The sequence below is a fragment of the Coenobita brevimanus genome, chromosome 69 (assembly GCF_032717465.1).
Source record: "Coenobita brevimanus isolate Jiangsu-jjx chromosome 69, ASM3271746v2, whole genome shotgun sequence".
Classification (NCBI taxonomy): Eukaryota; Metazoa; Arthropoda; class Malacostraca; order Decapoda; family Coenobitidae; genus Coenobita; species Coenobita brevimanus.
The window spans coordinates 7,790,922-7,863,010 of NC_137022.1; the positions used below are offsets into that span (position 1 = coordinate 7,790,922).

Below are 72,089 nucleotides of genomic sequence, written 5' to 3' on the forward strand. Positions count from 1 at the left end.
ATCATATCGACCACAAACAGCACCACCACCATCATTATCATCATCACTATTCAGCATCACTACAACCATCACTATCCCTGGCTGTGCAGATCAAACTAAACAGTTTTTTTTTTTTTCTTCGCAAATATCATCATCATCACTACTTTTTTGGCATAATTAACATCAAAACTACCCTACATCACCACACCCACCACCATCACCATTAGCAGCATTGCTGTAGATCTAAGCAGCCGCTATAGTTCGTCCAGCTTATCTTGGCGTAGGTTTTCGTTATCTTACAGCAAATTGTCCCGTAGTTGACTGGTAGATTAAGACTACTTCGGCTATACATCTTTTCCACAACACTTCCTCCTGACTAACACCATGTTCTAGAGTCTCTTGTTAAAGCTCAGCACTGAAGATGGAGCGATGGCAATTTTAGGCGAAGTTAAAGTAGACAGAGAATTACAGTATAAGCAACAAGATATGCAGAAGGCGATATGGAAAAAAAGGTAGGCCGGCCTGGGATTATTATAATTATATGTGTACAGAGTTTGATCCTTATTACTTTGACCTCCATTTATTTACTTTCATACCCTTTTCCTCGTTCATCCAACATTTTCCTTTCTCATTTAGTTCACGATTTATTTCATTCCTGTCAATTTTTTCTTTCCGTAGCTTCCTTCATTTCTTCCCTTTTCCCCATTTTTTTTCTTGCATTCTGTCGTTTTCTTCTTCATTTGTTCTGTCTTTTTCTTGCTGTGTCTTGTCACATTTTTCATAACATTATTTCGTTTCTTTCTTACTACTTGTTTTTTTTTTTTTTTTGTCTCCTTTCTGTCTTCACTATTTTCCAACAATAAAACCTCAAGGGAAGTATAAGCCAAAGGGAAGACTCTAACAAAGGTGTCTCCAGTTCGACCCTATATACGAAGAGCTCCTTTTATGTTCTTGTTATCTCATCTCCATTTTCTTTCTTTATCTTTCCTTGTCTCCCTTAGTACGTGATTCCTAAGTTGAATAAAATGGTCTGGTAGCAGCAATAAACTAAAAATGACGTCACCTGGATTCAAGGGGTTAACCATGATGACATATTTTTATAGTTTATTGTTGGTAAGGACAAGCGATTTAATTCAGCTTAGGGCAGGCCTCTTAGTGAAGGGGTCAGAGACAGTCTTCATTAATTCTTGCTCCCGCAAGACCATTTTATTCAGCTTAATAGAGATCACCCATTATTGAATTTCTGTTCTCTGGAATGGTGCAACACTTGTATACCAAGTTTTTATTATTTTTTATTTACTCTTTATGTGTCCAGCTCTGGCCATAGAATTAACAGTTTTGTTCCCTGAGGCTCAGCGGTCTTTTGTACCATACACCTTCCACGTGTCATCACTTCCACGCTAATATACATGACTTGTGTGGGTGTTAGTGGGGGTGTTTTACAAATATCCAAATCCATAAACTGTTCTCTGCCCACGCCAGTAATCGAACCCATGTCCATTTGGACAGCAGATCATCTCTCAACAGACACGTCCTTCATCATCATCATCATCATTATCAACATCATGATCGTTTTCTTCACTGACATCACTCTTATCATCACCATCACTGGCATTATTATTATTGTTATTATTATTATCATTATTATTATTATTATTATTATTATTATTGTTATTATTATTATGCTGGTAGGTGATTGGTGTGGGAGCCCATCATCCACCTACTTAATGTTGTGGTACTCTATTTTTAGGGTAGCTCTACATTGAGTGGTAAGCTAAATTTTTTCATGTAAACCAGAAAAGCATTTACAACGCCGGGTAGTAAGCTTTTAACCAACCAACTCGTGTTCCCTGCGTGACAACAGGTGGGTTGGCAGAGGGTTAATGCACCTCCCCGGAAAAGACTAACTAAAAATACGAACAAGAAGCCTCAGACAAGGACTGACCAAAAGGTGACGAATAAGAACCGAACAAAGGACATGGTACGGATAGCTACATTGAATGCAAGGAGTGCAAATGATAAGGTGAAAGAGAGATTGTCCAGGTGCTTAAGGGTGCGAAAGTGGATGAATGTGGATTAAATGGAACTAAATTGTGAGGTGAGAATGTGAGAGAATGGGAGTATGGATGGGGTATATGCGCAGGAGTAGGTGAGAATGGGTGGGGAAAAGGAGTGTGTATTATTGTGGGTAACAGATGGAAGGAGAATATAAGAGAATATGGATCAGTTGGCTCAAAGGATTGTATGGGTAAGACTGAAAGTTGGACTACAAATGTAGGCAATTGTGTGCGTGTATGTGCCAATGCAAGATCGTGCAAGCAGAGTGAGAAAAGAGTTCTGGACAAAGTGTGCATGGAAAAGTTTGAAAGGAATGAGAGAGTGTTTCTGACTGGATATATGAATGGAAAAGTAGGGATTGTGAAGGTGGATGGAGTAGTTTGTGAGTGGGATATGCCTGCAGAGATGGATGAGAATGGCAGTGCTATAGTGGACATTTGTGCCTGAAGGGGGATTGTGATACCCAATACCTTCATCAGGCACAAAATGATCCACAGGTATACGTGGCGAGTGATGATAAGGGTGGATGGTGAACTGAATGAACGGGAGGCAATGACTGATTATGGATGTGTGGATGACAGGATAAGAAGGTGTGTAATGGATGCAAGAGTATACAGAGGCTGGGGGAGTGTACTCTCTGACCACCATTTGGTGGTGGTCAGAATCAGTGTCCAAACGAAATGGAGAAATAGAAGGAGGGAAGGACAGGAGGAAGTAGTATGTGAAAGGAGGGTGAAAAGGTTACAAGAGGATGGAAAAAAGGCAGAAAATAAAAGGGAAGTGGAGGAGCGATTGGGTAAATATGGATTGGAGCAGATGGGAGACGTGGAAGGTGTGTGCAGGTTATTCACAGAAGAAAACTGTGCAGCACGTGTGTGTGTGTGTGTGTGTGTGTGTGTCTGTGTTTGTGTGAAGGTGGATGGAGTAGTTGGTGAGTGGGGTGTGCATGCATAGATGGATGAGAATGGCAGTGCTTTGGTGGACATTTGTGCCTGGAGGGGGATGGTGATAGCCAATACCCTCTTCAGGCACAAAATGATCCACAGGTATACGTGGCGAGTGATGAGAAGGGTGGATGGTGAACTGAATGAACGGGAGGCAATGACTGATTATGGATGTGTGGATGACAGGATAAGAAGGTGTGTAATGGATGCAAGAGTATACAGAGGCTGGGGGAGTGGACTCTCTGACCACCATTTGGTGGTGGTCAGAATCAGTGTCCAAACGAAATGGAGAAACAGAAGGAGTGAAGGACCGGAGGAAGTAGTATATGCAAGGAGGGTGAAAAGGTTACAAGATGATGGAAATAAAAGGGAAGTGGAGGAGCGATTGGGTAAATATGGATTGGAGCAGATGGGGGACGTGGAAGGTGTGTTCAAGTTATTCACAGAAGAAATCTGTGCAGCACGTGAGGTAGTGTGTGGGGTGAAGAGAAGACGAAAACAGGGGCAGGAAACAGCATGGTGAAATGAAGAGGTGAGAGAGGCTGTGGCACAAAAGAAGAAAGCATATAATGAGTGGATGAGAAACGGGCGTGGAAGAAGTTGAGAGACGGAAAGAGACAGTTGTATGTAGAGAGGAAGAGAGAGGTGAAGAAGAGAGTGCATGGGGAATTTGGAAGGAATTTAAGCGTAAAGTTGAGAGAATGTAAGAAAATGTTCTGCAAAAGAGGTAAAGAGAGTTTGACAAGGTGCCAAAAAAGTTGGTTGGGAGTGTAAGATAAAAATGGTAGATTACTAGTGGAGAAAGGAGAAAAAGTGAGCAGATGGAGAGAACACTTTAACGAATTGTTGAACATAGAGAATGACAGTAATGCGAGTATAAGTGGCTAAGAAATGGCTGGGAGATGGGGGGTTGTGAGAAGAGAGGAAGAAATCAGTAGGATGGACGTTGTGGAAGCGATGAAGAAAGCTAGAATGGGGAAAGCCCCAGGAATTGATGGAGTGTGTGGTGAAATGCTGAAGCATGGAGGAGAGATTGTAGTAGAATGGATGTGGAAGATGTGCAGACTGGCCTGGGAGGAAAGTAGAGTCCCAGAGGATTGGAAGTCAGGTGTAATTATTCCTCTGTGCAAAGACAATGGGGAAAAGAAGTGTGTGGTAATCAAAGGGGCATTTGTCTTCTTAGTGTAATAGGAAATGTATATGGTAGGATACATATTGACAGAGTTAGGGAAATAACAGAGGACTTAGTTGGAGAAGAACAGGGAGGTTTTAGGAAAGGAAGAGGTTGTGTAGATCAGATATTCACTCTTAGATCTTTAGTGGAAAAGTTTCTAGAGAAGGGATAGAAGTTGTATGTGGCCTTCATGGATTTGGAGAAAGCATATGACAGGGTCGATAGACAAGGGTTGTCGAAAGTATTAAGAATATATGGAGTAGATGGGAAGCTGTGGAATGCCATGAAGAGTATATATGAGGGTGCTAAGGTTGCGGAGCGTGTGGATAGTGAACTGAATGAATTTTCTAATTGAAGGTTGGGCTGAAACAGGGATGTGTCATGTCTCCATGGTTGTTCAGTCTGTATATGGATGGGGTTATAAAAGAGAAACAAGGCAGGGCAGTGGATGCTGGAGCAGCCGTAATGAGAGAGGGCAGAGTTTGGAAACTCCCTGTACTGTTATTTGCAGATGATACTGTGTTGTTAAGTGAAGACGAAGGGGAGCTGCAAGGCTTGGTGGATGACTTTGGAAGAGTATGTAAGAAACGGAATCTAAGGATGAATGTAGGGAAGAGTAAGTTATGGTCTTCGGGAGAGGTGAAGTTGGTGAATGTACAGCGAGGTTGGATGAGGAGGTAACGGAAAATGTGAGTGCATTTAAGTACTTGGGTAGTGTGATGAGTAAGGGTGGAAGTTTAGAGGGTGAAGTACTTGAAAGGGTACAACAAGGAAGAAAGGTTACTGGTCTCCTGAAAGCAATGATAAGAAACAGGGAAGGGAACATGGAAGTGAAAAAGTTACTACATGACAGTATTGTGATATCAGTTTTAACGTGCGGAAGTGAAGATTGGACATTGTTGGAGGTACAGAAGTCAAGGGTGAGAGTTGTGGATATGAGTTATTTGAAAGGAGCATGTGGAGTCACATGGAGAGACAGACTGACACGTGAGGAAGTGAAGGATCATTGTGGTGTAGATGTGGATGTGATAGGAAGGATTAGGTGAAACACATAAAGGTGGTTTGGCCATGTGGAGAGGATGGAGAGTGAGAGACTGATGAGGAGAGTGTATGTGTGGTGGAGGGGGGGAGAGGGAGGGGGAGGCCAAGGATGAGATGAAGGGATGAAGTGGAGAGGTATATGAGAGAGGGGGATGTGAGGTGGGAGCAGGGCAGTGAAATGGGGGGGGGGGATAGGGCGACATGGAGGCGATTTGTTTGTGGCCACCCCTTACGGGATTAAGGCGTCTGGCAATAGACAGATAGAGATATACACACACACACACACACACACACACACACACACACACACACACACACACACACACCGTCATACACACATACATACACACGTACTGTACATAATTATACTGTATATATATAATAATGTTCTTTATTTTTACTTTTTATTTTTTTGGATATGACATTATTTATTGAAAAAAAAATCTTAAAACCCTAAAACTAATAACCTAACAGACAAATCACTAACCTGTACTGAAGCCTAAAGATACAAATACCTAAACCTACACTAATGGTAAAAATACCTCAACCAAGAGAACACCATCGACTGCAGATATGTAATGCCTTTCTACATTACATACCTGCACTCATCACCTGCTGACTGTCAGTCGAGGCCCAAATTAATTTAGGGGACATCAGTATATGAAACGGAACCGGAGAAGTGAGGAACATTTTCATATACGTCAGCTGTCGGCATTAATTAGAACAACTTAAAATAGACGGTATAAAGTACCTACATACTATGTACAAAATGTGAATTACTCCACCCAACAGACCACCAAGAGATACTGGAAGAACAAGGAGGGGGGGGGAAGGAGGGAGGGAGGGGGATAGAGAGAGAGGGGGAATGTAAAGAGGAGAGGAGAGAATCGGAGGGTGCAGGTAAGGAGGGAAGGAGAGGGGGATGGAGGGGTTGGAAGGAGGTAAGGGGGGAAGGAGGAGGAAGGGGGGAAGGAGGAAGGATGGGGGATGGAGGGGGAATGAAGGAAGCGTGTCTTTCAGGGAGCAGGAAGAGGTGGAGAGAGACGAGAGGTGGAAGGATAAAAAGGGGAAAGGAAAGAAAAGAAATTGAGGGAAAAAAAAAAAAAAAAAAGGAGAGAGGGAGTGGGGTGGAAGAGAAGAGGAGAGGAGGAAGAAGGGGTGTGAAGGGAGGGAGGTGGTGGAAAATGGCAAGTTTGTGGAAGCAGGGGGCTGAACTAGGGGAGGGATGGAGGGAGGGTGGGAGGCAGAATTCGGCGGCTCGTGGTCAGTCTGGCTTGAGCTTTGGAAGTGAGAAGGTAGTCTATGATTTTGGTAAGACATTTTATTTCCATTTTCTTCCCATTGAGTGCTTTTATGTAGATAATAATTATTGATCCTTATTTGTATTGTAAACACTTCTAAGTAGTTTTAAAGCTTACTCAGATCATTGAAATCGTAATAGCTGACAATCGAAGGGTAACTGATCTGTGTGTGGAGTTTGGGGTGGCGTGTGTGTGTGTGTGTGTGTGTGTGTGAAGATTGAGGTCGGCGTGAGGTTTTGGGTGTGGAATTTGTTTTTGATAAATTTATGGATATTTTACTGTTGATGTTTTTTATGGGTTTTTGGTATGATGGCTTCCCGGCCGTACTGGCACACCGCCCTATACGTGCCTCATTCGTGTTTGCGAGGCGTGAGCAGGATGTAGACGCCATGCTTAGGCCTCAGCAGGAATGGTGAGCTTTCCATGTCGATGTCTTCGTGACCTGGCGGTATCCTGAGGTCAGCTGCCAGGATCAGCTTGGCCAGGGCAACCTTGGTCTCCATCAGGGCGAACCGCATGGCTGGAGAGGAAATAGCGTGTAATTAATAACTGAAATGCGTCTGTAAAGGAACTTCAGGGACTTGGATGATAAGTGAGTGTCTGCTCCATTTCACTGGTCGAAGTCGATACTTCTCCCTCTATAGTGCCTTCTCTCTCCTTGCTCTCTGGACCCTACCTCACCCATTATGTAAGAAAGAAGTTCATGATTGTAATAATATTAATAATAATAATAATAATGATAATAATAATAATAATAATAATAATAATAATAATATGCCCTTATTTCCACAATGGAATCAGAGTAAAGTAAAAAACAAATAAATACCAAACAAAACAATGGTAAGCTGTAATAAAACTAAATCGCCAAGGAAGATGTGTTAGGGAATCTCAGCTGAGGAGAAGATGGAGGTTGAAATCTTGAGCATATTTACGATTCCTTTTCCTTCCCTCAAAACAGCCCAAGACAATTTTTTTTCTTAAATGGAACATAATTTTTACATCAACACAAGACACTACCATTCTCCATTCTCCCTTGGATCATTATATTATGTTCTTGGGAAGGGGGGGGGTGAAACTTGATGTTAGAAGATTGTTTTGATCTGTGTTGTTTTGGTGTCTGTGTATATCTGTCAGTCAGCCTCAGTCATTCAACCATTCAGTCAATCACTCAGTCAGTCAGTCAATCAGTCAGTCAGTCAGTCAATCTTGTCCTTCACGTGAAAACAAATTACAGATACGATACATCCTTTCACATAAACTTGGCCCAGATTTTTGTCCTTTTGCTGGTTAAGTCTGGCCTTTGGTTCCTTCTTTTTTGCATAAAAGAAAGGCTTTCTTGATACAGCACTTCGGCCGGTATTCCTCTCTGGTAAGGAGGCTCCCTAACCCCTCTTCCTCAGCGGTTCATTTTCCAAATTCCTCATTAATATCCGATGATCTGCTTCTTATGTCTTTTCAATACCGACACTGATTGCACGAATAAAGCACAAGAATATAATAACGGAGCAGAATCTGAAATAGATTGGTAAGGAAGAGGTGTTACTAAGCTTCCTGAATAACACACAAGAATATAGTAACATAGCAGAATCAGAAATAAATCTGCAAGGAAAAGGTGTTAGTAAGCTCCCTAACCTTACTACAGCTCCGCCCTTCCTCGTGATTAATATAAGACTATGTGTGAGCTGGGGGAGGGCAGCGAAATGGCGGGTGACTGTGCGACCTGGAGGAGACTTTGTGGCCACCTCTTGTGTGATTAAGGCGTCTGACAATAGATAGATGGATAACTAGAATATCTTGCCAAAATTCAATATTCAAGGTAGAGATGGCAATTTTAAGTCAAGATGAAGTGAAAGGGGTGAAGTGTTGAGGACACAGGGAAGCCATGTCCGTGTCCCCATGTCTCATTCTGACCCTATGCCATATTCTGATCACATGTCCTATTCTGAACCCATGTCCTGTTTTGTTCCCATGTCCTACTCTAACCTCATGTCCTATTCTGACCGCATGTCATTCTGACCCCACATGTCCTATTCTGACCCCACATGTCCTATTCAGACCCCATGTCCTATTCTCCCCATGTCCTATTCTGACCCCATGTCTTATTCAGACCCCATGTCCTATTCTGACCCCACATTTCCTATTCTGACCCCATATCCAATTCTGACTCCATGCCCTGTTCTGACCCCATGTCCTATTCTGACCCAATGTCCTATTCTGACCCCATGTCCTATTGTCCCCATGTCTTATTCTGTCCCCATGTCCTATTCTGTCCCTAGGTCCTATTCTTACCCAACATGATCTCACCCAAACAGTTCCTGGGTCCCATTCCAAAGGGCATGTGGGTGAAATTCTTGATGTTGATCTTGTTCTCGGATAGGAAGCGGTCAGACCGGAACTGCTCAGGGTCGGGCCAGTAGCTGGGGTCGTGGTGAAAACTCCACAGAGGGAACTGCACCAGGTCCCCCTCCTTCAGGTGCAGATTAGTTCCGGGGATGCTGGAGGAAAGGTGAGTGTAAATGTCTTGAATACACCTGTGATTTTCTTGGAGATTAAATTAGTTATCTATAGATCTGCCTATCAGTCTATCTATCCGTCTATCTACTCATCAACATGTCTATCATCTACTACTACTACTACTACTACTACCACCATTACTACTACTACAGCTGCACACCATGATTTTATATATATATGGTTCTTCCGTGTTCATCATTAAGTTTTCCTCAGCTGTTCATCAAGTGTTCATCTTCATCTGTTCATCTCTAAGTGGTGCTTTAACTCGACCCAACCCTGCCTGAGATAGGGTTAAGCAAGATAATGACTCACATGTTGATGGGAGAGCGGAAGATGAAATAATATGACACTCTGAAGGTCAAGGGGTCGAAAAAATGCAGCACAAATTTAATACACGAGAAAATGCAGCACAAATTTAAAACACGAGAAAATACATCACATTTAATACACACCCATAACTCAGGCATCCCCTGGTAGGTCAGCTTCCCCTCCTCCTTCACCAGTTCAAGTTCCTGCCGAAGGCGCTGCTGGGGCTTTGGGTTCCTGGCAAGGAGGTGTGAGGAGAAGACCACAGTGGAGGCGGCGGTGCCGTACCCAGCAAGCAGGAACAGGATGCACTGCGCCAGCATCACTTTATCGGTGAGGACTGGCAGTGGACGAGACCAAAATATAAAACAATTTTTAATGAATTACTTCGTATAATGTCAGAATCAATCTTGGGGGATGAAATTTAGCAAGACATTATTTCGGAATCTTGCTAAAATTTATCCCCGAACTGACTTTAAAGTTATCCTAAGATCACGATAGTTTAGCTGGTATTTTTTCTGGTATATCTGTAAGTCCAAATGTATTATTTCTAAGCTATGAACGACCCTGTCTTAATTCCTGCAGCATAAGATGGCAGGTGTCTGAGGGTAAGGAATACATGCTTTCTCATTATGCTGCTGTTCCTCGTCACAATATCGTAATTCTTCCCATCCATCTCCTGCTTTCACGTTCCTGCCTCAGTCCCATCTCCTGCTGCGTCCACTGAACCATACGTAAAACAGTTCACTTCTCCATCTTCACCATCAGTTCTTACTCAGGACCGTTTTGCTCTCTCTCTCTCTCTCTCTCTCTCTCTCTCTTTTCTCACATTCACTCTTCATTTTCTCCTATCAAAAACTCTTCCTTACTCACACACTCTCTGGTAACTGTTACCTTATGCAAACAATACCTGGTTAAATTCCAGTCTTCCCCTCTCTCTGCTTTTCATAGCTTTCCGTCTTACCAGTACACTTACACCCTTCTCTCACAATTACACCCGCCTCTCACGCCTACACCCGCCACTCACACCTACACCCGCCTCTCGTACTTACACCCTTCTCTCACAGTTACACCCGCCTCTAATACTCACACCCTTCTCTCATACACCCTCTTCTCATACTTACACCATTTTTTTTTTTTCTTTTTTTTTTTTTTTTTTGCCTGTCGACCATTGGGGCCGGAGCCCCTGGTCATTAAGGAAAATATATATATATATATATATATATATATATATATATATATATATATATATATATATATATATATATATATATACACATCCATGCATATGAACATACACACTTTCATGCACACGTACATATATATATATATAATAATTTTTATTTTATTATTTTTTTGTAGTTTTTTTATTTTTTTTATTTTTAACCTTATACTACTTATAAACTAAAATACCTAATCTAAAGACCCTAAAACTAATCACCTGACAGACAAATCGCTAACCTATACTAAATCCTATGAGACAAATAACTAGACCTACATTAATGTTAAAAAAGCCTCAACCAAGAGAACACCATCGACTGCAGATATAAAATGCCTTTCTACATTACATACCTGCACTCATCACCTGGTGACTGTCAGTCGAGGCACAACCTAATATAGGGGACATCAATATTTGAAAGGGAACCAGACGAGTCAGGAACATTTCCATATACGTCAGCTGTCGTCCCTAATTAGAATAACTTAAGCAAGATGGTATAATGTATTTACATAATTTGTACAAAAAGTGAAGAACCTCGCCCAGCAGACCACAATCGACTGCAAGTGCCCAATACCTTCCTATATTGCACACTTGCACTTATCAGCTGGTGACTGTTAGTCGAGGAACGGGGTTTAATGTAGCGGACATCAATATTAGAAATAGATCAGTGGGTGGAGGAACTATTTCAAATACGTCAACTGTCAACCCTAATTAACAGTACTGTATATACATATTTACAGTTGATAAAAACTATAACCATGCAGTAAAAAAGTCACATCACTCTGATCAGTCCGGTCTCTCTCAGGAAAGCTATCAATTTATCAGTCATAACAATGTCCCCATCACCAAGGATGGTGGAAAGGGTGAAGGGGACGTCTGCTGCGCCGCAGTAATTTATAAGTTTTTTTTTTTTTTTTATGCGAGGAAGAAGGAACCAAAGGCCATGAGCCCGCAGTAACAGTTCCCTCCAAGAGAAAAACAAAATACAATAGAGAGCCAAATTCAAGATCCGATCATTTTGAGATGCCTGGACACAATGCGTTTGAAAGACTGGAGATCATAGGCAGAAGGAAATACAGACAGAGGGAGACAGTTCCAGAGCTGACCTGTTGCATGAATGAAAGACTGGGAGTAACGGTTAACTCTTGCATTAGAGAGTTGGACAGAAAAGGGATGAGAGTTTGCTGCCAGACGGGTGCTACGCGCCCGTCGTAGAGGTGGAGGAATGCAAGCAGACAGTTCAGAGGAGCAGTGACCATTAAAGTAGCGATAGAAAAGAGATAAAGATGCAACAGTGCAGCGAAGAGACAGAGGTTGAAGGGAGTCAGTAAGAGGAGGAGAGTTAATGAGACGAAAAGCCTTTGACTCCACCCTATTAAGAAGAGCTGTATATGGGGAGCCTCCCCACACATGAGAGTTGTACTCCACACAGGGGCGGATAAAACCCCTGTATAGAGTCAACAATTGTGCAGGGGTAAAGAAAGAGCGGAGTCGGCTTAGCACACCCAATATCTTGGAAGCAGATTTTACAAGAGATGTAATATGATCTTTCCAAGATAAGTCCCGAGTAAATGAAACCCCAAGCATGTTCAAGGATGATGCAGGATTAATCTAAATATTATTAAACATTAGTGGGTATACCTGTGGAAGATTTTGTCGGGTTGATAGGTGTAAGAACTGAGTCTTAGAAGCATTAAAGACAACCATATTATTTTTACCCCAGTCAGAGATATGAGCCAAGTCAGACATTAGGTGTGCCATAGCCTCATCCCTTGTTTCTTGAAGTAACTGTTGAGATGGGCGTTGTGGGAACCGAATGGAAAGGTGAAGGGTGGAGTCATCAGCGTATGAGTGGATAGGGTTAGATGTACAGCTTAGAAGATCATTGATGAATAAAAGGAAGAGAGTTGGTGATAGGACAGAGCCCTGAGGAACACCACTGTTGATAGATCTAGGAGAAGAACGATGGCCGTCTACGACAGCAGCTATAGAACGACCAGAAAGGAAGCTAGCGATGAAGGTACAGATAGAAGGATAGAAACCATAGGAGGGCAGTTTGGAAATTAAAGATTTGTGCCAGACTCGATCGAAAGCCTTTGAGATGTCAAGTGCAATGGCAAAGCTTTCGGCCAAAGTCCCGAAAGGAGGATGACCAGGAGTCTGAAAGGTAGGTGAGAAGATCGCCAGTGGAGCGTCCCTGACGGAACCCATACTGACGATCGGAAAGAAGGTTGTGATAGGAAAGATGCCTTAAAATTTTTTTATTAAGAATTGACTCGAAAACTTTTGAAATACAGGACGTTAAAGCAATTGGACGATAGTTGGAGGGTTGGGAGTGGTCACCCTTCTTTGGGACTGGCTGAATGAGAGCAAACTTCCAGCAAGAAGGAAAGGTACAAGTTGACAGACAAAGGCGAAATAGTTTGCCTAGGCAGGGTGTAAGCACAGAAGCACAGTTTTTGAGAACAACAGGAGGGACCCCATCAGGCCCATGTGCCTTGTTAGTACTGAGGCCAGTAATGGCAGAAAATACATCAACTGAAGAAATTTTAATGTCAGCCATGAGGAAGTCAGAGGGGGGAAGTGATGGAGGAACAGCACCGGAATCGTCTAAGGTGGAATTGGAGGAGAAAGTCTGTGCGAAGAGATCTGCTTTATCAGTAGAAGAAATAGCTACAGAACCATCAGAGTAGAAAAGAGGAGGGAAGGATGATGAGGTAAAGTTGTTAGAAAGATTTTTGGCAAGGTGCCAGAGGAGCGGGAAGAATTGAGTTGGAGAGTTGAGAGCATTTAGTATGGATGAAATTATTTTTAGTAGAGCGAAGAACAGACTTAGCACGATTCCGGGCAGAAACGTAAAGATTATGTGATTCAGGGGTGGGTTGGCTCCGTTATCTTTTGTAGGCCTTCTCCTTGTTGCGGACAGCATTAGAACAAGCGTGATTAAACCAAGGCTTTCTTGCGTTAGTCAAAGGATATGAGAAAGGAATGTATGCTTCCATGCCCGAGAGAATAACCTCCGCAATGCGCAAGGCACACTCAGATGGCTCACGGCCATGGAAGCAATAATCATTCCAGGGAAAATCAAAGAAGTACTGCCTGAGGGCCTCCCAGTCCGCGGCTCCAAAATGCCAGAGACGACGTTTCCCTGGAGGGTCCGCAGGCCGTGCTGGAGCGATAGGACAGGTTAAGGTAATAAGGTTGTGATCGGAGGAGCCCAACGGAGAGAAAAGATTAACAGAGTAAGCAGAAGGATTAGTTGTGAGGAAGAGGTCAAGTATGTTGGAGCTCTCTCCAAGGCGGTCAGGGATACGGGTAGGGTGCTGTACAAGCTGCTCTAGGTCATTAAGGATAGAAAAGATGTAGGCTTGTTCACCAGGTGGATCCGTGAAAGGAGAGGAGAGCCAAAGGTGGTGGTGAACATTGAAATCTCCAAGAATGGAGATTTCAGAGAAAGGAGAAATGGACAGAATGTGTTCCATCGTAGAAGTAAGATAGTCGAAGAATTTTTGATAGTCAGTAGAATTAGGGGATAAGTAAACAGCACAGATATATTTAGTCAGAGAATGACAGGAAAGCCGAAGCCAGAGAGTGGAGAATTCAGAAGAATCAAGTTCAGGAACACGAGAGCAAGATAAGTCGTTGCGTATGTATACACAACAGCCACCTTTGGCTTTGAAATGAATATAGAGAAAGTAGGAGGATACAGAAAAGGGTTTGCTGTCAGTTGCCTCAGACAGCTGAGTCTCCGTTAGAAAAAGAAGGTGAGGTTTAGAGGAGGAGAGGTGGTGCTCAACAGAGCGAAAGTTAGATGAAAGGCCGCGAATGTTGCAGAAATGAAGAAGAAGAGAGTCAGACAGTGGTTCCAGGCACCTCGAATCGTCACCGGGAGAGGGGCAGATGGCGGGGGCATTTATGGTCCCCCCCCCTGGGGACTCCGAGGCTGGGTGAATTGATGCCATTTTGGTAAATTTTGAATAGGAAGTGTAGTGTGTACTGTGCATGTAGTTTGGTGAAGATAGATAGAAAAATTTGTACTGGAGAGCATGCTGGCCTACTCTCTGTGTAACTGAGACACTGAAAAGGTTCAGCAAAGGGGGATGGTCAGGAACTAGTCCTGAGGGCTGATGAAACGGGAGCTCCAGCACTCCCTGTCATCAGCTTTCCATCCACCTCGGGAGTACTGCCCTGCTCGACTGGTGCACGTTCACGAATAAATCGCTGACAGCGCAGGATGATATGACTGATAGATAACACCGCATTACAGATGTCACAGTGCGGTGGGAAGCGTCTTTCCATATATGGTTTCATGTGAGTTAAAATGGTGGCATTGAGCCGTAGCCGTGCCAATACTTTTTCTTCAAGGCGACTGGGGTGGTTGGCAATGTCCCAGTTGCCCAGGTGCGACTTATAAGTTGGAATAGTTAGTCTGGTCCACTGACCTTGCTACAGAAGATTTATTGATTTCTTTCCGAGAGAGAGACTCGACCATAGATCACAAGAAACGTCCCAAGTCTCCTCGAGCTCTACAGCCGACTTTGCAAGTAAGTCAGCTTGCTCATTGCCGTAGATACGACAATGACCAGGCACCCAGATCAGTGTGAATGACTTGTTGCATGAATGCAACTTATTAACGATGCAGCCCTGGATCTCGTGAGAGTCCGTAGTACAAAATGCAATTGCCTGAAGGGCTGATTTCGAGTCTGAAAATATGACAAATGAGTCATTCCTAGAATTGTGAGCATAGTCTATGGCTTTGTCAATAGCAAAAAGTTCGGAGGTAAACACAGATGTATGAGTCGGCAGCCGATACCTGAGGGCACATTCAGTAGACCACACACTCGCACCCTCACATTCACTCGACTTGGAGCCGTCGGTGTACAAGTGGTGGGACCCCAAGTGACGGATGATGATGTTATGAAAACAAGTGGTGGACCTCCGCCTCCGGCGCCTTGGCCTTTGGTGCTGGGAGCCATGTAACATCAACAGTAAAGCCGGGTGGCTCCCAAGGCGTTATATTTTTAAGCACCAACTTGTCACAGTCACTGGGGTCCACACCAAGCTCCTGAGTCAGTAAGTGGAGGTGAACGGCAAGTGGCCGACGCACCCCCTGCATGAGATGGTGGTATTGACACAGGGGGGTACAGGCCACATTGCCGATATTACTTTTCCTATATGTTCGTATGCCATACGAAAAGGCCAGGTGGTCACGGCGAATACGGAGGGGAGGCACATTCACCTCCACTTCCATATGAGCTACACAGGTACACCGGATGGCTCCAAGACACATTCGCAAACATTTATTCTGTAGCACATCCAATCCTTTCAGCGTGGCATCGGATGCCGAGCCATACACCTGTGCGCCATAGTCTAGCTTCGATCGAATAAGGGACTTATACACCATTAATAAAGATTTTCTGTCAGCACCCCATGTAGTACCTGCTAGATACTTAAGGACATTTAATGGTTTATTACAACGAGCAAGCAAAGTATTAACGTGAAGTTTAAAATTCATTCTGCAATCAAAGTGGAGGCCCAAAAACTTTACAGAATATTGAAAAGGTACCGCTTCATTATCCAAAAATAAACGCAAATCGGGGATGTTACGAATTGTAAAAACTACAGCGGCACACTTATGGATGGAAAACTTAAATCCCCACTCCAAGGCCCATTGGTGGACGGAGTCAAGGACTGCTTGAATCTGCCCAGCCGAAAATCGTGCGATACAGGAAGAGTGCCATATTGCACAATCGTCAGCATAAAGCGAGTATTTAAGATTCCTGGGAATAGGAGCTGATGACAGAATATCATTGATCATAATACTAAATAAAGTAGGACTAAGCACACTTCCCTGCAGCACCCCATTTTCCTGGATAAATATATCCGATGTTATGTTACGGGGCAAACTGACAGAGAAAGTCCTGTCCCTTAAGAAATTTGAAATAAAAATAGGCAAATTTCCTCTTAAACCATAAGCATAGAGCTTCATTAGTATACCATGTCGCCATGTCATGTCATAGGCTTTATGGATGTCCAAGAACACCCCTATCATGAATTCTTTATTGGCAAATGCCTCTGCAATACAATGCTCCAAATTCATTAAATGATCTAGTGAACTTCTGTATTTACGGAAGCCACATTGTTGATCATTTAACAAATTCTTCGACTCTAAAACAAAAAGAAGCCTATTGTTTACAATTCATTCCATGACCTTACATAGACAAGAAGTCAACTCAGTAGGACGAAATGAAGTGGGATTCAAAAGACGACCAGCCTCTTTGGGTATCGGTATGACGTGCGCAAAGTGCCATGAGTTTGGGAACGTTCGAGACGCCCAAATCTCATTGTACAATGTTAACATATTAATCAGGTTGTCCTGATTAAGTTGCTGGATCATACCGTACTTGGTGTCTGGTCCAGGGCTGGTGTCTTTACAGGATTTAAGGGCAAGGAGCAGTTCATCTAGCATAAATTCTTGGTTGTACAGGAGTCTACGTCTTCTGTGGCAAAGTCAATAATCTGTAGCTCAGCCGTGCATTTATGATGTTGAAAACGCGGATCATAATTGGCTGAGCTACTTAAATGAGAGAAACTCCTGGCGAGGATGTTAGCAACGTCCATGGGCTCATCATAGATATTATTATTTACTAGCAGGGTGGTAATAGGGAAGTATGGGCCTTTATTATTTAATATTCTTATTGTGGACCAGACTTTACTTAATGGTGTTGTATGAGTCACCGTGGACACAAAGGACCGCCAGGAGTCACGTTTGGCCCTTCTTATTATTCTCCTTGCCTCACCCCGTGCCTGTTTGTATGCAATAAAATTTTCCTCGGTGGGCTGACTATCAAAAATCCTGTATCTCCTATTGCGTTTTCTTTATGCTTGTCGGCAATCCGGTGTCCACCAATGTGCTCTGTGCTTTGCATGAACTGTAGAAGTCTTGGGAATAGCAGCCTCAGCTGCGTGTAATATGGATTGGGTTATATTTTCGACCTTAACATCTATGGGCTCCCCAAATATATCTAAATTGGCGATCCTTGAGAAGGATCTCCAATCTGCTTTCTTATAGTTAAATTTTGGAGGTGGAGGGTCCAAAATGATGTCGCATGTATAAGAAAGACAGATGGGTAAATGATCACTTCCCAAGGAGTTGTCGTAAGGGTCCCATGAGAAATCTTGATGTATACCAGGGGAGGCCAAAGATAAGTCAATGGCCAAAAAGTTACCAGTACGATCATCTACAAGAGTCACTCTACCATCGTTCAGAAGACAGAGGTTGGACTGTAGTATTAGGTCGGCTACTTTCTCCGCACCACCATCAATCCTCAAGCTATCCCATTGATAGTGATGGGCGTTAAAGTCACCCAACACTAACTTATTACCAGGTAGATGTTCAACTAGTGAATTTAAAGCATCACAATCAATGGGGGCATGTGGAGGACAGTACAAAGAGCAAATAGATAGATAAGTGTTATTACATTTTACTCTGCACGCGACTGCTTCCAGAGTAGAATTTAGAATCACTTCCATTTGTGGGTGTGATTTGTGTGTTTATATGGCGACTCCATGACCTTCATATCTTCTATATGAGTGGTAGTGTTTTAACTGTGGAGGATCAGGGTGATCCTCCAGGCGCGTCTCCTGTAAACAAATAACGTCTGGCCTGTGTATTGACAGCAGGATTGCTATATTTGGTAACTTATTCCCGACACCCCTACAATTCCACTGTAATACAGTGAAAGCGACGGTTTAAGATTTACGAGGGTGGCCAGTGCTCTTAGTTTATGCCACCCACCACCAAGCGAGTGGCTACCGGGGGACCTTTCCCGGTGCTTGCTCGTGGAGATCTCCATATTCTCGTCAATAACAAGGCTCCCAGAATCCACCGAGGAAGAGCTATTCTTTCTCTCCCTCGCTGGGCCAGGAGTGGGAAGGACATGAGGACGTTACTGTTTGGTGAGGGTGGTCAAGTTAATTTTATCTGACTTGTCAGGCTTCTGTTTTGGCCGCACTGACTGCGAAGGAGCAGCGGCAGCCTGAGAGTATGAAGTGGCAACAGGGATGTCTGTCAGAGAGTTGGAACGTACAGGAGGCTTAGACTGAGAGGTAGGGCGTGGGGCATGAGGAGCGAATGTAAGGTCAGTCTGTGTCTCCACTGTGCACATCACAGGACGGGACACAACCGCCGATGCATAGGAGATATTAGGTTTGGGAGTTGCATGCAACTCCTTCACCTTCTTCCTAGCATCATAAAAGGATATGCCCTCCGTCGCTTTCACTGTGCAGATCTCTTTCTCCTTCCACTTGGGACAAACCCGAGAGGAATTGGGGTGAGCACCCTGGCAGTGAAAGCAACATTCATTCTCTGATGTACAGTGGTCAGCAGAATTGCTTACAGCCGTGCACTTGCCACATACTAGGTTAGAAGATCGACAAGCCTTTTCATGGTGTCCATAGATCTGACATTTTGCACAACGAAGGGGGTTCGCGATGTATGGTCTGACATTGAAAATTTCATATCCAACTTTCACATTGGCTGGAAGAGATACTTTTCCAAAAGTCAAAACAACTGTTGCGGTCTTCGTTCTTATGCCCTCTGAAAATCTTGTAATAAATCTGACCTCTATTTCATCTTGCTGAGCAAGTTCCTGTACGATTTCTTCCTCTTCCATAAGCACCAGATCCCTGCAGGTGATAACACCCTTGCAGGAATTCATGGAGTGGGGGATCGTCGTCTGGACATCGTAACTGTGGAACTTCCTCAGTTTCAGCAAATCCTTGACCTGGGCAGAATTGATAGTCTTTACCAAGAGATCTCCACTTGCAAGTTTTTTAACTTGTTCCACCTCACCTGTACACCCATCAATCACCTTCTTGATGATAAAGGGATTGAGGCTGGACAGGGGAGTAGAACCAACCGCGTGAATGAGGACGAATGAGGCATTATGTACACTGATGTCAAGTGCTCGGGTCCGGGGCCGTTCAGTCGGGGGACAGTCTGTCCATTGGTCAGTCGGGGGTCGGTCAGGACTACCTCCCCCCCTGAAGGGGGGGAGGCAGTATGGGCGTCCGCCATAGAATCCACTCCCCCCTATCGGGGGAAGTGGGAAAGAGTTGAGAAACAAACAAGGAACAAAATACCCGGGGCAAAACACCTAAGGCTAAGATTGCCCTCTCAAACCAATCCAGGGAGGCCCGACTGTGTTGCTTCACACCTCAGAGCGATCAGTGGGGGGGACCCTCTGTGGGCGAGTAAGCAAAGGTAATCTTAGTAAATAGATATAGACACTTATTATATCTCTATGAAGGGTAGGGAGGAATATGAGAACTAGCTAACCTAATTTTTATTCGTCCTATGTACAAAACTAATGCCGGTGAGGCAGCCCTGAAAACTAGAGGAGAGCCAGAAAAACACGTCCAAACTCTACGTGACCATGCATAAAAGTCCCCTTACACCCGCCACTCTCGCCCCCAGATGCATGAACAGACTGAATACCTGTGGAGATATTTAAGTGAACCTAATCTGCCCTGAATATATTTAGGTGGATATAAACTGACGAAACTGGCCCCAGATTACCTTAAATTAACCTAAAATTGCTGAAGCCAACTTCATCAGAACTTATATGAACCTAAAATTGCTGAAGCGAACGTGTTTAGAACCTTTTACATTGAGTGTGGCTCAAATAGTCCCAAACCAACCTGCATGGGCGTATACAGATATAACAGTACCTGACCTCACATGACCACACACACACAACCTGACATTGACCTGGCTCAGTATGAGTTGATGTCAAGTGTGACTTGCAGTGATCATTTGGGCTAAATTCCTGCTATTTAGGTACTTATCACACACAAGTAACTGATTATTTTGATTGCTGTATTTCTGGTGGTGACGCTGGCTGATGGTGCCTGAGGCTATCCTGACTAATTAAAAGTTTTTTGTTGACGAATGTGACTGAAATCAGCACTTGGTTACACCTCTAAGATCTTTCTAAGAGTTACCATTGCTTTAAGCACTTAAAAAGACGGAGATGAAGGAAATGCAGTTGTCTTCCATAAGGTGACAGACAAGATGGACAATAGTGCCACTGGAAGGTAATTATGGACCTAATCTGAAGCTTCTTATTAACACCTGGTGTATTTTGTTCCTCAGGATGGAAAATTAACCTTTAAAAATCCCTTTCCACTTTCATTTTGTGGTGGAATATTTGGTATGGTAAAAGGCCATGTGGAGAGGATGGAGAACTAGGGACTAATGAGGAGAATGCGTGTGAGTGAGGTGGACGGGGGGAGAGGGAGGGGCGGCCGAGGATGAGATGAATGGATGGAGTGGAGAGGTATATGAGAGTGGGGGGTGCGAGCTGGGGGGAGGGCAGCGAAATGTCGGGGGAAAGGGTGACCTGGAGGCGATTTGCTAGTGGCTACCCCTTACGGGATTAAGGCGTTGGCAATAGCTATATAGAAAATAGAGAAGTGTGCAAAATGGACATGATGTAAGAGAGAGAGAGAGAGAGAGAGAGAGAGAGAGAGAGAAACATCATCAATTTTAGGAAAGATAAAGGTGTGCAAAAACATGGGAATTCAGAGTTTGTCTTGGGCGAGTTAGTGTGAACAAGAAAGCATAATGACTATTGGCAATTGAATGGCTAACAAGTCATTCAGGTTTATCAAGTCCCAATTTTCCCCAGACATCGAAATGCAGTCGTCAAATTTACCATCCAGGTCCCATGTGGTCCCTATTTCAGCTCTAAGTAGGAATAGGAGAGGATAAAATAGACCTTGCCCAAAGGTCACAGAATTTGCCCGGGAATCAAACCTGAGGCATCACTTTCATGGTCCTAGTGTACTCCCAATTACATCACTTGTACTGCAGATGAAACTTTTACAGGTATGGTATAGCAAAAAGATCTATGAAGAGAGAGTGTAGTAATAAAAGACAAAGGTCAATCACCATGCTTAGCAGAGGCAGTGGTGGTGTCAGAGTCTTCAGCCCATGCCTCCAGTAAAAGGTCAAGGAAGTCCCTCCTCTTTTCGCCGGCTTGGCGGGTCCTGATGGTCTCCTCTTGTACACTTCGGAAGAACCCTACCTCTTCTAAGGCCTCCTTCATACCCAAAACGTTGAACAGTCGTTGCCAGTTCCTCATCACAAGAAGCCTCCATACCTATAGTGATGATGTAGCAAAAAAAGATTCTGCTTTTTGGACAAAAATAGGGTTTTCCTGTGTGAGAGAGTTACACTCGATGCCAAATGCACAAGATGTGATAGTGTCCATGCTCAACTGTCCGGCTTTGTCCTTCATGTTAACAGACAGATTCTTTTCTGCATCTTTAAGGCAGGATGATACAAATGTGTCAGCAATACTGCACACAGGTGGGAACATCCTTCGAATCTTCCCGATGGAGAATGTCGGGGACAGGACAGCATGCAACTCTTTCCACTCCTGATCCCTCTTACTTCCTAGCATGTCACTCATGTAGCTGTCGGGTTGGTTTGCACGAAACTGCCTCCTTTTTATGAAATTATCAAAGTCCTTTACGAATATGTTCTTGAATATGTCCGGATCACACACCATCAGCGCGGGACTGAAGCCATCATACAGGCCAAAGCAGGGACTGTTCTTGTAGGTGTGGTACATCTGAAATGAAGAAAAATAAAATAGTTTCAGCCCCTGTAAAGTATGATGGCTACTTAAGCTCACAAAAGTATTTATATAACATACCATACACCAGAAGCTTGCCTGGTATCAGAAAAAAAATCTTGATCAGTCTCTCTTGACATAAGCAACTGCGATTAGTAACTTCTTTTTTAGCTAAGACAATCCCCTGTAACTTATCACTTTTAAATACAGTTTCTTAACATAGGCACCATAAAACATGCATTTTGTAATAGGACGAAAGAACAGTGGACATGACAGAACTGAGATGCTGTCACTGAAAGCAGGCAGGATACAAAAGAGATATTAAGGAATGAGGTAACCATAAATCAGAGCTGGGCACCTCTGCAACCACTTTTGCAATCCGCGATTTCCGGAATAGTGGACCGCATGATTTCAGTTGTGGAACTGCGATTGCGGCAAACTCGTCCGAAACTTGCGGTCTAAGTCTATTAATACCAAGTCGGATCACGTCCATCTAAAACGGGTCCAAGCTGGCCCAGGGGGCGGAGCATTGGAGTGACGTCAGCTGGCATGAAACTGAAGTTCAGTTGACCCCTGACAGTGGTGGTGAGTGGATGTATGCTGCACTCTCCAGATCATGACACATTTTCAGTTGGAAGTGAGGGAAGGGACTGAAATGTGTGATGGAAGGTATGGGGGTGTGAGGGAAGGTGTAGGGGTGTGAAGGAACCTACTTCTATGTTATACAGTTAAACAAGTCTGCCATTCTTCCCCTTCTTCGTTTTCCCTTATTATAAATGATTGAGTCTGCCCTTTTATATATTTTCTGTTACTTAAGCCAACTGACGTTTCACACAATCCATGCCTCCCTGCATCCTGAGGGAAAGTGAACCGACTTAGTATTTATAGACTTAGCTTGCGGTATTGCATTACGGAAGTACTTCCGCTATCGCAATCCAGTGTGCAATCTCCCACATGGCGATGGCAGTCGATGTCGGTTAGTACAGGCTACAGCATGACTCATTAATATCAAGCTTGAATAGGATTCCCGGCCAGCAGCGGTGGCGGGCTAGGTGTCACTGCATCAGTTACCAATAGGGATGGGCAATACCATTAAAAATTATTTGATATAATAAGATACGATATACTATGAGCCAGTGTGGCAGTAAATTTTATGGCATGCATAGCTAACCATACACAATGGTTCCACAATTTGACAGATGACGAGCTTAAGGACTAATGTAATGGTGATCACTAAAAATACTTTTATTTTTTTTTAATGGTCTTACTGAGGTAATATCTGCTGTAGTAAGCACATATCTATGAATTATCTATTTAAGTTCTTTGGATTGGATTCTGTTGCTGGTCAGATGATTTTCCCGAGTGGCAGAAAGGCTATTTCTTTTCATTATAACATTATTTTTGTAATAAAGGATATGATTATATTATTTTATTAGTAGTACTGTGAGATTTTCATGGTATGTCCTAACTCCGATACAAAATAAATAGTGATGGATATACACCTGAGTATACGTCAGTACCTTACAAAATTTCGGTTCTGAACATAATTGTAATGGGTAAGTTTTCAGTAAATACCCTAAAGTAGTTGCGACAATTTTAAAATATATAAATGTCATAAGTAGATTATAAATACAATAATTCAGAACATTACCAATCGATTTTCCCCCTGTCTGTGCACTTTGTATTGAAAATTGTGAACGTGGATTGCGGTTGCGGTATTGAGGTAGCGGAACTTCACATTCCAAGTTTATTGCGGAATTGCGGTAGCAAAAGGTAAGGGTCAGAGATTGCGGAATTGCAATTCCGCAGTTGAATTTTAGATTGCGGTGCCCAGCTCTGCCATAAATACATTTTATAAGCCCTGTCTGTCACAATCTTCTCAACTATGAATAGTAGTCAGCTGGTAAATTTTATAAGTTTGGTGATTCAGGTAGTTCTGTGAACGACCAATACGTTGTTGGCACAGGAACAGGTCAGCTCAACCAAACACTAAGTAATGGATTCGGTCCTCATTCTTACCTCTCTTAAATCCTGTATTGCCAAGAACCGATGAGTTTCTGAAAATTAAACCTAGAAAAAAACAAAGAGAAAGAAAAGAAAGAAACAGGAATATAGGCATTAATGGCATAACACAGTATAAAATAGTTACAGGCATATAATAGTTATATGCATTTATGTCATAGCACAGTATGTAACTCTAGTACACTATGTAATGTTTGGTGTTCAGGAAGAGACATACACATCTCCTAGCCCAGAATGCAAGCATATAATATACGGCAAACATATACCAGATGGTCTAGAATTTTGTGATGTATCAAAGACATGGGGTAACTGATGAAAACCTGCTAGTTCACGTGATGGCAATGGACCAGACATTACACACATACATACATACACACACACACAGAACCCAGCCGGAAACCAGCCAGTCATATATCTCGGGAAATCTGAGGTGAGAGTCAGAGAGCCAGAGAGAACCAGAGAAGGCAAAAAGAGATTGGAGTGACCAGAGAAGGAAGCTTAGGAGATAGGGTACAGTAGGAGGTTCACCGTCACACTGACAATACGTGGGTCACGTCAAGCTTTCCATCACATATCTGCATTACAATAAAAACCTCTTAACCCCAGAGTGTCTGTACTTCACCTTCACTTACGATACAAGATAGATGGAGGGGCAAGGAAGACAGAGAAACACCTACCTCAAGATAAAACTTACAACGAGCTATCCAATGTCAGAAGACTTTATATTGGTAGCAGCCCACATTACTGGTGACAGAGGTGCCTTGCCAGTCTACAACTACAATCCCAACTCCTTGCTATGATTATTATCTACACACACACACACACAGAGACACAGACACACACACACAGACACAGACACACACACACACACACACACACACACACACACACACACACACACACACACACACACACAGACACACACACACACACAGACACACACACACACACACACACACACACACACACACACACACACACACACACACACACACACACACTTCAGCAGATCTAATTTGTGAATCTTTCATACTGCCATGTCTTTGCCTCTGTGTCTTTACCTGAGGCATCCCTACAATGTATGGATACTTTGCCATGTTTTGTCACGGTGACCCCCGACAACGTATCCATATGTTTTGCAATTGTGAGGTCCATCATTTGAACAGTTTTTAAGTTTCACAGGTGATTTTTGGTTGGCATGTATGGGAGACCTTCCTCTACCCAACGGTAGGTGGGGATAATGCCTGGCCCCACATGACACCCCCTTCCCCCTCACATGCCATTTTCTCGGCAACTCACCTGTTAGCCGTGACCTGGCAAGTATAGACATGTCACACAACAGTCTCTCCAATGACGAAATTCAAGGCAAAAGTGATTCTTGAGGTGGAGGACAAAGGAAGCAAGAAGCCAGAGGAAGAAACAAGCAGAAGTGATGAGGCGGTAATGTCGTAAAGGAAAGTGCCTATGTTGATGTTTTTGGTGAGTGAACAACTCTTATATCGCATATTTTATTGTGTGAAAACCAATATACTCTTGTAGAACATACAAACTCGTACTAAAAAGTAAATATTTACGTATAATGAGTGGTTTGGAATGGTTACCCCTCCCAAGAAAACGTCTTTTCTGGAGCCTGCCCTGAGAGAACATGGTACCAAGGTTGGGGTACTGTTATCTATATTTGGTGTTTCTAAACTCAATTGAGCACTTTCTCTCTTAATTTCCGATGTTTCTCATAAAAAGCGGAGGTTTTAGCAGAAAGAACAATTTTTTGAAAATCTGCCAGGATTGGGAGGGGTCAGTGGTGAAAAATCTGCCAGGACGTGGCAGGTTAATATGGGGACACTCAACCATTGTGTGGCAGTATATGCTATTAAAGACAGAGAGGCTGTTGATATGTGGTGGCAGCTATCATCCACTCACTTTATTTTTTTTTATGCGAGGAAGAACGAACCAAAGGCTACGAGCCCGCAAAACAGTTCCTTCTAAGAAAAAAACAAAAAACAATACAAAAGAGAGCAAAATTCAAGATCTGTTCATTTCGAGATGCCTGGACACACTGCGTTTGAAAGACTGGAGATCATAGGAAGTAGGATATACAGACAGAGGGAGACAGTTCCAAACTTGACCTGTTGCATAAATGAAGGATTGGGAGTAAAGGTTAACTCTTGGATTAGAGAGTTGGACAGAAGAGAGATGAGATTTTATTGCTAGATGTGTGTTAAGCACCCGTAGTAGAGGTGGAGGGATGCAAGCAGAGTGTTTAGAGGAGCAATGACCATGGAAGTTGTGATAGAAAAGAGATAAAGAGGCAACAGTGAAGCAAAAAGACAGAGGTTGAAGGGAGTCAGTAAGAGGGAGCAGAGTTAATGAGACAAAATGCCTTTGACTCCACCCTATTAAGAAGAGCTGTATGTGGGGAGCCTCCGCACACATGGGAGCTGTACTCCATTCAGGGACAAATAAATCCCTTGTATAGAGTCAACAACTGTGCAGGGTAAAAGAAGGTACAGAGTCTGCATAGCACACCTAATCTCTTGGAAGCAGATTTTACAGGAGATGTAGTATGATCTTTCAAAGATAAATCCCAATTGAATGAAACCCCAAGCATGTTCAAGGATGATGCTGGATTGAGCTGGATATTATTAATGTTTAGTGGGTACTCCTGTGGAAGATTCTGTCAGGTTGATAGGTGTAAAAACTGAATCTTAGATTCATTGAAAACAACAAGATTATTTTGACCCCAGTCAGAGATACGAGCCAGGTCAGACATTAGGAGTGCAATTGCCTCATCCCTTGTTTGTTGAAGTAACTGCTGGGATGGACGTTGCGGGAACCAAATGGAAACGTGAAGGGTGGAATCATCAGCATGCGAGTGGATAGGGTTAGATGTCCAGCTTAGAAGATCATTGATGAATAAAAAGGAAGTGAGTTGGTGATAGGACAGAGCACTGAGGAACACCACTGTTAATAGATCTAGGAGAAAATGATGGCCGTCTACAACAGCGGCTATAGAACGACCAGAAAGGAAGTTGTAGATGAAGGCACAGATAGAAAAATAGAAATCGTAAGAGGGCAGTTTGGAAATTAAAGATTTGTGCCACACTCGATCGAAAGCCTTTGAGATGTCCAGTGCAATGGCAAAGCTTTCGCCAAAGTCCCGAAAGGAGGATGACCAGGAGTCTTAAAGGTAGATGAGAAGATTGCCAGTGGAGTCCCTGATGGAACCCATAATGACGATCAGAAAGAAGGTTGTGATAAGAAAGGTGCATTAAAATTATTCTGTTAAGAATAGACTCAAAAATTTTTGAGACACAGGATATTAGAGCAATTGGACGATAGTCAGAGGGTTGGGAATAGTCACCCTTCTTTGAGACTGGCTGAATGAGAGCAAACTTCTAGCAAGAAGGAAAGATACAAGTTGAAAGACAAAGGCAAAACAGTTTACCTCGGCAGGGTGTAAGTAGAACAGGAGGGACTCCAACAGACCCATATGCCTTGTTAGTACTGAGGCCAGTGATGGCAGAAAATACATCAGCTGAAGAAATTTTAATATCAGCCATGAAGAAGTCAGAAGGGGGAAGTGATGGAGGAACAGCACCGGAATCATCTAAGGTGGAATTGGAGGAGAAAGTCTGAATAAAGAGATCTCCTTTATCAGTACAAGAAATAGCTACAGAACCATCAGAGTAGATAAGAGAAGAGAAAGATGATGAGGTAAAGATGTTAGAAAGGTTTTTGGTGGGTGCCAGAAGAAGCAAGAAGATTTCGAGTTCGAGAGTTGAGAGCATATAATGCAGATGAAATTATTTTTAGCAGAGCGAAGAACAGACTTAGCATGATTCCGTGCAGAAACATAAAAAAGAAGTGATTCAGGAGTGGGTTGGCGCTGGTACCTTCTATCGGCCCTCTCCTTGTTGCAGACAGCATTAGAACAAGCTTGACTAAACCAAGGCTTTCTTACATTACTCATAGGATAAGAGAAAGAAATGTATGCTTCCATGCCTGAGAGAATAACCTCTGTAAAGTGCAAGGCACACTCAGATGGCTTCCGGCCATGGAAGCAATAATCATTCCAGGGAAAATCAAAGAAGTACTGCCTGAGGGCCTACCAATCTGCAGCTCCAAAGTGCCACAGTCACCGTTTCTGTGGAGGGTCCACAGGTTGTACCAGAGTGATAGGACAGGTAAAGGTAATAAGGTTGTGATTGGAGGAGCCCAACAGAGAGAAAAGATTAACAGTGTAAGTAGAAGGATTTGTTGTACGGAAGAGGTCAAGTATGTTGGAGCTCTCTCCATGGCTTTTAGGGATACGGGTAGGGTGCTGTACAAGCTACTCTAGGTCAGTGCTACTCAAAGTGTGGTACGCGTACCGGTGACGGTACGCGAGCCATCGTCTGCCGGTACGCGGAGATTTGTATTATTATGGCTACATTGTTCATTTACTCACTCATGTTAAAAGTCATTGCTATCCAACTAACGAATGCGATATAATGAACAGCAAAACAGTGAACTGAATACGCATGAGATCCCCCCACAAAAAATAATAATAATTGGAATGAGAATTCAGTATGGTAGTTAATTAATTTTGGAAACATTAAACGTATGCATCCAATTCGACCTAAGTATCACTATGAAGGATAAATTGTTGGAGCTGGCTGCTGACGAAGGATTGAAGACAAGTTTCGAAACTTCAACATCACTTGCTTCCTTTTGGATAAAAGTGAAAGCAGAATATCCTGAGCTTAGTGAAATTGCCCTGAAAACTCTTCTCCCTTTTCCTTCAACCTACCTCTGCGAGACTGGCTTCTCAACAATGAGTGTCATTAAGACAAAATACAGGAATTGTATGGATATTCATTCTCCATTGCGAGTGGCATTGTCCTCAATTGAACCACGATTGGATAAGTTGATAAATAAGAAGCAGGCTCACCCTTCACATTAGTAAAGGTTAAGGTTTTGCATTGCCTGTGTATTGTGTTATTAGAATAATCATTCATTTAAATTTAATGTTACCTATTCCTTTCAAATTTGTATTTTAACATTTATTCATTGGGGTTTGAAATAAGAAAAATATATAATTTTCAAGCTACTTTATTCATTATAATTTTTCGTTTTATTACTCATACACATGCTTATATTTGTTCATAAGGCTTTGCTAGTTTGATTTGTTAATAATGGTTTTATTTATATTGTAATATTGAATTACTTGTTTACAAAATCAATTAAAAAAAAAAAAAAGGTCAACTTACTTTTATTATCTATTCATTATATTTTTCCTGTATAAATGAATATTACTACTAATGTCTCGGATCGTAAACAATTAATTATATGGCACAAATATCGTACTGGTCAATGGCACACTGGGAAGACTTGTTACGTCAATGATGACTGCCCTTGGATTGGCTTGCTTCGCTTGCACATTGAAAAAAAAAAAAAAAAAAACTGCCGGTCCGCCACATAAGATAGTTTGAGAAGCACTGCTCTAGGTCATTAAGGATAGAAAAGATGTAGGCTTGTTCACCAGGTGGATCAGTGAAAGGAGAGGAGAGCCAGAGATGGTGGTGAACATTGAAATCTCCCAGAATGGAGATTTCAGGGATAGGGTAAATGGATAGAATGTGTTCCATCGTAGAAGTAAGATACTCAAAGAATTTTTGATAGTCAGTAGAATTAGGGGGTAAGTAAACAGCACAGATATATTTAGTTAGAGAATGACAGGAAAGCCGAAGTCAGAGTGTAGAGAATTCACAAGAATGAAGTTCAGGAACACAAGAGCAAGGTAAGTTGTTGCGCACATATGCACAACAGCCACCTTTGGCTTTGAAATGAGTATAGAGAAAGTAGGAGGGGATACAGAAAAGGGTTTGCTGTCAGTTGCCTTAGACAGCTGAGACTCGGTTAACCCCTTAACCGTGGGGCGTCACTTTCATGACGCTGGGGCGCGTGGGATCATACTACGGGGTGTCACTTTTGTGATTCTGTGTTACCCTTAATTCGCCCAGCTTTCAAGTGGTGGCTTGTATCACCTGCCAGTACTGCCAGTGTGCAGCTATAGTCAGCATAGCTAATGTCATCTGTACTCCCATCCATTGTTGACAATCTCTCCATTTTTCCCCTGTCCTTGACTCCCTCTTTGCCTCCCATCCATTACCCTCTACTTCTGCCTGCCCAGCCTCGCCACGCTATGCAAATCCTACCCGGATTTTTCCACTCATTCAAATGTGCCCTATGCCTTATTATTATACAGTATAATATATATATATATATATATATATATATATATATATATATATATATATATATATATATATATATATATATATATATATATATATATATATATATATATATATATATATATATAGAGATAGATAGATATAGATATATATAGATATATATATATATCTATATCTATATATATCTATCTATATATATAGATAGATAGATATATATATGTATATATATATAGATAGATAGAAATATATATATATAGAGATAGATATTGACATAGATAGATATATATAGATATATATATATATATAGATAGATAGATAGATAGATAGATAGTTAGACAGATAGATAGATATAGATAGATAGATAGATATAGATAGATATAGATAGATATAGATAGATATAGATAGATAGATAGATATAGATATAGATAGATATAGATATAGATATATATATAGATATAGAGATAGATATATATATATATATATATATATATATATATATATATATATATATATATATATATAAACAGAAAAAGAGAAAAGGTAATTGATTCTGCCATATACCTGGAATGGGCTAATTATCACCTGGCAACACCCCAAGTGCACTCGTTCGCTAATTTTCCCTGTTTATTTCCCCTTGAAATATGACGTATCTAACACCTACTTTCGGCACAAGATGATCCACAGGTATACATGGAGAGTTATGAGGAGAATGGATGGTGAACTTGTTGAATGAAAGGCAATGATAGACTGTGTGTGTGTGGATGAGCGAATGAGAAGACAAGTGGTGGATGCAAGAGTGTGGAGAGAGTGAGGGAATGGAATCTCGGACCAACACTAAGTGATGGCCAAAGGTAAAGCTGCAAAGAAAATGGTTCAAGAGACAGAAGGGGAAGACAGGAGGAAACAGCTCCTGTGATAAGAGTGGAGAAATTGCAAGACAGTGAGAAAATGGCAGAGTATAAGAGCATAGAGGAAGAAAGGTTGGCAAGGTATGAGTTAGAGCAGATGGAAGGAATGGAAGACATATGTAAGATATTCACGAAAGAGATAGGTGCAGTGTGTAAGGTGGTTTGTTGAGTGAGGATGAGATGTAGGGGTGTGCATGGGACAGCATGGTGGAATGATGAGGTGAAACAAGCTGTGGAGCAAAAGAAGAAGGCATATAGTGAATGGCTGGCGAGTAGAGATAGGGGAGAAGATGAGAGAGAGAAGAGAGAGGTATATGTGAGCAGGAGAAGGAAGTTGAAGAGATTGGTGAAGGAGAGTAAAAAGAAAGTGGATGAAGAGTTTGGGAGGAATCTGAGTGCAAAATGGAGGGAGCATAAGAAAATGTTTTGGAAGGAGGTAAAGAAAGTAAGGCAGTGTGAAAGGGGTAATAGTAGAGGAGTGAAAGATAGAAATAATAGATTGTTGGTGGAGAAGAGAGAGAAATTGAGGAGATGGAAGGAGCACTTTGAGAGTTTATTGAATGTAGAGAGTGAGAGCAGTGCGAGTATAAATGGTTGGGGAATGGCTGGGAGAAGGAGAGATGAGAGGAGGGAGGAAGAGATCAGTAGGGCGGAAATGGTGGAAGCAATAAAGAAGATCAAGATGGGAAAGGCCCCAGGAATAGATGTAATGTGCAGTGAAATGCTGAGGGACGGAGGTGAGATTGAAGTGGAGTGGATATGGAAGTTATGTAGATTGGCCTGGGAAAAGGGAAGGGTTCCGGAGGACTGGAAATCTGATATATTTGTTCCTTTATACAAAGGAAAAGGGGAGAGAGAAGTATGTGGTAACCATAGGGGTATTTGCCTTCTTAGTGTGACTGGAAAAATATATGGTAGAATACTCACTGATAGGGTTAGGCATATAACAGAGGAGCTAGTTGGAGAAGAACAAGGGGAATTTAGGAAGGGAAAAGTGTGTGTAGATCAAATATTTGTTCTAAGATGTTTAGTGAAGAAGTATCTAGAGAAGGGAAAGAAAGTGTATGCTCCCTTCATGGACTTGGAGAAAGCTTATGACAGAATAGATAGACAAGGTATGTGGAAGGTATTGAGAATATATGGAGTGGAGGGGAAATTGTTGTGTGCTGTAAAGAGTATGTACGAAGGAGCTAGGGCTACGTTGCGAGTGGATGGTGAGCTGAGTGAGTCTTTGCTCTCAGTGTGGGATTGAAACAGGGTTGTGTGATGTTTCCATGGCTGTTTAATATATACATGGATGGGGTTGTAAAGGAGGTGCAAGGTAGGTCAGTGGATGTGGGGGTGCCTCTAATGAATGAGGGTGAGATGTGGAAGCTTCCTGTGATGTTGTTTGCTGATGATACAGTGTTGTTGAGTGAAGATGAATGGGAGTCGCAAGGGTTGGAGAATGAATTTAGGACAGCGTGTAGGAAGAGGAATCTAAAAGTTAATGTAAACAAGAGTAAAGTTATGGTGTTTGAGAAGAATGAAGTCACAGAATGCACAGTGAGGTTGGATGGCAAGGATATGGAGAATGTGAGTACGTTCAAGTACTTGGGTAGTGTGATGAGTAAGGATGGAACTTTGGGGGATGAAGTGCATGAAAGGGTACAGCAAAGGAGGAAGGTTGCTGGTTCACTGAAAGCAGTGATGAAAACTGGGGAGGTGAGTATGGAAGTTAAGATGTCACTGCATGATAGTACTGTGATCCCTATCCTGATGTATGGAAGTGAGGCATGGACCTTGCACGAGAGGAACAAGTCAAGAGTGAGAGCAGTGGAAATGAGTTACTAGAGAGGAGCATGTGGAGTGACATGGAGGGACAGACTGACGAATGAAGAAGTGAAAGAACGGTGTGGGGCTGATGTGGATATGGATGAGAAGATTAGGAGAAATACACTGAGGTGGTTTGGACATGTGGAGAGAATGGAGAAAGAATGACTGACTAAGAGGGTGTATGTAGGTGAGGTGGAGGGGAGAGGGAGGGGAAGACCGAGGATGAAGTGGAGGGATGGAGTTGAGAGGGATATGAGGGAAGGGGGCGTGAGTTGGAGGGTGGGTAGCCAAATGGTGGGTGACAGAGCAACTTGGAAGCGTTTTGTCTGTGGCCATCCTTTGCGGTATTAGGGCGTCGGGCTATAGATAGATAGATAGATAGATAGACCTATTATCGTAATAAAAATATATATAAGAAAGGAAGGGAGAAACCTAAGTGATATTTCCATTCACCTGGAACTACCTAAGTTATTATGTATTGTATAGATTTCCTGCCAATCATTTCACAGCATATAAATTAGCAGCTGTCACGATGCTGACATTGTCAACCCTTCCCTACCCATAACGCCACATCATTCAGTTTACTGCCATCTTTCGAGGTGAAACCATGTCCGATTCGCGCCCCTCCAGTTCCGCCGCTTCTGAGCCCACTGCAAAGGACCCTGTGACCCCTACCCCTACTAAACCTCGTGTGGGATGGGGTAAGGGACTAAGTGACTCTGCTGTGGAACGTGCACTGGCTAATTTATCCATTATAATGATGGACAGTGACTACGATCTTTCTGGTGAATCATGTGATGAGCCAGTGGAGGAAATGGTGACAGAAACTCCCAGTACGAGTGCTTCAGTGTCCCAAGTTCGTCCTGGCTCCAAGAAAAAGGAGCCCTTAGTTACTGCAAGTGACAGTGCAGAACATAGTGTAAACAAAATAGAAATGTAAATAATGTAACTAAAATAGAAAATGTAAATAGAAAATTAAATAATAACTAATATAAGAATATGAGTATAAATACTTGGAGTAATGACAGTGAAAGTGAAAGCTTCGCTCTCTACGCTAGTTTACTGAACGGGAAAGTGAATGCCTGGAGTGAAAATAAACTACTAGTAGTGAAGGAAACTTATGGATAAATATTGTATATATATATAAGTGTAATAAAGTACTAGGAATATAAAGTGTGAGTGTGTTTATAAACAATAAATGACAGCTCCACCTCAGAATACCAGCAGGGAACGAGCACAGGTGGAAAGCTCGCACGTACTCATAATTTACATTGCTCTCACAGTGTTTTTTTTTTTGGAGTATGGATTCCAAACTACTTGAAATTCATAGAATAGTGTTTGTAGTGATAATATCAGGCAATGGTAACCATATTACAGGGTATCGAGAAGTGTAAAGTGGAGACTTCGTTTCCCAACTTACGAAGTCTCCACAAGTCCTGCAGTAGTAGACGAAGGCTCAACAAACATCCCAGGAGATAGCTGAAGATATAGGCCATATGCATATATAGTTTTTGGCAAATATTTTTAAAAAGTCAGTTGGAGCACGATTATCCCCACGGGACGGGCATGGTGTGCTTTCGACATCCTTGCGGTTAAGGGGTTTAAAAGAGAAGGTGAGGTTTAGAAGAGGAGAGGTGATTTCAACAGAAAGTTAGAGGAAAGGCCGCTAATGTTGCGGAAATGAAGAAGTGAGTCAGACAGTGGTTCAAGGCAACTCATAGAGTCATCATCCGGAGAGGGGCGGATGGTGGGGGCATTTGTGGTTCCCCCCCTGGAGTACTCGAGGCAAGTTCTAAATGCGCCATTTTTCTTTTTAATTTTGAAAAGGAAGTGTAGTGTGTACTGTGCATGTAGTATGCTGTAGAGTTAGAGAAACTTGTATTGGAGAGCATGCTGACCTACTCTCTGTGTTATTGAAACACTGAAAAAGTTCAGCAAAGGGGGATGGTCGGGAATTAGTCCTGAGTGCTGATGAAACTGGAGCTCCATCTCTCCCTGTCATCAGTTTTCCACCCACCATGGAAGTACTGCCCTGCTCGACTGGTGGTACAGTCTACTCTACTTGATGTGGTGCTGCCTCCTTCTTCCTTCAGCTTTATCATTCTTTACTGTGTATGCTCTTCTCTCATATTTTTCACTCCTGTCACGTTTTATTACTCTTCCTTCCGCTCCAGGTGGCTCTACACTGAGTGACAAGCCTAACAGTTTCCTGTAAACCTAGGAAACAATTTACAGTGTTGTGTGATAACCATATAACCACATAACAGAGCGATGTAAAATCTAGTTTCTAATAACTGGGTGGAGTAACGCAAATGCTGCATCCATCCGAGAACCAAACCTCCACACTCTTCCCCGTGCCTTGCTGTGGCGAGAGGCTGTCTGCTGGAGGGGAATATCAGTTCACTACACAGGATGGCTCTATAAGGGTGGTTGCTTGTCTGTGGTTGATGAGTTTGCTCAGCTAGACTGCATGGCGTTACTTATCAGTAGTTTATGAGAGGTTTAAGCCAAAATAACTCCATCTGAGGAGAGATAACAAGTGCTTCTAGTTAATGTCTCACTTTGTCGAGGGACATCCAGCGATATTTCAAGGGTGACATGGTCTGGTGGAGGTGGCCGAAGAAGGGGAGAGCAGGTGGGGATGGAACGCCTCTGCTGGCCCAGTAGCTGTGACGCCATCTTGAGTATAACTGTCACAAAAGACTTTGTAGTTACTTGTAGAAGTTATATATATATATATATATATATATATATATATATATATATATATATATATATATATATATATATATATATATATATATATATATATATATATATATATATATATATATTATATATATATATATATAGATAGATATATATATTGAACTTGTGGACGAGTGGTTGTTATACTTGAGTAGTTTTGTAAGTAGAAAATCTTGGTTCCCTTTTGTCATTCAATGACAGGAGAGGTAAAGAATAGTATGGGACTATTTTTATTTGTCTTAGAATATTAACAAAATCTCTCACACATGAGTGAAGTACAAGTAGAGTCCCGCTAGCTACCTCCCTGTCTCACTCTCTCTCTCTCTCTTCCAAGTTGCTAAGCCTTTCTCCCTACTACCTGCCGATTCTATGGCCTCTCTCCTTCTGAGCTCTCTTTCCTAAATTCTGGTGAAACAGGGGTTGTGTCATGTGTGTTACACTGTGGTTGGAAAGTTCCAGAAACCTGTGTGTGAGTATGTGTGTATGTCACTAGGCTTTGTTCTCCTGCTATTTCTCTGACAAACTACCTGCATCATTGCTACTTCCTAATCTGTCATCAGCTTTTCCTCAGTTAACTTGCAAGATCATTTCCCTTTCCCAGCCTCGCATAGAGCTGTCTATCTGTCTATTTATCTATCTATCTATTATGATATGTAAATATAATATGGACTCATAACATTGCTCGGCCACGCCGCTGAAGGTCCTCCGACAGCAATTATCATTGACATATGCTAATCTATTAGTACATAATATTGATTATAATATTGTATACATATAACATTCATAGTAAATAGCAGTTATCCAGTAATATTACATTTTAAACAAGTTGTATACATATTTGAATAAATGCATTAAAAGTAAACTATTTAACTGTAATACAGTATGTACTTGGGTTATTGTAGAGAAATGCAAACAAGCAAGAAAAAAAAATAGTTTGAAATTAAGATTATGGTAAGAGTTATTAATATTTCATTTAAAGATAATGGTACTGGTATGCCATACATGGGTCATTCTTCTTTTTATTATATATATATATATATATATATATATATATATATATATATATATATATATATATATATATATATATATATATATATATATATATAATTAATACTATATACAAAATATGTACACTTCATTCAGGGGGGTTAACTTGGATGTTAACTCTCCCCCCACTAAATACTGACTCCAAATTAGCAATTCTTGCATGCATTCTGTGCACTGCGAACAGCAGTACTGCAAATACAATGCAGAAGATTATAAAGACAGTAGGTGCTGGGCTATACACATAATATGGGTTGAACATACTCAAACTCAAATCTTCCCAGGGCTTCAATGTTTCATTGATCAGCTGCATAGAGTCAAACTTAGGTGAAGTCAACTTAATACTTGTGCTCATGTTTAAGTCCATATCAGGCAGTGGGTGGAAATGTTTGTGTGTATGATTGAGAATGGCGTAGTGATTGATGGTGGATAAAGTAGACATGGCTGGTGTAAATACTGCACAGTAGTCTGGTGCTATGTATAATCCTGAGGCTGAAGAATGAGATGGTGGTATATCTGGACAGACTATGTAAACTGATGTGTTATGAGTGAAATAAAAAAACTGTGAGTGTCCGATGCATTGATGGTGTACAAGTTTATCTGGAGCAAAAGTGAAGTTGCAATGATTATGAATATTGTCATTTCTGATGATAGCCATTTCACAAGGGACTGTATCAGTAGGCTGAAACGTGAAAATGTACGCAGGACAAAGATGAACAGCATGTAAGGATGTGCGGCACTTTCGTTCAAACGTTGATTCACTTGCGAAAGTGACAGTGTCCCGTCTCTTGGAGACCATGATGAGTTCGGTGTCTGTGTTGATGTTGATGATGACCAAAGTGTTGTTATTTTTATTGGGGAAGGGATGTATTTGGTATACTGTGAACAGGTCTTCAGTTATGAATGGTACATGAACTACTACTGATGTTGGTGTTAGTGTTCCTTCTAAATATGGATAATATTGCGTGAATTCCCTGCTGCGGAACAACGGCTTCAATTTATGTTTATGTATGCCTTGACTAATTATCTGACGTAGCTCATGAACTGGGAGTAAGTCAATTGTGATCTTGCCATCACCAGCATTCGAAATTCCTTGCATAAGTGCCCTGAAACGATCTCTAGTGTTGTCTAATTGTAGTAGAATCGTGTCAATATGTTCTGTGATGATGGAGAAGTGTTGGAAAAGTGTAATGTTTCCTTCCATTTCATTTATTTTATCTACACTCTCGAGAGCTATGTTTTCTGCCTTTTTCAGATTTTTCACAATTGTCTTCATTGCTGAGTTCTGTCCTGTGATGAATTTATCTTGGTATGTTAGTATCTGAGCTATTTTATTAAATTTGTTTATTTCTTTAAGGTCATCCTCTGTAGCCAATCCAAAGATGTTCCCAAGAACTGCGCCACCCAGGTCGAACAAACCGCGCTTTTGGCGAGTACGTGTGATGATGTTCCTGTCGCTCAGTACCTCCGTTCCGTAAGATGGGAGATCTTGGATCATGATGAGCATAGTTGACTTTGCCTGTTCTAGTTTCCATTTCGCTAACTTTACCATTTCATTCACTTCCTTTGTGTTATGTGCTTGTGAAACATAATTTCCTATCATGAAGTCCAGAGTTCGCATTGGTTTCGCAAGACTGTCTAGATAAGTAGGTAATTCATACAAGTAATCTAGACTTATTTCAGTACTCATGACGTCCTTAACGATTGTAGTCGTGGCCGTTGGAGCTATAGGCATCCTTGTCGTACTATGTGTTGGGGGTCTAAGCGCTCATATCCTCTTTATATTTAGAGGAGAATCCATAGCATAAGTTCCTTCATCGTAACCTACAGAAAAAAAAAATCTATTAATTTCCTAATATGGTCATGCTGTGGTCGATGATAGTGATGATGTGCGTTACGGTTGATTGTTATTTCATTTATAGAAGGAGTTTAAATCGATATTTAATTCTCGTAAATGATGTACTGTAGATTTTATTGGAACAGTTGCACCTATGTTCAATTGTTTGGTATATGACCTTAATTTCTTTTTGTAATCATTGTTGTTTTCTTGCTTGGTTTCTTGAGGTACGTTCGCCTGTTCGGTTGTATCTGATGCTGAATAATTATTGGATAATTCCCTTGAAACTCGTTTTAAATGGTCAATATGAACTTGTTTCTCATCGCTACTTGACAGTGACTTAATTAAAACTTTGTTTGCTTTTATGTTAATTACTCTGTATGGGCCCTCAATTTTTGGGGATAATTTATTGTCTCTCGTATGAATGATACAGTAAACAATGTCTCCTGAGCTGATAGGTGAATCTCTTGCCTTCTTGTTAAATGCCTCCGTCATTTCTTCTTTGGACATCGTTAATTGTTTTTTGACTCTTTTGTGTATGTCCTGGAATTCACGTAAACGGAGTCTAGAGTAATCATCGTAATTGTATATGGGCATAATGTCACCTTCTAGGAGCTCATATGGTAGTTTTTTATCTGTTCCATATATAATGAAATGTGGTGTGTCACCTATGGATTTATTTATAGATCCATTAATTGAGGCTTCTACTCTGGGAATCCAATCATCCCAGCTTGCATAATTTTCACTGAGAATGTGTTGTAGCACATCTAATACTTTTTTGTTTTGTCTCTCTACCAACCCATTAGATGCTGGGTGATAGGCTAAAACGTTAACCTTTTTGATGTTGTATTGTTTACATATTTCTTGTAAGATCTCAGAATTAAATTCTCCTCCATTATCACTTATTAGTACCTTTGGGGTAGTAAAGCGACATATTACATTATCTGTTATTGCCTTTACTACTGTCTCTGCTGTCTTATCTTTAATTGGAGCTAAAATGACATAACGGGAAAAATGATCCGTTGCTACGAATAAGTATAGGTTATTATTGTATGATAATGGCATCTTGAGTAAATCAACAGCGACGACGTCCAATGGTTGATGTGGTACAGGGTAATTACCCATCGGTGCAGGTGTGATTGGGTATCCTTTGTGTTTCGCACATGATTCGCATCTGTCAATATGATTGTTTTTATCTTTTCATAATGAAGGCCAGTAATATAACAGCTGGGCTTGGTTGAATGTCTTATCCTTTCCAGGATGTCCTGCATGTGGGCTATCGTGTATCGTTCGTAATACTTGGGGTATCATGTCATTAGGTACTACCAACTGGTTAGTATTTCTTTGGCGTTATGGTTGTTTAGAGTTAATCTTGTATAATGTATTATTGACCAATGTGAATTGTTCGAGTGGGACATGCAGTTTGGGTAATTGTATGTCATCTCCACTTTCTAACTTGTATATAACTTTAGACCATATTGGGTCAAGTCTTTGTGCCTTTGCGATATCATCGTGGTTTGGGATATTTCCTTTGAGATCTAATGCCGCGACCTGAATTGTGTTTTGGGTTCCTAGATAATGCGTCAGCTACTATGTTCATTTTACCTTGTATATAATGAATTTGTACATTGTAGTTTTCAACTGTACATTTCCATCTTGCTCTCCTCCCAGAAAGGAGTTTTTCTTTAAACATACCCGCCAGTGGTTTATGGTCGGTGAAAAAGTGGATTTCGTAACCATATACCAAATCTCGAAACTTTTGTAATGCAAAAACCACTGCAAGTGCCTCTAAGTCTGTAGTGCAGTAATTTATCTCTGCACCTCTTGTTTGTCTGCTGGCAAATGCAATTGGTTGATTTTTTTCCTCCTTTATCTTCCTGCATCAGTACAGCCCCTAATCCTTTAACTGATGCGTCTGTACAAATAAGAAATGATTTTGTGTAATCTGGATATGCTAAACAAGGTGCATTTGTTAGTTTAATTTGTAGGTTGTTAAATGCCCTTTTTTGTTCTTCTTCCCATTGGAATACAGCATCTTTTTTGAGTAGTTGGAATAGAGGAAAAGCTATATGAGAGAACTGTGGTACGAATGACCTATAGTACCCAGCCAGACCTAAAAATTTTCTAACTTCGTCATTCGTAGTGGGTTCAGGAAAATCTCTCACTGCCTGTATTTTGTCATCAGTGGTGTGAATACCATTAGAACTTAATTTGTGGCCTAAGAAATTTATTTCCTTAAAGCAAAATTTGCATTTAGAAAGTTTAATTTTTAAACCAGCATCACTAAGCTTTTGTAAGAGTAAGTCTAATTTCCTGAGATGATCCTTAATATTCTTCGTTGCGATTATAATATCGTCAAGATAAACAAATATTCCTTGTCCTAAAATTCCGGACAATACGTAATTCATAAGACGCTGGAATGTGCCTGGGGCTGTCCTCAGTCCCATTGGCATTCTTGTATATTGATAATGGCCTCTGTTTGTGGAAAAGGCAGTGTATTTATGTGACTCCTCCTAAACCGGGATTTGATAATAGCCGTTTAGGAGATCGATGGTTGAGAATATGTTATTTTCAGGACCAATGTTCTGTAGAACGTCGCTTAGCAATGGCATGGGAAATCTGTCTGGGATTGTGTGAGTATTTAGTTTACGGTAATCTACTACAGCACGCATTTCTCCATTTCGTTTGGGCACGAAGGATAATGGGGCATTCCAAGGGGAGACTGAAGGCTCAATAATTCCAAGTTTTAACATTTCATCGACATACTGATTTGCAAGTGTTGAGATTGTGGTATGCGGTAAGCTGATACGAAAATAGGTGGTGTTTCTGGGTGCACATTAATCATGTGATTAATCTAGTTAGTACACCTAATTGTTCTCCGGGCAATGCTACGGTGTCCCTGTGTGTTTCCAGCAGGGTTAACAGATCATTTTCTTCATCAAATTCACCTGAGTGAATTAAATTCTCTTTTATTCTTTCTCTATCCGTAGATTTTATCTCACTTGTCACTCCAGCTATAACTATTTCCTCCACAGGGGCAGGACATTTTTCAATATTAACTATGCAAGTCCCCTTTTTCAACTGAACTTCCCCCATTCATGTGATTAATTATGAATATCTGAGTTTGCCCTTCGTCGTTCATATGACATAATGCGTTTTCTACTGACAATCCCTTTACTTTACATAATTCTTCTAAGACAAGAACAGTACTATTCCGTAATTTGCTCTTTATGGTAACTTTCATGTAGGAATTAGGTGGTATAACTAAATCATTGGTGAGATGGGCTGGAAAAATTGATAAATCAGTACTGTTATCTGGGTCACTAATTCTGGAGGATGGGGCTGGTGGTGGGAGTGGATCTATACACTCATCTGTTTGTGTATGTTTGTTTATGCCTTTAATATTACCAATTCTTTTTGGCTCTCTTTTACCAGTCGGTGAGGGCTCTGAAGGTATTTCATCTATGAATTCATTGTCAAAGTCTATTTCATTCATGTGTGGGAGTATAGTTATGTTCTCTGCTCTCATGGATCTTAAGCCCAGTAATATATGAGCTTTAATTGCTAAGTTTTCAATGATATAGAAAAATGCAGAGAATGGTCTTGTAGTCTCTGTGAAACTGATATTTAATCTTATCATACCTTTCACTGTAATTTGTTTTCCATCTACCGTGTATAAATCTAAATCAGCTTCATCCAGAAAAGTTACTTTCTTCTTATTTTTAAGAATTCTATTTATTTCTTCATGTGTTATTAAGTTCACTGGAGAGCCTGTATCTAAAAATAAGGAAACGTTTTGATCCTCACATACAGCTGGTATCAAGATACACTCATTTCCCAACATGCCTCCTATGTGAATTTTAGACTTGTTTTTCTTTACGTTTGTTCGTTTTTGTCATGACTTGGTCTTCCCCCAATTTGAACATAGACACAATTTTTTCTACTGTTTTGCAATCATTGATCCAGTGCCCTTGGTATCTATGATCCTACAGTAAGGACCAAATCCTTGTGTCTTTTGTTTGTCCTCTTTTGCTTTGATAAAGCATTCATACCTTGTGTGTCCTGGTTTTGCACAATAATGACATAGAATGGACCTATCCCCTGACGGTGACCTACGAGGTGACTTCCCATAAGTAGTGTTGTTTATGGCGCGAGACCTGCTTGGGCTGCGCGAAAACTTATGAAACTGCCTGTAGCCTGGCGTCTGTGATCGAGGCCTCGTCTTGTTTGGTTGTTTGCTCTGCCTGCTTTCGGGTCGCGATCGATTTTGTTCTCTGTTTGGGGTCGGTGTAGATGTTTTCACAGTTGATACTGTCTCAGGTGCTCTCATTCTACTAGAATGTGCAGGTGTGTCAACCATACCTGCTTTACTGCACTGCATTTCTACCTTGTTCATTAAGTCTAGTAAGCACATGCCTGGGGTGTACGCGATCGTCTTGGCGGTCTTAAGGGTCCTATCAGGTAATTTAGGCAAGACAGCTACATAACCAATGATGTCCACGACGAGGTCTGGGGACATCTTTGCATCATCTGTTATCCAATTTGAGTTTTCCAAAGTAACTAACAATGTTCTTTTGATTTGATTGTGGAGACATCAGCAGTTATTTCACTGAGCACATGGTTTGTAGTGTGCTCCCTTACAAGATCTACAATTTTATTTAATTCTGGAATTATACCTGGCAAGAAGTTCATACCTCCAGAAAATTTCTTCAAAAATTCAGTTTTAAATTCATCATATGTCCTAGCTTATGGAGCTTATCTGATCGCAATAAATTGCTTGCTGGACATCTTTCCTGGCTTATGCAAGATGAAAAAATAGCAATTTTCTCTTGTTCATCTAGTATGTGGCGCTTGATGAACATTTGTTCGCACTGACTGACTAATGAAATGACATCAATGCGATCTCTTTCTGTGCCAGAGAATTTTGGGGCAGTTTTATCCTTATGTTAGACGAACACATGGGGTGTGGTTGTTAGATCAGCGGTATTTGTTTCTTGATTCATTTTCACTGTTTGCTCTGTTAATTTAACTTGGACTTGTTTATCGTTGTGTGATGGAATGGTGGAATATATTCGACCGGACCGGTGAACCCTGTTAAGTATATTGGCATACGTGTGCAAGTCAGCGACAAAGTCCTCACTTGCTACGTCAGAGGGGGTTTCCCACTCATCATCTGAAACTGCCGTATTTGTTTCTTGGTCTTTGGTTTGTGGTGAGGTTTGTACAAGGGGTGGGTTGCGTTGGTGCTCTCTTAATTGTGAGTCTGTTGTTGTGGCTAATTGTGTGTCATCTGGTGTGTTGCCTTGGTGCTCTCTTAATTGTGAGTCTGTTGTTGTGGCTAATTGTGTGTCATCTGGTATTAACTTGGGTGGTGGCAAAAATATTCCTGTCATTAAGATATGGTGTTATGAAATACGCCTTTTGTTTATTTATGTCCTAACAAAATAGATGAGTAAATAAGTTGAAATAAATGATAGATAGTGAGTGTATAAGTGTATATATGGAAATAAGTAAAAAAAGTTGAATTTAGCTAATTTTAGCACTGAGAAGAAATGAGTAAGTATAATTTTACCCACTTCATACAGATCGTAGAGGTGTGTCGATACAAAAGTCGATCTCGGAAGAAAAATGCAGGGTTGATTGAAGATCTCTTGATAATTCTAGTGGTGTGTTGATGGACGATATTACTCAGGAAATTCCATGGCCTGGTGCTTGTGGTGGTTAACAGCTGTCACAGGCAAACCTCAGCATAGAACGTCGAATTTCCAACTCAATACTGTGGAAATAAATGAGTATGAGTAGGAGCTATGTGAATAATGAGTAATGAGTAGTGGGTGAGAATGCCTGGTGTCAGTCACACGTTGCTTGGCGTGGCAAACTCGCGTTGTGATGTCATCTCAGCACATGGTGACGTCGGCTTCCCACACTGGTAGCTGTGGTGAATACTGAGTAGCGATGCTTAAGCTGGGTGAAGAAAGATGAGTAAGTCGCGTTATAAATGTGGCTCTGGTGTTTTGCTGCGTGTCTTGACCTCTGCGTCAGCGATGGAGGTAGTCGGGAGAGAGTGGTAGGGGTATGTTAGTTTGTTGCTTTAATGTTTTCTCTTCTTTACTTGCTTTGTTTTTTATTCTTCTTGCTGCTGCTTGAAGTTACGTGAAGATTATAGAGTTGTTTTGTAGACTTGTAGGCTATTTGCACTGTAGGCTGTATTTTGTAGGATTTCACTGTAGAACTGAAGCTAATCTTGTAGAGTGTCGCCTGCTTTTGTAGAAATTCACTGTTGATTCGAAGACGAGGTGCGTACTTTCGCTGCTACCAAATGTCACAAAAAGGAGTTTGTAGTTACTTGTAGAGAAGTTATATATATATATTGAACTTGTGGACAAGCGGTTGTTATACTTGAGTAGTTTTGTAAGTAGAAAATCTTGGTTCCCTTTTGTCATTCAATGACAGGAGAGGTAAAGAATAGTATGGGACTATTTTTATTTGTCTTGGAATATTAACAAAATCTCTCACACACGAGTGAAGTATAAGTAGAGTCCTGCTAGCTACCTCCCTGTCTCGCTCTCTCTCTCTCTCTTCCAAGTTGCTAAGCCTTTCTCCCTACTGACACACACACACACACACACACACACACACACACACACACACACACACACACACACACACACACACACTCAGCCACCGAATTTACATGCCACGAGGTGAAGAAAAATGAAAGGCAGCAGCTCGTATTTATGGGTATCGCGTACACGAGGACAATCATTTAAATTTCAATCTTCTAGACTACGGGAGCCCATTGTTCAAATCACGCGCCACGTCTCTGTTTAATTTACCAGCCACTTCTCTGTTTAAATTACGCGCCACTGTTCTGTTTAAATTCCGCGCCACTTCTCTGTTTAAATTACTCCACACGTCTCTGTTTTAGGCAAAGAAGAGAATAAAAGGAAAAACGTGCAGGTTTCGCCTAGCAATCGCACGAAAGTCATTAAGGTAACGGATTTTTAGAGTACATAATCATGAAATCACCACATTGTCACCACCACCGCTCCCGACACTGCCCATGCCCCAGCACTGTGAGGTGTTTACGTGCTAGAGAGCAGAGAGAGATGTGCATTTGTAGAGGCCTGCATTCACACACTGACAACACCAATAAAGGTGAAGTAAAAGAGTAACAGGGCCTCAGGAAAGGAAGTATTTTAGAATGTACTGAAAGAAATTGATGGCCAGCAAGGAAATTGAGTAATGACAGGAAAAGTACAGTCTTAAGCAGGAGCTCGATATGATAAAGCAGTGGAGTGTACTATCTAAGGTTCCATTCCACAACACTGCTATTAAAAACAATAATTTTAGTCTGATTTCTTTTAAATGGGTAGGAGAATATTATACACTGAGATGGTTTGGCCATGTGGAGAGAGAGAGAGAGAGAGAGAGAAGCGAACGAGGAGAGTGTTTGTGAGTGAGGTGGTGGGGGGAGGAGAGGAAGAGGAAGGCCGAGGATGAGATGGAGGGATGGAGTGGACATGTATATGAGAGAGGGGGATGTGAGGGGGCGGGAGGGCAGCGATATAGCAGGGCGACGTGGAGGCCAGATGTTTGTGGGCACCCCTTACGGGATTAAGGCGTCTGGTTATAGATAGATAGTAATGGATACAAAATCGCCAGTTAATGACGCATAACATTTCTTCAGGGATTTTGTAAACAGAGAACTAATTACCAAGGAATATGGGCGACTACGATACAGTAATAACATTTAAAAGTGGCTTCGTTATGTGTTCGCCTTCTCATCCTCAACGGGCTATTGAAAAATCTAAGTATTTTCCTTCCATCCAGGTCAAGGAGAACACAGCGAAGTCCTCAGCATCATTATGAGATTAGTGTCACGCTTTTATATAAGTGTCACAGCTTTATATTAGCGTTACACCTTTATATAAGGCTAACACCTAAAAATCAGTGTCACACCTTTATATCAGTGTCACACCTTTATGAGTGTTACACCTTTATACTAGCGTCACACCTTATAGAGTTACACTATTATATTATTTCAGTGTCACACCTTTATTTTAGTGTCATACCTTTATATCAGTGTCACATCTTTATATCAGCATCAAACCTTTATATTAGTGTCACACCGTTAAACCAGTGTCACACCTTCATATCTGTGTCACACCTTTACATAGTTCTCCATTCTGTGATATTTACATGAGAATTTACAATGTTTCGCGGTCACCATTTTACTTTGTCTTGCCGACCTCAGATGCAAGAACTGGTGGGTGAGGGAACATTCTTCATTTCCTCATCTTCGACTCATAAAAAAGACACCACAGCTGTAGTTTTCTGTCATAAAAGGACGCGGAAAGACAAGTAGGAGTGTTGCTGTTTGCTCTCCTCTGTGTCCCATTTCACAAAGACTCTCTCACGGGGTTTTGCAGTGAAAAAAAAAAATAATAATAATAATTTGTTTGTGCGAACGGCGGAAGTGACTGAATGAGGTAGGTACGGAGATACGCATGACAAGGGCTACATAATTTTTTTTTTTTTTTTTTTTTTTTTTTTTTTTTTTAGTGGCTCCATCTTACAGCAGGGCAGTTTGGCGTGGCTCGTTTCCTTCGTGATATAGATCCGAGAATTTCAGTTTTGAGGTAATGAGTCGATGGATGTGCAGCCCGTAATTACTGATCACACTGTTGATAGTTCACCGTTTGTGCTTTGCCGTTAATGTTTCTGAGTCTCTTCCCTCCATGTAGGGGGGTTGGGGCTTAACCCCTTAAGACCTCAATTGTTTCAGGCAGGGTACGTCCCACAACCGCAATTCAGGGGTGTTTTGGCGACTTTCACCAAGGGCAAATTGACTGTGTTCTGGCTAAAGAGGAAGTATTTACCCACCTGACAACGCAATCCATACCACCGTAGGCCTAATGGTTACTGCACAATCGCACGTGAAAGTTAAAAAAAAATTATGATAGTTACCCCTCGACAACAATCGAAAGCATGAAAATTTTGATAACTACATATTTTTCATAGACCCAATCTTCAGGGTACGGGGATAATTCCATCCCCCATCCCTTTCTCTGGCCTGTCTCTTTTTAGGAACTAAAAAAAACAGAGGAGGGGGTCCCTAGTCCCCTCACCCCGCCCCTTTTAGTCGCCTTTTACGACACGCAGGGAATACGGTGGCAGTATTCTTCCTAACACAACCTGGCTGCAGAGAAGTAGTACCACCCCATAGTGCAGCCAGGTTGTGTCCCCCCCGCCACAGGGGGGCTGTATGAGGGTGTTGTGGTACCGACTGCGTTATATGGGGCTGAAACATGGAATATGGGTGTAGCAGAGAGGAAAAGTTTGAATGTAATGGAGATGAGGTGTCTGAGGAGTATGTGTGGAGTGACGCGTATGGATCGGGTGCGAAATGATGAAGTGCGAAGGAGAACTGGAGTTGTTCGGGAGATGGCTGGTAGAGTTGAGCAGAGGGTGTTGCGATGGTTTGGGCATATGGAGAGAATGGATAATGAGCGATTGGTGAAAAAGATAACTAGATCTGATGTGAGAGGTGTAAGGCTGAGAGGAAGACCACGAATAGGATGGATGGACAGTGTGAAGAGAGCGCTGGATGCGAGAGGGATGTCTGTTGAGCAAGGAAGAGTGGCTGTGCGTGACAGAAATAAATGGAGAGAAATTTTGAATGAATAAGTGATGACGCAGCCCTGAGGGGATATTCTCCCGCATTTGGTCTGATCAGCTAGTCAGGTCAGGTGCGGGTAAGGGGATGGGTCTGTTATGATGTGGCAGGGGTAAACCAGTTCTGCTGTCGGGCCCTGCTGCGGATGTCACTGATTGCATTGCGCAGTTGACCCTTGTGCGGTGTGGTGCGGTGAAGATCTGTCCGTTCTCCCCTTTGGGGCTAAGATGCGAATGAATGTGTTTGAATGGATGAGTAAATGGGGAGTGTGTCGTCCTGTCTCGGCTACCTCCCTTTCCTTGGGGGAAGCAGCCTAGGTATATAGATAGATAGATAGACATATTCTTCTTATTGAAACAGGTAATTTCAAAGTGTTGTGTCACACTAACCATGAAAACAGGTGTATGGAGGTGTGGGGAGATTACAAGACTGTGGGGAGATAAAGTAGGCTGTGGAGAGTAGGCCTATAGGTACGGGGGTTGGAAATAACCAGCTTTTCTCATGAAATGAAAGCACTTCATTGTGTTCTGTAACACCTACCATGAAAACAGGTGTGTATGTAGGTGTGGGGAGATAACTAGTGTGGGGAGTAGGCCTACAAGGCCTTGGTGATACTTGGGGAGAAAAATTTTGGCAACAACCATATTCTCTTGTGCAGACCCTCCATTCCAATGGGATTTGTCATACCAGCCATAAAAACAGTTGTGTATGTAGGAGTGGGGAGTTAAAACAGGTGTGGGGAGTAGCCCTAGAAGGCCTCATAGTCATTCCAAAACTAACACAGACGCATATAAATGTTTGTAACCATCAAGGACATCAGAATAAAGTTGAATAATGGTATAAATGCATGCATAAGAAAGGGGGAAAAAAGGCAATAATTTGTTTCCGATTTCTCGTTTTACTGTCCCATCTTCTCGTTACACATTTATCACACCAATTATCACATTATCATTACACTTCATCACACTTATCATTACAGTTTCGGCAACAACCAAATTTTTTCTCTTGTGGAAACTCTCCATTTCATTGGAATTTATCACACCAGCCATGAAAACAGGTGTGTTTGTATGTGTGGGGAGATGAAACAGGTGCGGGGAGTAGCCCTACAAGGCCTCAGAGTCTTTCGAAAACTAACACAGACGGACACTACTCAGAGGTGCTAATCTGGGCAGGTAGGGAGAATGAAAAAAAAAAGAAAGTAAGATGCGTCGTACATACAGCATTCTCCAACTACGTACGTACAGAAACTGGTAGGTACGAAGTGAGAAATGAACAGAGTGAGGTGTAAAAATTTGGGAAGAAGTAGAAATAATATGAAACAGGTACGTACATCAGGCCTGACACTCGGGGGCCTGTTGGGGATTGGAAGGGTAGTGAGGGACAAGGAAGGGAGAGATGGGGTGGGGTTTGGGGGAGGACGAGGCTAGCAGGGAGGGAGGAGGGGCAAGAGAGGGTGGGAAGGGATGCAGGTTGTTGTGGGAGGTGAGATGCAGTTGCGTGGAGGGGTGGGAGCGTGATGGGGGACAAGGAGGGAGTGAGGGAGTGGAGTAGAGGGTGGCATGGAGGTGCCCGAGAGGGGGGTGCCCCCCCACCGCCCGGGTTGGCCCGATTCCCCCTCACGCCACATCAGGGGCAAACTCTCATTGGCCTGAAGCCATGTACGTCATAATCAGGGTTGGGCAAGCGCTCCGCAGTTTTTTACAGGCCGTGTTCAATTGATGCGATTAGGCATTTTGGCGTAAAACTCAAATCGCATCAATAGATGCGATTAGGAGTTAAGGGGTTAAGATGATGCTGTAGTCATGATGATGGAGGCAAGAATGGTGCTGCTAAGTCATGGCTGTACAGCAGTCATTCACGAGCGATCACGACATTGTATTAGATTAAAAGTTATATGCACATTCACTTCAGTATTATTCAGGAGCCATCCATACTCCCCTCCCTAACGGTGATTTGGGTTTGTAAGTATCCCTGTTAGTATTGCTCGAGGTTGTACTTACGCTGAGAGCCAGAGGGGGAAGTGGACACTGTTGCTGGGAGAGTAAGAGATGCACTGATGCAACACAAGAGGTTGGCACTGAAGGGTGACTGTCTGACCTGTGGCCTTGATGTGGTGATGGGGAGTGCCAGGGGGAAAGGAGTGTGTGTTGGGGGAGAAGATACGGTTTAGGGCACATGGTCAAGGCTTGGTTGTGGAGAGGTGTGTGGGTCTAGTGTGGGGAAGGAGATGGAGGGGTAAGATGGAGGAGGGGATGGCAATGGGAGGTGGATGCAGTGAGAGTGGAAGAGATATAGTTGTAGGGATGAGGAGGCGAGTGAACAGGAGGAAGGAGGATGAAGAAAGGGTACATGAGGAGGGGGGAGGGGAGGAGGAGGGGGGAGTGCAAAAAAGTTCAGGTCTGAGGTAGTAGTGGATAAGAAGTGGAGGGGGAGGGAGAGGTAATGAGAGTGGAAGAAGAAAAAAATGAGGTTGCGGAGAGGTAGTGGAGGGGTGGAAAGGGAAGAATGGGGTTTGGGACGGATGATTTTTTCTTTTTTTTGTGTCTGACTCTGGGCATAGGCTTCACAGCCTGCTCTCAAGGCCCATTAGCCCACCTACGTACCGCACACCTCTACATGTACAGGGTGGGGGGAGGGAGGACGGTGGAGGGGGCTTGGTAGGGGTGGTGAGGGGGAGAGTGGAGGGGAAATAGCGGATGACGATGGAGGGGGATGGAGAGAGGATGAGAGTGGGGAAGGGTTTGGGGATGAGAGATGGGGGAAGAGGGGGGAGAGTGGAGAGTGAGGGTTAAAATGGGAGTAGATGGGGAGGGGGAGAGAGTGAGAGTGAAGGAGGAGGGGAGAGAATGATAGTGGAGGGGAGGAAAAAAGGATGAGACTGGAGGGGAGATAATGATAGTAGTGGGGAGTAAAAATGGACAAGACTGGAGGGGAGGGGGAGAGGTAGAGGATGGGTGGGGTTGGGGAGGAGGGGGGGGAGTGCAGATTACAAAGTTCTCACAGTGACTCTTGTATATAAATATCACGCCTCATATCTTTACATTGAAATTATCAGTGTCATGTTTTCAATTAAAAGTTACAAGATATATATTTTTTTGCATTATCAATGAACAAAAACAAGTTGTAATAATAATAATAATAATAATAATAATAATAATAATAAAAAGAAGAAGAAGAAGAACTACAACAAAAACAACATTATGATAATAATAATAACAATAATAATAATAAAAATAATAATAATAATAATAATAATAATAATAATAATAATAATAATCAGGTTAATTCCTCAGCTCTAAAGGTCAGAAAGTGGAATTTGGCGCCGCTCGCAAAACACGTTATTTCAAGACCCAAACCTTTTTTATTCAACATTGCTGTGACCTTCACCTCTATTGTCTACATGCCAAATTTCAGAAAGATAGGTCAACTCTTAGTATATTTTTGGAACTAAAAAAGTGCAAAAAACTGTACTCTTCCTCAAAAAAGTGCTAAAAATTGTGCTCTACCTTCAAAAAGTGCTAAAAATTGTACTGTACCTCAAAAAGTGCTAAAAATTGTACTCTACCTCAAGAGTGCTATAAATTGTACTCTACCTCTGAAGTGCTAAAAATGCTAAAAGTGTTAATAATTAATGGAAGGTGGTGGCGACCATCATCCACTCACTTGATGTAGTGCTGCCTACTTCATCCTTAACCTTTATCATGCTTTTTCTGTGCCTTCCCTCCTATCTTCCTATTTCTCCTAGCTTTCCTGTCACTTCTCATTGCTTTTCTTTCCTTTACACATGGCTTTACATTGAGTGACAAGCAAAATGGTTTCCTGTAAGCCAAGAAACGATTTACATTGCTGGGTGGTAACCATAAAACCAAACCATACGTGCTCCCTACGTGTCAGCAACTGGGTTGGTGGAGGGTTAGTGCCCCTCCCCGTAAAACAAATAACTCGAAGTCAAATGGTCATCCCTTACGGGACTATGGCGTCTGGCAATAGATAGATAGTTTATAATTGCACTGTACCTCAAAAGTGCTAAAAGTCCTAAAAGAGCTAAAAATTGTACTCTACTTCCTATGTAACACATGTGGAGGCTTTGACTGGATTTTAATGATTTAAATGACAAAAAATTAGCTTTGCCCTACACTGGTTCTCTGCTGGGTCCACAAGTAATGATATGCAGTAATTTTTTGTTGTATTTCGTTATTGGTTGGAGCGTCTTAACCCGCCCCGTCCCGTCGACGTATGGGTACGTTGCAACGATTTGCATTTGGCAGTCCCGTTGACGTACCAGTACGTCGTGCAATTGCAAGGTCCCTAATTTGCACAATTTTCAATTTTCGCACGTGATTTTTCATATGTATACACAGGACACCTTCCTCTATTCCTCTACGAGATGCCAAGCAGGGACAATGCCTTACACCGCATAACCTCCCCCTCCCCCCCTCACGCCATTGTCTCGGCAATTCACCTGTTACCAGTGACCTGGCTAGTAAAGATATTCAGGGCCAGAGTGATTCCCCAATCGATTACAATGTGGAGGCCAATGTTTACATAGCATTAGAAGAAGAAACAGCCAGAAATAATGATCAGCTAATGTGGCAAAAAAAGGTCAGGTATGGTGATTAGTTAGTGAGTGAAACAATGCTTATAATGCCTTTATTACTGCTTGAAAACCAATATACTCTCATACTACATATACATTCGTGCCAAGTAAATACCGTTTATGAGTGGATAAAATAGTTACCCTCCCATAGAACTCGTTTTCTTTGGTGCCAGCATGTTAGAAAACCCAGTCAGGTAAGGAGGAACTCCTACCTGGATTGGGTATTTTAAATCTCAGGTGAGCGATTTCTCTATGAATTTTCGATGTTTCTCACCAAAAGCGAAGGTTTTAGCCAAAAAAAAAAAAAAAAATCGAAAATACCTCGGGACTGGGGGATGTCGGAGGTGCGGAAAACCTCGGGACGTGACGGGTTAACCCACTAGGCCACCAGGCGTCCGTTTGGTTATATGGTCAACACCCAGCTTAACAAATGGCTTCCTGACAGTAAGCCATATAGTTTGCCAGTACAGGCACCTGAAGATAGCACTACATCAGGTGAGTCGATGGTGGATGCCCTCACCTACCTCATCAGTAGGAGCAGCGCTGCATCAAGTGAGTAGTTGATATATACCCTCGCCCACCACAGTAACAGCAGCACATCAGATGAGTGGATGGTGTATCCCCTCGCCCACCACAGCAACAGCAGCACATCAGATGAGTGGATGGTGTATATCTTTGCCTACCACATCAGTAAGAGCAGCGCTGCATGAGGCGAGTGGATCGCGGGTGCCCTCACCCACCACTTCAGGAAGGGCAGTGATACATCAGATGAATGGATGGCGGGTGCCCTCACCTATTACATATAGTAAGAGCAGCTCTGCATGAAGTGAGTGGATGGTGGGTGCCTTCGCTTACCTCATACAGTAAGAGCAGCACTACATCAAGTGAGTGGCTAGTGGGTGCCCACGCCTACTACATATAGTAAGAGCAGCACTACATCAAGTGAGTGGACAGTGGGTGCCCTGACCTACTACATATAGTAAGGGCAGCACTACATAGGAGATTGGATGGTGGGTGCTCTCACCTACTACATATAGAAAGAGTACTGCTACATCACGTGATTAGATGGTGGGTGCCCTCGCCTACTGCGCATAGTAAGAACAGCGCTACGTCAGGTAAATGGATGGGGGATGCCCTCGCAGGTTACAAATAGTAGGAGCAGCTCTACAAGAAGTGTGTGAAAAATGTTCAATAATTCTGTTAAACAAATCGGGGCCCTCTTTCTGGGCACCAAAATGTGAGAAAAGTTTAATGTATCCAAGTCGGTATCCCTGCCGGGACACCGCTATGTAAGAAATTTCTGGTATTTACCAATAAACAACTCGTAGGTCGTTACTCGTCTATAAAGTTGTTCTTAAGTAAATCAAACAAGTCTCATAGAGTTAGGTGAAACGTAACTTAACCTTAACTCACCTACAATAACTATTTCTGTTCTATCTCATAGCTAATCCCCCCTTGAATTGGCCAATTCGTTAAGGTTACTTAGCTAGTGAAGAGGGAGTGATCGATAACCGATGACGATTAGGATGCTTAGTGTAATTGCTTGAGCAAGCAAGCGTCCTTATGGTGCGTATGTACAACCTAGCTTGAGAGTAACTAGGAACAGAGTGAGTGAACGCGGCAATTCTACCTCCCTCATAGAATGGTAGGTTGCCAACTTTTAGTTATTTACAGTACTAAATACAGTCAAATTACATCATGATATGTACAGGGCAAATCTAACAAATTAATCTTAGTTCCACTTAAATTAAAGTTAGACCAATTATTCCCTTTAACTATGTAAATATCTTAATTCCACATCTGCCTTAACAGGGGAATCTTTCCCTGCTTGCCACGTCACCTATCGCGCAGCCGCAGCTTAGGTCAGTGGAAAATACCACATATTTACATGTATTTACAATGCATAGTTGTCCACGGGGGTTAAATGCAGTAGCATTTAATTTATCAATAACAAGAATTATTAAAGAGAACGTCATTTCTGGGTTATTAAAACCGCTTGAATAATTAACAACAGTCTCTACGTCCTCTGCCTTTAACCAGGGATAACTATGATAAATTTAGAGAGCGCAACTGCTCTGGGGGAAAATATTTCCCACAGTTTTGGGGCCGGCGGAAAATGATACGTTGTATCATGTAATATGACCCTTAGCCAAGAGTTCCCTCCATAGTTCTTGAGAACCCTGTGCTGCGGCCCTACTAGGTCGCGCCTCTTGACCCGTTTGATCTTCACCATTCTCTGAATCCGGAGTGGCTGCTAACTCAAGGGGTACCAGTTTATCAATAGTTTTTATACTGGTATGTCCCCTGCATTTTATTTTTACGAGTCTCAGCACCCCTTCAGAATCTGAGTGTGTGGAGATCACTTTAGCTAATGGCCACTGGGATCTTGGCTGTTCAGTCTTCACTAAGACCACATCTCCTATGTTAATAACTGATTTGTTGCTGGCAGCTTGAGCTCCATAAAACCTCTCGCATAAGCTCAAAAGATACTCTTCACTCCAATGTCTATTCCATGTATCCAGCACCCTTTTCAGAAGTTGATATCCCTCCCGAAGGTGTTGTCCTAAATCATTATTTTCTATGTTAGGATCATCAACATCTTCCTGGATATCCACACAAGGCATTGGATGGAGCTTCCTGCCATATAACATGTGAGCTGGTGTTAAAGCCTCTAGCGAGTCGCTAGTGTCATCTTGATAAGTCAAGGGTCTATTATTAATCCTGGCTTCAATTTCAGTTATTACTGTTCTTAAATCTTCTCTCGTGATCTTAGTTCTATGTAATGTTTTCCTCAGGCAGTTCTTGACAATACCAATCATTCTTTCGGTAAATCCATTTTGCGATGGAGCTCTTGGAGCTGTGAACTGCCAAATACAATTTCTGATTCCCAGCGCCGACTTAACCTTCGGGTCGTTCATTATGTTCAACAGTAAGGGAGCTGCTCCAACGAAATTAGTTCCGTTGTCGCTTATTAACTTGCCAGGACAAGACCTTCTAGCGGCAAATCTGCGAAAGACATTGAGGAATGTCTCTGAGCTTAGGTCTTCCGCTAATTCTAGATGGACTGCCCTTGTATAGGCACAAGTAAATAAACAAATGTAAACTTTATGGGGAGTTTCCTCACCCGTAACAGTTATAGCCCCTGTTATATGGAAGGGCCGACTTATGTTCACCCTTTCCTTCGGTAGGGCTGGTGGTCCAGGGTAGTTAAAAGGTCTCTGCTCATACCTCCTACAAATGATGCAGTTTTTGAGATATTTTTTAATAACCTGTCTACCCTTAGGAATCCAGTACCTTTCCCGAATTTGGGCTAAGGTCTGCGGTACACCTCCATGGAGAGTAGAATCATGGGCTTCCTTTATAATAAGTTGTACAAAGCATCCACTCTTAGGTAATAAAATGGGATGTTTGGTTTGGATGGGCAAGTCAGCCTTTACCAATCGGCCTCGACATCTTATCAGACCCTTTCCGTCTAAGAACAAGCCTAAATTCTTCATCAGCTTATTCCTTTTTCCAGTGTCTTGGCCTAAAAGTTTATATATTTCCCCGTAAGAATTTCTTTGTACTCTTTTCAGCCAGTATTCTAGGGGATCTAATTTCTGAAACCCCACCTTCTTATTCAAAAATTCAACAACCAATTTAGTAGTATTTAGAAGTTGTCTTATTGATGAGAATCGGCTGATGTCAATTACTTCTGGCTCAGGTACTATAGGATCCAAGTTCACTACACTAATCTCAGCAATACTGTACTGTTTCTGTTCAGGCCAATCCTTAGTGAGTAACCATTTAGGACCTTTAAACCACAAGTTATCTTTGATCAGTCTCCTTACGGTCGAACCTCTCGAGAGCAGATCAGCTGGATTTTGTTTAGAGGACACATGCATGAATTTAAATTTGGAAGACAGCTCTTTAATAGTCTTCACTCTATTACGGACGAAAGGAATTTTACTGTCTTCCTTCCCTATCCAGTAAAGACAAATCTCACTGTCAGTCCATATGTAAATATCCTCAAACTGAGTATCAAGAGTAATGGTTATATACCTGGCCAATTTAGTTCCTACTTATATGGAAGCCAATTCCATTTGAGGTAGGGTTCTTTCTTTAATTGGCACAACTCTGGCTTTGGACATTATAATCTTACTATCCTCTCCTGTTGCGCAATAAGCTACTGCTCCATAGGCCTTTTGAGAAGCATCACAAAATAAGTGTAAGTGCGACTTCTCATTACTGTTTATTTTCCTGGGAATACATATGCTTGATGTAGTTTCAAACTCCTTTCTTATCTGTTCCCATTGTTCCACATATGTCTCACCTAATTCAGTGTCCCAGTCTAACTTTTCTCGCCAAGCCTCCTGTACTAAACATTTGCCCCTAATAACTATAGGACTGACCAATCCTAATGGGTCAAATAGCTTGGAAACCTGACTTAACAAGGACCTCTTGGTGAGAGTGACATCAGAGAACTTAATTGGTTTCAAACTTATTACATCGGCTGTTGTAACCCAGTTAAGACCTAACACATTTTGAGTTTTGGGAATGTCAAAATCTGGATAGTCCTCTTGTATTTTATTCCTCAAAATCGGTGAATTTGTATTCCAGCTCTGTAACGGCAAATTTGCCTTCCCACATTCGGAATTGGCTACTTCATAAGCCTTCAAGACTTCCGATTCTGTATCAGCAACACCTTGCAAATTATCCATATAAAAAGCCTGCCCTATTTCTGGACATTTGGCATTTTCAAAATGATGCTTTAAAGTGTTGCAAAGTAGGAAAGGACTAGCACAAGAGCCAAAAAGCACCGATCGGAAACAGTAAGTTTTCAATGGACTATCCTCATTTTGAGGATCATGAGGCCAGAGGAATTTTGTAAATTTCCTATCCTTATCTCTCAGTCCTATTCTGAGAAAAGCCTTACTAATGTCTGCTGTGTAAGCATAAGGTTTTTCTCTAAATCTTAGTAACACATTCCCTAACTTCTCTGTTAGTGCAGGTCCAGAGTATAGGCAATCGTTCAAGCTAGCTGATCCCTTGGACGCTTTACTACTGCAGTTGAATACTATCCTTATGGGAGTAGTTACTGAATCCTTGCTTACAGCATGATGTGGTAAGTAGTGTCCTTCTTTGTGGTTAACAGGGTATTCTACCTCTTCTATAAATTTATTCTTCAATTGATCCCTTATAATATTATCATATAGGATCAGATGTTCTGGTTTATCTCTCAACTTTCTTAGAAGAGAATTTAACTGAGCTTTAGCTGCTTGGTAATCTGTTGGTAACTCTGAGTGGTTTAGTTCCCATGGTAATCCTACCCAATACTGTGCATCCTTAAATTCCACAGAGTGATTATACAGATCCAAAGTTATCTTATCTTCAGGGGTTGGTTCCTCAGAGTGTATACCTATACTGTCTAGGTCCCACAGTTTGTGTACAGGTTCAATGTTTTCATCTAATAAGTCATTTATCTGAGTAGGTTCTAATTCTGCACCTATTCTAGCTACCATCAGTGACTGTGTGGGGGTAACAAAGACTGAGTCTACTAGTTTAGCCTCTCCTTTAACTTGTTTTGGAAAAGGCAACTGACCCATAATAAGGTTACCTCCTGGACTCTTGAACAACTGTACCTTATTCCTTTTGAAAGTCCTATGTAGGAATCTTCCACAATAATCAGAACCAATTATCATTTTTATGGGACCCACAGTATCTGATTCCACATTCCGTTTAGCCAACTTTATCCCTGAACCTTGTAGATGATCAGAGGTTTCCTTCAATCCCTTTATGTATATACTTGTCTCCATAGTATCAAGCACAGCTGCTGCTATACGGCATTTATATCTGCCCAATTGTATTACAGGTCTAACTAAATCAAAAGACTGAGCCTTCCTGGTTGTCAAGAATCCTGTAATGGCTAGATTTACCTTGCCGATAACTGGTAACTTTAATTTCTTCACAATGTCTGCAGAAATGAAGGTTTTCTGAGCACCCGTATCAAACAGGGTACATACTAATTGGTTTCTATTCTCAAACAATACTTTCACATCTGCTATTGGTACTCCAGCTGGCATTACTAATGGAGCATTCCCTTTTGCAATTGGCATGTTGACGCTTGCAGGTTTGGGAACCTCAATTTTCATCCTAGGGCATAAAGCACTATGATGATCTTTTTTGCATTTAAAGCAAAGATTTAATTTAGTCTTACAGTCCGCGGCAGCATGTTTGGAGTTCATACAGATTATACAACACCCCAGTTCCTGAAGCTTCCCTACTCTAGAAGCATAATCAGGGTAGTGTTGACAAGATACACTGGAATGTTGCTCACCACAAAAGACACAAACTTTCCTGTCTTTTACCATGGAAGGTTTTATTTCCTTAATATCCTCAGCATGTCTATTCCTTATCTTTAATACTTTATCCTCGGCCTTTGTGGAGCTAAGGAAAGTACCTATCTCTTCTTTAGGCACATACTTAGTCTTCTCTGACTTAACCTTCCCAACCAGTTGGTTAGTGGGTTTTTTCTTTACTTCAGTCTTCTGTTTGACCTCAGTAGTGTTTAATGTTCCTTGGAAATGTTTACAGAGTTGCATCAAGCCTTCCTCTATCTCTTCACAGGAGAAATTATCCTTCGGGTACCTGCCATACAAAGCATCCTTGGTTTTCGGTGGTAGCTTTAAGGACACAATTCTTGAAAGCACCCAATCTGATGTTTTAATATCTTCGTAAGTACCTAAGGCCCTTAATTTACAACTTATTGCAATTCTAAATGTTTGCAAGGAATCAAAATCGTGCCTAGGCATGGGTAATTCTATTAGAGCCCGCAATAATTGATTTATAATTTGTTCCCTGTCTTCGTAATTTTGTCTAAGGATGGTCAAAGCCACTTCATAGTTATTTTCTTCTACTGGTAATTCTTTTATCAGTTGATATGGTGTTCCTTTGACCTGTCCTAACAAATAAGTAAGTTTGGTGACTTTAGGGAGATCTGTTCTATCGTGTACCAAATATTTGAACTGATCCCAGAAAGATTTCCAGTTCTGCTCTCCATCAAATTCCGGAAGCGTTATTTGTGGTAACACAGCTCTACTCTGCTGTGCCACAACATGTGTTTCCGCGGCAGTGTCAGCTAATTCTGACTCTAGTGTCTTTACTACAGTTAAGTATTCTTCTAATTGGTTTTCAAACTTCGTAGTTTCTGACTCTAAGAGTTCCTTATTCTCAGCCTTAACTATAGCCGCTTCTAAAGTTAAGTAACTCTCTTCGTACTTACTCCATCGATCTTTCAGAATATTTAGGAGACTATTTATTCTCTCCTTGGACAGAGGTATTTGGTCCAACGACTGGTTACAATCATTTATGGCTCTAGTTACCCATCCTGCCTTACTACTAGAAGATCTTTGCAATAAAGAAACAGACATGTTGACAGAGTTCTAACTTGATAATTTAATTATGAATTCCAACCACAATTTTACCTCAACTTAGTAATGATTTGATTATTTGAAATTTTGAAGAGGGTAGGGATTAAGTCCTCATTGTGCAATTTATCCCCTCTCCCATTTCGTATTATTCATTACAGCTCAGCTAATTATTTAATTTAATTTTGAGGAGTGTAGGGATTAGGTCTATAATTTCAACCTATTCCCCAGGGTTATTAAACCTCTAGGGTTTTATTTCATCCCCGCACTCAATTGCCAAAACACCCATATTCCCAGAGCTCAGAATTTATTACCTCAATACTCCATAGGCCCACCCATAGCTTGTACAGCATAGAACTCTCCTTTCTTATGTTCTACATAATTTATAAATTTCTGCAGAACCGCTTCCCGACCATGATGGTTCCAATGTATACCATCAGATTTCAACATTGCTTGGAAGGGCTTGGCATTAAAATGTATGAAATCCCTTCCCTTCCTGGCCCGTTGCAACTTCCGGTTTACAGCTCTGCTAACTAATTTACTCGTATATGTTCCATAACAAACTGGAAAGCCATATGGCAGGTTCCTTGGCTCGAGGAGGGTTATGGCTACTGAAGATTTACAAGAGCCCTCTATGGCTCCTACCACTGCTAAAATATTCTCCACAACTTCATTGACCTCCACGTCCTCATGGATATCATTTCCTCCAAGGAAAAGGACCGTACGGCCATGCTTCCAGTCTAGTACGGCATTCAGCCTTTCATCTTCAGAGAAAGCGCTTGGAGTTCCTCCCGGAGCTCTATAGACACGTGCGTCCACGTCTTCCACTTCAACCGAACATGGTAGTAAACTGTGCCCCACAAAAGCAACTTTAAACACATTCAGCGCCTCGGCACACATCGGTTATCCTCACTCGGTCGGGGCACCAAAAATGTGAAAAATGTTCAATAATTCTGTTAAACAAATCGGGGCCCTCTTTCTGGGCACCAAAATGTGAGAAAAGTTTAATGTATCCAAGTCGGTATCCCTGCCGGGACACCGCTATGTAAGAAATTTCTGGTATTTACCAATAAACAACTCGTAGGTCGTTACTCGTCTATAAAGTTGTTCTTAAGTAAATCAAACAAGTCTCATAGAGTTAGGTGAAACGTAACTTAACCTTAACTCACCTACAATAACTATTTCTCTTCTATCTCATAGCTAATCCCCCCTTGAATTGGCCAATTCGTAAAGGTTACTTAGCTAGTGAAGAGGGAGTGATCGATAACCGATGACGATGAGGATGCTTAGTGTAATTGCTTGAGCAAGCAAGCGTCCTTATGGTGCGTATGTACAACCTAGCTTGAGAGTAACTAGGAACAGAGTGAGTGAACGCGGCAATTCTACCTCCCTCATAGAATGGTAGGTTGCCAACTTTTAGTTATTTACAGTACTAAATACAGTCAAATTGCATCATGATATGTACAGGGCAAATCTAACAAATTAATCTTAGTTCCACTTAAATTAAAGTTAGACCAATTATTCCCTTTAACTATGTAAATATCTTAATTCCACATCTGCCTTAACAGGGGAATCTTTCCCTGCTTGCCACGTCACCTATCACGCAGACGCAGCTTAGGTCAGTGGAAAATACCACATATTTACATGTATTTACAATGCATAGTTGTCCACGGGGGTTAAATGCAGTAGCATTTAATTTATCAATAACAAGAATTATTAAAGAGAACGTCGTTTCTGGGTTATTAAAACCGCTTGAATAATTAACAACAGTCTCTACGTCCTCTGCCTTTAACCAGGGATAACTATGATAAATTTAGAGAGCGCAACTGCTCTGGGGGAAAATATTTCCCACAAAGTGAGTGGATGGTGGGTGCCCTCGCCTACTACATACAGTAAGAGCAGCGCTACATCAGGTGATTGGATGGTGGTTGGGCTCACCTAGTGCATACAGTATGATTACCGCTGCATCAGATGAATGGATGGTCAGTGCCGCTTACTACATATAATAACAGCAGTGCTACATCAAGTGAATGGATGGTGGGTAGGGTAATAATTCATCGTGGGACCATGGTAGCTAAAACAGAAGCAGCAAACGAGTGGATGAACCCGGTTAAGCAAGCTCCTAATGCCTCTTCCTTAGCTAAAGGCAGGAGATATGGAAAGCGAGAATGAGAAAGAAGTGGGGATAGAAGTATTGTAGTGTGAGTGAGAGAGAGCAAGAGATAGCAAGAGGGATGATTGGCGCCGGGAGAGGAGGAAGTCGTGGCAAGGTAAGAGTGAGGAGGGAAACAGGCCCACAGGGAATTCCACAAGGGCCATCGTGGGGTCGTCAATGGAAGAGAGTTGAGACGCATGTTTTATTTTTTATACGAAAAAGAAGGAACCAAAGGCCACGAGCCCGCAATAACTGTTCCTTCCATGAGAAAAACAAAATACAAGAGAGAGCCAAATTCAAGATCAGTTCATTTCGAGATGCCTGGACACACTGCGTTTGAAAGACTGGAGATCATAGGAAGCAGGAAATACAGACAGAGGAGACAGTTCCAGAGCTGACATATCGCATAAATGAAGGACTGGGAGTAACGGTTAACTCATGCATTAGAGAGTTGGACAGAAAAGGGACAAGAGTTTGGTGCTAGACGGGTGCTACGCGCCCGTCGAAGAGGTGGAGAAATGCATGCAGACAGTTCAGACGAGCAGTGACCATTGAAGCAGAGATAGAAAAGAGATAAAGATGCAACAGTGCGGCGAAGAGACAGAAGTTGTAGGGAGTCAGTAAGAGGAGGAGAGTTAATGAGACGACAAGCCTTTGACTCCACCCTATTGAGAAGAGCTGTATGTGGGGAACCTCCCCACACATGAGAGTTGTACTCCACACAGGGGTGGATGAGGGAAAGATTAAGAAAAGACTATAGACCAGGTAAAAGGAGCTAATTAGAAAGCTGTACACCTTAGCTCTACAGGTGTTATTTCCACCTGTTTGGTTTGATACAATATTTCCTTGACCTGGAGTTCTTTCCTCCTTAATATTATTATTCTTTCTACACTGCCACGTAAATGAGTCTTCCCTCCACCACTCATGGAATATACCATAATTCTCTCTCTCTCTCTCTCTCTCCCTCTCTCTCTTTCTCTCTCTCTCTCTCTCTCTCTCTCTCTCTCTCTCTCTCTCAATAAATGGGACAAGAGCTATCCCAACACAATAAAAATAACACTTAGGCATGGGACATCTGCCGTGTGTGTGTGTGTTCTTACCTAATTGTATCTTTACAGGAATGAGTCAAGCTCGTACTGTCCCGTGTCTTAAACCATATTTATCGTACATATCCTTAAATTTGTGAATTGTTTTGGCACACACTATTTCATTCGGTAGTGCATTCCATTGATCAATTGCTCTGTTTGGGAAACTGAATTTCCTTACGTCTTTATCACCTCTCTTCTTATGCAGTTTTTTGCAATGTCCTCTTGCTGATGCTTCTCTATATGTTAAGTAATCATTTATGTCTATTTTCTCCTTTCCTGATATGCATTTATATAGCATTATCATGTCACCTCTTTTCCTTCTCTCCTGTAGTGTTGGTAGATTCAGTTTATTTAGTCTATCTTCGTAGCTTAGGTCCCTTAAGCTTGGTATCCATCTTGTTGCGGCCCTTTGAACTTTTTCAATCTTGTCTATATGCTTTTTGAGATGAGGACTCCAGACTACTGATGCATATTCCAGAGTTGGTCTAATGAATGATGTTATTATCCTTCTTAGCATGTCTTCATTTATGTATGTGAATTCTATTCTCATATTTGCAAGCAGTGTATACATGTTCCGTACCTTCTCGGTGATGTGGTCAGCCGGAGATAGTCTGTTATTGATAATCACACCTAGGTCTTTCTCTCTTTCTGATGTGTATAGGGTTTTATTTCCTAACTTATAATCCCAATTAGGTCTTTTTCCACTTTTACCAAACTTGATTACATGACACTTGTCCACATTGAATTCCATTTGCCATGTACTACTCCATTCATGAAGTTTATTTAATTCTTCTTGTAGCTCTTTACAAGAGTCTGTGTTAGTAATTCTCCTTTGTATTTTTGCATCATCTGCAAACATATTCAGATAGCTATCATTTCCAGTGTTACTGTTTATATCATTTATATACACTAAAAACATGATTGGTGCCAGCACTGAACCCTGTGGTACTCCACTAGTCACTTCTTTCCATGATGAGTAGTTTCCTCTTAGTACTGTCCTCATTTCTCTTATTATGAGAAAGTCTTGCATCCAACAAAACAATTTGCCTCGAATTCCTCCTTGATGGTACAGTTTCCATAAAAGTCTCTGGTGTGGTACTGTGTCAAAAGCTTTCTTGAAATCTAAATAGATACTGTCCACCCATCCTTCCCTTTCCTGTATTGTGTTTGTTACTCTGTCATAGTAGCTCAACAGATTAGTAACACATGATTTTCCTTTTCTGAAACCAAACTGTCTTTCTGTTATCATACTGTGTTCTTCTAGATGGTTTACCCAAGCTTTTCTTATAAGTTTTTCTAATACCTTGCTTACAACACTGGTCAGTGATAATGGTCGGTAGTTGAGTGGATTTTGTCTATTTCCTTTCTTGAATAAGGGGACAATATTTCCTTTTTTCCAAATATCAGGTAGTTTACCTTCACTCAAGGAGTTCTTGAAAATTAAAAATAATGATTTATTTAACTCCTTTGCACATTCTCGTAATACCCAACATGAAATTTCATCAGGACCACTTGCTTTTCCTCTGTCTAATCTACTTAACTCCTCCTGTATTACTTTATCTGCTATTTGTATATTTGGTAGTATGTGTGGACATGCGTGTTCCACATAGTCCCTCTCAAAATTTTTCTCTTCTGTAAAAACTAATTGGAAATTCTTATGTAGTGCTTCACAAATATCTTTCTCTTGTGTATAAGTGATTACCTCGTCCGTAATGGATTGTATTATATCTTTTACTTTAGTTTTGCTTCTGATATAGCTGTAAAACAGCTTTGGTTGATCACTACTTTTATTTATCAAATCCTCCTCAAACTGTTTTTGGGCTTCCCTCCTTATTCTTGTATAGTCGTTTCTTGCCTGTTTGTAATTATTAGACGCCCTTTCACTATTGTGTCTTCTGTATCTATTCCACAACAAATCTCTTCTTTCTTTTGATTTTTTACATTCTGTATTGAACCATTTCCGTAATTTCTTTTCTGCTTCTTTGTGCTGTGGGATGTACTTCTGGACTCCTATTTCATAAAATTCACAAAATTTTTTATATACAACATTTAAATCTTGTCCTCTAAGCTCATTTTCCCAATCAACTTCTAAGAAATACGTCTTTAGGTCTTGATAATTTCCCTTTTTATAGTTTAGGCTCTTTTTGTAACTATCATTGCTGTTTACTATGTCATATGCTATCCTGAAGTTATAATTTAGTACTGCATGATCGCTTTTGCCGAGTGGAGGGTGATATATTAAACTGTCAATATCATTTTCTTGCCTTGTAAATATTAGATCTAGCACTGAAGGTACATCAAGTCCTCTTTTTCTGGTGGTTTCCCTCACATGTTGCGTTAAGAAAATCTCTTGTACAAGATCCAGGAGCTTTTGGTCCCAACAGCTTTCTTGGCTATTTATATCTAGAGTATTCCAATTTATATTTGTATTGAAGTCCCCATTTAGTATAATTCTTTCCGATTTCTCTTCCATTTTATGTAGCAATGATCTTACACTCTGAATTGTACTCTCTGCCAGGTCCTCATATTCGTCTCTTTCCCATGTGTTTGATCTGGGTGGCATGTACAAATTGGCTACAATTACTTTACCTTCAGATGTGTCGATCTCTACTGCAATCAGTTCTACTTGTGATGGTATATCTAGTTTTATTTCCTTGACTTTTAGATTTTTCTTAGTTAATATTATAATTCCTCCTCCTTTTTTAAATATCTGTCTCTTCTCCATATATTGTATTCCTCTAAGTTTAGTATGTCATTTGATATCCTTGGTATTAATTTTGTTTCAGTTAGGCATATTATTTGTGGTTCATTTTCTCTGACATAATCATTCATCTCTAGTAATTTAGATACCATTCCATCCACATTTGAGTACATCAACTTTATCATCTTGTTCATATACTTGTCATGACATGGTTCTACTACCTTCCTCCTTTTTCTTCCATCCTGTTTGTGTACCACTTTCTTACCTGCAATCCTATTACTTTGTAAAAAAAAATTTCTTCTTCTCCTCTTCTGATATTCCCTCATTTTTTGTTTTTGCTTCCTCCCTTTTCTCTTTCAGTAATTCCAGTTCCTCTTGTGTTAGGCATCTTTTTATCCATACATTTTTGAACTCCTCTTTTTCCTTAAGATTCTTTGCATTTTTTAGTATCTCTGCCACAGTGTTTACACTCTGGAAAGTCACCTTTAGAGGTCTTGTCTTGCTTTTCTCGTATTTCCCTAACCTTTTGTGTTCCTCTATGTGTGTGTGTGTGTGTGTGTGTGTGTGTGTGTGTGTCTGTAAATGTCCTTAAAATATCGTATATTCTAGAAAGACTTTTTTTGTGCCTATCGACCATTGGGCCGAAACCCCTGATCATTAAGGCAAATATGTATATGTAAATACATGGACATCATATATATATATATATATATATATATATATATATATATATATATATATATATATATATATATATATATATATATATATGTATATATATATATATATATATATATATATATATATATATATATATATATATATATATATATATATATATATATGTATAATATTTTTTAAAAGTATTTTTAATGTTTTTAAATTTTTATTAATTTCTTAATCTTTTTTTAACATTACATTATTTTTTGGAAAACATACCGACTCTAAAAATCCTAAAACTAATAACCTAACAGACAAATCGCTAACCCGTACTAAGTCCTAAAGATACAAATAGCTAAACCTTCACTAATCGTAGAAATACCTCAGTCAAGAGAACACCATCGCCTGCAGATATGTAATGCCTTTGTACATTGCATACCGGCACTCATCACCTGCTGACTGTCAGTCAAGGCACAAACTAATATAGCGGACATCAGTATATGAAAGAGAGCCTGATGAGACAGGAACATTTCCATATACGTCAGCTCTAGACACTAATTAGGACAACTTAAACAAGATGGTATAAAGGACTTACATAATGTGTATATAATGTGAAGTACCCCACCCAACAGACCACCAAGGGAGACTGGAAGAACGAGAAGGGGGGGGAGGAGGGAGGGGGATAGTGGGGAAGGGAGAATGTAAGGAGGGGAGGAGAGAATCGGAGGGTGTAGGTAAGGAGAGAAGGAGAAGGGGATGGAGGGGTAGGGAGGGGGTAAGGGGGGAAGAAGGAGGGAGGGGGGATGGACGGGGAATGGAGGAAGCGTGTTTTCAGGGAGGAGGAAGAGCTGGAGGGAGACAAGAGGTGGAAGGAGAATAAGGGGAAAGGAAAGAAAGAAAACAGAGGAAAAGGGAAAAAATAGGGCAGAGGGAGGGGGATGGAGGGAAGGAGGGGAGGAGGAAGAATAAGTGTGAAAGGAGGAAGGTCATGGAAAATTGCAAGTTGGTGGAGAGTGGGGTTGTAGCGAGATATCTGGTCTCCCTGAGATTACTGTCCCCTGTGGAGGATGGGGGCGGATGAACTAGGGGAGGGATGGAGGGTGGGATGCTAAATTCGTCGTCTCGTGGTCAGTCTGGCTTCAGCTAATTTGACGTGGGAAGGTTGTCCATGATTTTTGTAAGGCTTTTTATTTCCATTTTCTTCCCATTGAGTGCTTTTATGTAGATAATATTGATCATAATTTGTATTATAAACACTTCTAAGTAGTTTTTAAGCTTACTCAGATCATTGAAATCGTAAAAGCTGATAATAGAAGGCCATCTGATCTGTGTGTGGAGTTTGGGATGGCGTGTGTGTGTGTGAAGATTGAGGTCGGCGTGAGGTTTTGGGTGTGGAATTTGTTTTTGATATATTTATGGATATTTTAGCGTTGATGTTTTTTATGGGTTTTTGGTATGATGGCTTTCCGGCCGTACTGGCATATCGCCCTATACGTGTCTCATTCGTGTTTGCGAGGCGTGAACAGGATGTAGACGCCATGCTTAGGTCTCAGCATGAAGGGTGAGCTTTCCATCTCGATGTCTTCGTGACCTGGCGGTATCCTGAGGTCAGCTGCCAGGATCAGCTTGGCCAGGGCAACCTTGGTTTCCAACAGGGCGAACCGCATGGCTGGAGAAGAAATATCGTGTAATTAACAACTGAAATGCGTCTGTAAAGGAACTTCAGAGGTTTGGATGATATCTGCTCCATTTCACTGGTCGAAGTCGATACTTCTCCTTCTATAGTGCCTTCTCTCTCCTTGCTTCCTGGACCCTATCTCTCCACGTCCTTATGTAGGAAGGAAGGTCATGATGGTTATAACAATAATAATAATAATAATAATAAAAATGATAATCTATCTATCTTTCTATAGCCCGACGCCCTAATCCCGCAAAGGGTGGCCACAGACAAAACGCCTCCAAGTCGCTCTGTCAACCACCATTTGACTACCCTCCCCCCAACTCACCCCCCCCTCCCTCATATACCTCTCAACTACATCCCTCCACCTCATCCTCGGTCTACCCCTCCCTCTCCCTCCCTCCACCTCACCTACATACACCCTCTTAGTCAGTCTTTCATTCTCCATTCTCTTCACATGTCCAAACCACCTCAGCGTATTTCTCCTAATCTTCTTAATCACATCCACATCCACCCCCAACGTTCCTTCACTTCTTCATTCGTCAACCTGTCCCTCCACGTCACTCCACATGCTCCTCTCAAGTAACTCATTTCCACTGCTCTCACTCCTGACTTGTTCCCCTCTTGCAAGGTCCACGCCTCGCTTCCATACGTCAGGGTAGGGATCACAATACTATCATGCAGTGACTTCTTAACTTCCATACTCACCTCCCTATTTTTCATCACTGCTTTCAGTGTACCAACAACCTACCTTCCCTGCTGTACCCTTTCACGCACTTCATCCCCCAAAGTTCCATCCTTACTCATCACACTACCCAAGTACTTGAATGCACTCACATTCTCCATATCCTCACCATCCAACCTCACTGCACACTCTGTGACTTCATTCCTCTCAAAAACCATAACTTTACTTTTGTTTACATTAACTTTCAGATTCCTCCTCCTACACACTGTCTCAAATTCATTCACCAAACCTTGCAACTCCCATTCATCTTCACTCAATAATACTGTATCATCAGCAAACAGCAACACCGGAAGCTTCCAAATCTCACCCTCAGTCATTAATAATAATAATAATAATAATAATATGCCGGTTATGTCAACAATGCAGTGTAAAGTAAAAAGGATATATGTACCAAACAAAACAATGGCAAGCTATAATAAGAAAACTAAATCGCCAAGGAAGATGTGTTAGGGAATCTTTGCTGAGGAGAAGACGGAGGTGGATATCTTGAACATATTTACGATTCCTTTTCCTTCTTTCAAAACAGCTCAAGAACATTTTTTTTTTAATGGTATATACACAATTTTTACCTCAACATATGAGACACCAGACCATTCTCCATTCTCCCTTGCATCATTATAGTGTGTTCTTGGCTTGGGGTGAAATCTGATGTTAAAAGACTGTTTTCATTTGTGTTGTTCTCGTGTTGTCTATTTGTGTATTTATCCGTTAGTCAGTCAGTCAATAAGTCAGTCAGTCAGTCAGTCAGTTAGTCAGTCAGTCAGTCAGTCAGTCAGTCAGTCAGTCAGTCAATCAGTCAGACAATCTCGTCCTCCACGTGAAAACAAATTACAGATGAGATACATACTTGCTCGTAAGTTTCCTATAATCCTTTCGCATAAACTTGACCCAGATTTTTGTCCATTTGCTGGTTTTCTGGCCTTTGGTTCCTTCATTTTTCATGTAAAAAAAAAAAAGCATTCTTGATATAGCACTTCAGCCGGTATCCCTGTCTGGTGAGAAGGCTCCCTAACCCCTCTTCCTTAGCGATTTATTTTCCAAACTCCTCATTAATATCAGGTCGGCTGCTTCTTATGTCTTTTCAATATCGACATACATTGCATGAATAACACAAAAGAATACAGTAACGGAGCAGAATCAGAAATAAATCGGTAAGGAAAAGGTGGTAGTAAGCTCCCTAACCTTACTAGAACACCGCCCTTCCTCGTGATTAATATAAGACTCTAGGTGTGAGCTGGATGGAGGGCAGCGAAATGGCGGGTGACAGGGCGACATGGAGGCGATTTGTTTGTGGCCACCCTTTCGAGATGAAGGCGTCTGGCAAGATATATATATATATATATATATATATATATATATATATATATATATATATATATATATATATATGTATATATATATATATATATATATATATATATATATATATATATTGAATAGTTGACAAAATTCAATATTCAAGATTGAGAGATTGCAATTTTAAGACAAGTTTGAGTGAAAAGAGTAGTGTTGGGGCTAAGTTAGAGTAAAAAGGACACAGGGAAGCCATGTCCGTGTCCCCATGTCTCATTTAGACCCCATGACCTATTCTGACTCCATGTCCTATTCTGATCCCATGTCCTGTTCTGACCCCATGTCCTATTCTGTCCCTATTTCCTATTCTGATCCCATGTCCTATTTTGATCTCATGTCCTATTCTGACCCCACATGACCTCACCTAAACAGTTCCTGGGTCCCATTCCAAAGGGCATGTGGGTGAAACTCTTGATGTTGACCTTGTTCTCGGGCAGGAAGCGGTCAGGCCGGAATTGCTCAGGGTCGGGCCAGTAGCGGGGGTCGTGGTGAAGACTCCACACAGGGATCTCTAGCAGGTTCCCCTCCTTCAGGTGCAGATTAGTTCCAGGGATGCTGGAGGAAAGGTGAGTGTATATGTCTTGAATACACCTGTGAATGTCCTTGGGATTTAATTAGTTATCCATAAGTCTGCCTATCAGTCTATCTTTCCGTCTTTCTACTCGCCTACATGTGTATCTACCATCTATCTATGTCTACTACTACTACTACTACTGTTACTACTACTACTGTTACTACTACTACTACTACTATTACTACTACTACTACTACTACTATTACAGCGGCACACCATGATTTTACATATATCCCATTGGATTCCAGGGGTGGTGGGCGAGGCATTGCACTGGGGGGGTACTATGCGTGCCGCCCTCCGCCTATCGGCTCATAGTCGCGAAGCTCATAGGTCCTTACCCGGGGGTTCCCTACTTTATAAAGACTCGAAAAATCCCAGTTCTGTCCAATACTCTGGACACTGGGCTCCAATGGGATATATAGTTCTTACGTGTTCATCATTATGTTTTCCTCAGGTGTTCATCAAGTGTTCATCTTCATCTATTCATCTCTAAGTGGTCTTACTTGTTCATTTTTAAGTGTTCACTGTTCCGTGTACTTTCCGTGCTCCTATTTGCGTGTTCATATTATTTATTTATTTCACGCTTTGTTTCAAAATGGTCTTCTTTTCTCATCACACACACTTCAATATCTACACCTCTTGTTCACCATCTACGTCTCTTG

The 72,089-nt window shown here is 41.5% G+C and overlaps 3 protein-coding genes across 3 annotated transcripts in view; all 3 read right to left on the bottom strand.

The window, feature by feature from the left end:
• Positions 1-6,847: 6,847 nt before the first annotated feature.
• Positions 6,848-21,683, bottom strand: LOC145406123 (cytochrome P450 9e2-like). The gene is made up of 4 exons (XM_080277323.1): positions 21,491-21,683; positions 9,471-9,657; positions 8,787-8,992; positions 6,848-7,017 (listed from the first exon to the last, which is right to left on the bottom strand). The coding sequence occupies exons 1-4, from the start codon at positions 21,681-21,683 to the stop codon at positions 6,848-6,850; spliced, it is 756 nt and encodes a 251-aa protein (XP_080133449.1).
• An 18-nt stretch (positions 21,684-21,701) lies between these two features.
• LOC145406124 (lithocholate 6-beta-hydroxylase-like) lies at positions 21,702-35,838 on the bottom strand. The gene is made up of 3 exons (XM_080277324.1): positions 35,721-35,838; positions 35,498-35,541; positions 21,702-22,175 (listed from the first exon to the last, which is right to left on the bottom strand). The coding sequence occupies exons 1-3, from the start codon at positions 35,836-35,838 to the stop codon at positions 21,702-21,704; spliced, it is 636 nt and encodes a 211-aa protein (XP_080133450.1).
• A 32,738-nt stretch (positions 35,839-68,576) lies between these two features.
• The window catches only part of LOC145406125 (cytochrome P450 3A41-like), a 7,839-nt gene continuing 4,326 nt past the window's right edge, over positions 68,577-72,089 (bottom strand). The window contains exons 5-6 of the mRNA XM_080277325.1: positions 71,218-71,408; positions 68,577-68,746 (exon numbers count right to left, since the gene is read on the bottom strand). Coding sequence (XP_080133451.1) covers positions 68,577-68,746; positions 71,218-71,408 — 361 coding nt within the window. The remainder of the gene's footprint in view (positions 68,747-71,217; positions 71,409-72,089) is intronic.

Coding starts and splice junctions, on each gene's coding strand:
- LOC145406123 (XM_080277323.1), bottom strand. CDS start 21,683: ATGAGGAACTGGCAACGACTGTTCAACGTTTTGGGTATGAAGGAGGCC. Junction 9,658..21,490: donor CACTGCCTCTGCTAAGCATG/GTGATTGACCTT, acceptor GTCCACTGCCAG/TCCTCACCGATAAAGTGATG. Junction 8,993..9,470: donor ACCTACCAGGGGATGCCTGA/GTTATGGGTGTG, acceptor CCTTTCCTCCAG/CATCCCCGGAACTAATCTGC.
- LOC145406124 (XM_080277324.1), bottom strand. CDS start 35,838: ATGGCGTCACAGCTACTGGGCCAGCAGAGGCGTTCCATCCCCACCTGC. Junction 35,542..35,720: donor GCTGGATGTCCCTCGACAAA/GTGAGACATTAA, acceptor ATTCCCCTCCAG/CAGACAGCCTCTCGCCACAG. Junction 22,176..35,497: donor GCACGGGGAAGAGTGTGGAG/GTTTGGTTCTCG, acceptor TCTTCATTTCAG/ATGTACCACACCTACAAGAA.